Source organism: Theobroma cacao, chromosome 5, assembly GCF_000208745.1.
Source record: "Theobroma cacao cultivar B97-61/B2 chromosome 5, Criollo_cocoa_genome_V2, whole genome shotgun sequence".
Lineage (NCBI taxonomy): Eukaryota > Viridiplantae > Streptophyta > Magnoliopsida > Malvales > Malvaceae > Theobroma > Theobroma cacao.
In genome coordinates this window covers 25514798-25586382 of record NC_030854.1, presented here as the reverse complement: position 1 = coordinate 25586382, position 71585 = coordinate 25514798, and the positions used below count along the sequence as shown (strand labels likewise).

Here is a 71585-nt window from a genome sequence, read left to right as displayed (position 1 = left end):
ATTAAGGACAAGCAATCCTCATTATGCATAAAGATTTAAAGCATTCATATTGAACATAGACATTGCACTTTTAATCTATGAGTGCTTTGTCATCATCAAGAATAAGAGAGAGAATGTTGAGTCCATGTGTTTTTTATGATAACAAAACATTCTCATTTATTGGTGTCTAATCATATTCTTTAAGTGTACAAGAGAAAGCTTAAATTCATTAATTTATTTGTTATTTGAAAGCAAATCAAGATGCTTGTTCAATTACAAGATGGATTAATTGGTTAAACAAGCAAAGAATAAAGAGCTTAATAAAGATAGATTAGTCTTAACTAACTAACATAGATCCTTAATCAATTAAAGCAATTATGGACACTGCACTAAGAACATATAGAAAGGTCTTAACTAGTTAACAAAAGGCTTAATCAATTAAGAGGATACTGGACACAAAACTAAAGGTAATTATTCAGTTAACCAAATGAGTTAATCAATTAAGGATCAAACTTAAAGTATCTAAAAAAAGCCAAAAATTCAAATTCAAAATGAAGCTAACCGTTGAAGGGCACCAAATGAAGGAATTCAAATTTAAAGATATTTTAATTGATTAACGCTTATTTCAACCAGTTAAACTTGAAGGAAGAAAAGACTTAATCAGTCAAAGAGAGGACTAACTAATTAAAGAAAGACTATTAGTTAGAGAAGTTTGAAAATAGAATATTCTTAATTGATTAAAGCTACCTTTAACTGGTTAACACAATGAAGTAGGCTGCCAAATAGAAAAGTTTTAACCAGTTAATGCTCACCTTTAATTGTTCAAAGAGTCACTACCAGTAATTTGAAAAAAGTCACTAGTAAACAAAATAACGGCTAATTCTGCTCCATAACTATTTCTAATGATTAGAAACTATCCTCCAAGTATAAATAGAGGTTCAAATGGTCAAAAATGGTAAAGAGAAGCCATCCAAAGTGATTTTGAGCTTTGAAGACCAAAAACCTTCTTTTTACACTTGTATTTCACTCCCATCCTTTGAAAAGGTGTTTAGGCTTAGCTTTGTACATCTCTTACAACTAAGTGATCAATTGTACTTCATCTTTTCTCTATTTCTTATTTACTTAGAGTGTGAGAAACACTCTAAAAGGTAGCCTAAGCTTAGGAAAGCTTAGGGAATCTTATAAGGGTTTTGAGCTTAGGTTAGAAGGTCACCTTGTAAAAGCTTAGTGGAAGTTATCAATTCCACTAGTTTAGTGAAGCTGGGTTGAAAATCCTTGATTGAAAAATCAAAGGGACCGAACCACTGTAATACTTGTGTTTTGTCCACTTCTCTTTACCCTTTCTTTACTTGGTGATTTTCTGCCTTTAAAAGGTTTAAACTCTCCTTTTCAAAATCCTTCAAAAGTTTTTCAACCTTAAAAGTTTCCTTCAAATTTTTAAAGGTGTTATTCGCCCCCCTTCTAGCACTCCATTGGGACTAATATTATCCATATGGTATAGTAGATGTTTTGGTAAAATTTGGTAAGTTTTTTTTTCTAATAAATTTTATTATACTTGACATGGAGAAAGATCGTGAAATACCGATCATTCTTGGGAGACCATTCTTAGCTACTGGTAGAGCTCTAATTGATGTAGAAAAGGTTAACTTACCTTAAGGGTTCAAGATCAAGAGATAACTTCTAATATTTTTAGAACTTTAAAATTTCCAAAAGATTCTTAAGAGTGTGTTCTAATTAATCTGGTGAATAGCACTACCAATGATGTACTTATGGAAAATTATTCTAATGATCCACTTGAGGCCTTCTTGATTTCTACTTGTGAAAGTGATGATGATAGAGTTCTTGAATATGCAAAATTGTTAGATGCTCCATCACACCTCTCAAAACCTCAATTTGAGTCTTTGGAATTATTAACTTCTTTAACTTCACCAGCCAAGCCTTCTATTGAAGAACCACCCATACTTGAGCTTAAGCCATTACCTTCTCATCTAAGGTATGCTTTTCTAGGAAACTCATCTACTTTGCCAATTATTATTTCTTCTTCTCTAATTAACACTCAGGAAGACAAACCCTTCATGTGCTAAGAGAGTTTAAGAAGGCCATAAGGTGGACCATTGCTAACATCAAGGGAATTAGTCCATTTATTTGCATGCATAAGATCCTTCTTGAGGATAACCACAAGGCAACCATTGAACATCAACGTAGGATGAATCCAATCATGAAAGAAGTTGTTAAGAAGGAGATTATCAAATGGTTAGATGCTAGTATGGTATTTCCTATTTCGAATAGTACATGGATAAATCCAGTCCAATGTATACCAAAGAAAGGATGTATGACTATAGTTTCTAATGAAAACAATGAGCTTATTACCATTAGAATTGTGACTGTTTAGAGGGTATTTATGGACTATCGAAAGCTGAATAAGGCTACTAGAAAAAACCACTTTCCTCTCCTTTCATTGATTAGATGCTTGATAAATTATCTGGTAAGGAATTTTAGTGCTTCTTATATGGTTATTCTAAGTATAACCAAATTGCTATAACTCTTGAAGATCAAGAGAAAACTACTTTCACTTGTCCCTATGGGACTTTTGCTTTTAGGAGAATGCCTTTTGGACTTTGTAATGCACCTACCACTTTTAGAGATGTACAACATGGTGGAAAACTATTTGAGGTATTTATAGATGATTTTTCTGTTTTTAGTGATACTTTTGACAATTGTCTTTTAATCTTACTAGAGTCTTCAAAAGATGTGAAAAAACAAACTTGGTGCTGAATTGAGAAAAATGTCACTTCATGGTACAAGAAGGCATTATTCTTGGACACAAAGTTTCTAGTAGAGGAATTAAAGTTGACAAAGGTAAGATTGAGACAATTGAGAAACTTTCACCTCCAATATTAGTGAAAGACATTCAGAGTTTTCTTGGTCACGCTGAGTTTTATAGACACTTCATTAAAGACTTCTCCAAAATTTCCAAGCCACTTCACAATCTTTCGGAGAAAGACACACCTTTCCACGTTGATAATGCATGTCTTGAAGCATTCTTGGATCTAAAAAGGAAATTAGTTTATGCACCTATTATCACAGCCCTAGATTGGAATCTTCATTTTGAACTCATGTGCGATGCTAGTGATTATGCGGTTAGAGTAGTCCTTGGCCAACGAAAGGAGAAAATTTTTCATCTAATTTATTATGTTAGTAGAAAATTAAATGATGCCCAATTAAATTACACCACTATTGAAAAGGAGTTGCTTGCTATCGTGATTGCATTTGATAAATTTCGCTCCAACCTTGTTGGCACAAAAGTCATTGTTTACACTGACCATTCAACAATCAAATATTTGATTGAGAAGAAAGATGCCAAGCTACGATTGATAAGATGGGTATTTTTGTTGTAAGAGTTTGATTTAGAAAATCGAGACAAAAAGGGTATAGAAAATCAAGTGACAAATCATATTTCTAAATTGAAGAATGAGGCAGAAGCTAGAAATAAAATTATGACTAATGAAACCTTTCCAAATGAGTAGTTGTTTCATTTCAAAATGCAGAAAATTTTGCCATGGTAAGCAGATTTTGTGAACTACATTATGAGTAATATTTTCCCTCTCAACTTGAATTCTCAATAGAAGAAAAAATTCTTGCATGATGTCAAAAATTATATTTGGGATGGGCCTTTCTTGTTTATGCAACGGGGGGATCAAATTCTTAGAAGGTGTGTTATAGAGGAAGAATTTAAGAATATACTACATCATTATCACTCTTCAAATTATGGAGAACATTATGGAGGTCAAAAAACTACTGCTAAGGTTCTTTAACTAGGTTTTTATTGGCCTAATCTTTTTAAGGATGTTCATTATTTTGTTGAAAAGTGTGAAAGATGTCAGCGGGTTAGCAGCATCTCATGAAGACAAGAGATGCCTCTCAACAACACTTTTGAGGTAGAGATTTTTTATGTGTGGGGAATTGACTTTATAGGTCCATTTTTTCCTTCATACAATAATCAGTACATCTCAATTGTTGTTGATTATGTATCTAAATTGGTTGAAGCTGTAGCATTCCAGAATAATGACTCTAAGGTGGTTATGAACTTCTTGAAAAAGAATATCTTCACTCATTTTGGCACTTCTAATGCCATTATCAGTGATGAAGGATCTCACTTTTGCAACAAGAATTTTTAGGCACTCCTTACTAAATACGAAACTAAACATAAAATTGTCACAACATATCACCTACAAACAAATGGCCAAGTTGAAGTTTCGAATAGAGAAATCAAAAGAATTTTGGATAAGACTAAGTGTCCATCAAGAAAAGATTAATCTAAGAGGTTGGATGATGCATTGTGGGCTTACAGAACTGTGTTCAAAACTCCGATTGGGATATTGCCATTTATATTGGTTTTCGATAAAGCTTGCCATCTTCCAATTGAACTTAAGCATAAAGCATATTAAGCCATAAAAGACTGAACTTTGATCTCCAAGCTGCTGGAGAGAAACATCTATTGCAACTCAATGAGATGGCTGAGTTCCAACTTCAAGCTTATGATAGTGCAAATATCTACAAGGAAAAGACCAAAGGATGGCATGACAAGAAAATCATTGAGCATCGCTTTTGAACCTGGTCAACATGTGCTCCTTTACAACTCTCAAATGAGATTAATTCCGAGTAAGCTTAAGTCTAGATGGTTAGGACCCTTTGTTGTTACAAAAGTATTCCTTCATGTAGTATAGGAATTATCGGAAGGAAATAAGAAATTCAAGGTGAATGGTCAGCATCTCAAGCATTATTAGGGAGGCAAATTCGAACACCACAATCATCAATTTCTTTCATCGATGCCAATTGAGCTTAAGAAAATCAAGCTGACGATGATAAATTAAGCACTCTTTAGGAGGCAACTCAAGCATTCTAAACTCAATTCATTTTTATTTACTTTCCTTAATTTATTTTTTAATTTAATTTACTAATTAAATTTTTTTACTTTTTTTTAAGTGTTAAAAAAAAGCAGCGACGCCGTAATACCCAAGAAAGAGCATTGTGATGCCAAAATAGAGAAAAAATTGCTGCAAGGGTGTCTCGCCATTGGCCCTACGAAGAACCATCCCTAAAAACCAAAAGAATGGGCGTCATAGCACTTTGACCCCATGAGAAACACCAAACTAGCTCGAGACATGGGCGTCGCGACACCTAATAGCCCTTCAAGACTTGTTGCCCTTTTTCCCTTCCTATTTAAACCCCAATTCCCCCCCCCCCCCCCAATCAACCACCAAACATAAATTAAAAACTCTCTCTAGTTTTTTAACTCCATAAAAACTCCTTCTCTCTCTAAGATCTCCATAACCACTCAAACTCTCTCAATTTCATGCCTTCAAAACCCATTAAAACCCATTCAAACTTTATCAAATCCTTCAACAAACAATTAGGCTACATCTTTTCTCAAGTCTTCTCTTTTGTTGAAATTTCTCATCAAATGTGAGGACTTTTTTGGCGTTCTAGATATTCTTGGTTTGTCAATAAGTTGTTGATGATTTTTTTTTTTTAGATTTTTATGTTAAGAAAGTAGTGGGTTTCTTAAAACTGTTGAAAATTTTGAATTGGGTAATTAGAATTTAGATTTAATTGAGAATTTCATTAATAGGTACTATAAGATATCTTATTGATTAGACAATATTAACTTCTTGATTAGACAATATTGTTCCGACAATGTCTTTAATAATTGAGAAGTTGAATTACTCATTTTTGAAATTTTTTGTTAATTTCTGTTGAGAGATATTTGGTGTTGGAAACTAACTAGAAATTGCGTTGCTTTTCTAGGTTTGGTTTTGCTTTGCTTTTCTTTGGTTTTTGTTAAGAATATTGCAGCAAATTCATCATGGCACCAAAGAGAGCAAGGGTTAGTACAAATGGTTCCTTCGATAGGACAAAATTTGTGTCTACATCCTTCGATAGGACAAAATTTGTGTTTACAGATGCTGTTACCAAACATGCTAGTTTCCTCTTAAACAAGGTTCTGATTCAGGAAAGAGATATTGATGTTACCTTAATTCGACACCTCATAATTCAAGCTTAAATTGAAGAATGACATTGGTAAAAATTCTATGACCAATCAGAGGTGGCAATGATCCCAATGGTAAAGGAATTTTATGCTAATGTTCCTGAACATATTAATGGTGTTGTTTATGTGTGAGGTAAACGAGTGTCATTCCATAGCCAAGCCATCAATGCTTTCTATGAAGTTTTCGCTATTGAGAACGATGGCTATGGGCAATATCTGGCAGAGCATCAAGATTGGAATGAAATTATTTTGATACTCTGTAAAGAGGGTGCCCAATGGAAAATATCGAATGATGAACTAGTATCTTTTAAGCATAGCATCATGAAGCAACTTTTGAAGGTGTGGCGGTATTTTGTGGTGTCAAAGATGCTCTCATGTCTACATGATTGTGATGTTACAAGGGATAGGGTGATTCTTCTCTATGCCATTGTGACGAGGAAATCCATTAACATTTGCCAAGTAATCAACCATGCCATGATGCATACAGCTAGCAGCAAAAGAGATGGTTTATGGTTTCCTTCGTTGATCACTGCTTTGTGTAGGAAAGTAGGCATCTAATGGAATCTGAATGAAGAATTACTGCATCTGAATTTCAATTGATGTGGGACTTGTTTACCGATATTCTTAACCCTCGACTCGTGGTAGTTCTTTTTCGACACCATGTCTTCAAGCTCCTCGGCCTAGACCTCAAACTTTAACTTTGCCTTAACGAATGGAACAGTTGGAGCTCTAGTTTACACAACAGGCTTTGTTGACTTCGTTTGTTTCATATGATAATAAAACATTCCCATTCATTTAAACATACAGGATAAAGTTTAAAACCCTTAATATATTTGTTGTTTGGAATCAAGTCAAGAAACTTGCTTAATTACAAGATTGGTTAATCAGTTAAATAAGCAAACAAGAAAAGACTTAGTGAATACAGCATGTTGTTAACTAACTAACATAGAGCCTTAATCAGTTAAGGCAAAACTAGACACTATAAAAAAACAAGACAAAAAAGCCTTAATCAGTTAGCAAAAGGCTTAACTAATTAAATAGGTGTTGGCAGCTAAAGACAGAGGTGTGCTAATTAGTTAAGGCATAGGGTTAATCGATTAGAGCACAAGACTTGAAGAACCTTGAAGTGCCAAAATTCAAATTTAAAATGAAGTTGACCATTAAAGGGAGCCGAAATGAAGAAATTCAAATTCAAAGAATTTTAATTGGTTGAAGCTCATTTTAATCAATTAAGGTTGAAGTAAATCAAGCCTCAACCAGTTAAGGGAAAAGCTAACCAATTAAAGGAAAACTGTTGTGTAGAGGAAAAGGAAAATAGAAAGTTTGTAGTTGTAGTCAGTTAAAGTTTCCTCTAATCGATTAACACAGTGTAACAGCTATAAGACAGTGCAAGACAAAGAAGCTGAAATCAGTTAAAGCTGCTTGTAACTAGTTAACGGAACACTGTTTGTCTATTTGAAAAGAGCCGTTAGAAGATAAAATAACGACTAATAACGGCTAGAAACTATCTATAATGGCTATAATCAGTCTCTTAAGTATTTAAAGGCTCTTCAACAGGCAAAAATCATATAGAAAAGCTACCAAGAGTGATTTTGAGCAAAAAAAATTCAAAAACCTTTTCTTAACACTTGTATTCCACTCCTATCTTTGTGAAAGAATTTGTCCTGAAGCTTGTACAACTTAGATCAGTAAGGTGATCATTTTTACATTTTTTTTATCTTCTATTTCTTGTTTACTTAAAGTATGGGAGACACTCTAAAGGGTAGTCTAAACTAGGGTAAGCTTAGGACTTATTGTAAAAGGGTTGGAGCTTGGGTTAGAAGCTCACCTTGTAAAAGCTTGGTGAAAGTGAATAATTCCATTGGTTTTAGTGAGGTTGGATTGAAAATCTTTGATTGGGAAAATGAAGGTAGTGGATGTAGGTCAGGTGGACCGAACCACTATAAATATTTTGTTTTGTCCACTTCTCTTAACCTTTCTTTACTTGGTGTTTGCTAACCTCGACAAGATTCAAACCATCTATCTTAAATCTTCCAAACGGATTTTAAATTTCAAGAGCTACACTCAAAAATATTTTTAAGTGCTATTCACCCCTTCCCCCCTCTAGCACTCTTTTTGGGACCAACAGGCTTCATATCAAGTGCAATGCAATCAACAAATAGAGTAGATGCTTAGAGCTTGTGGTACTTTTATGGTGATGAACATGGATACCTTTCCCACGTTGCCAAATCCTTCTACAAGCTTGGGCAACATAGAGGAAGATGAAGATAAGGAAAATGAGTAAAGCCTCTCTAGAATCCTCTAACTGCAAGGAAAGTATTCTTTCACCTTTTCTTTATCTATTTCTAACGTTAAGGACAATGTTAAATTTAAGTTTTGGGAAGGAGGTGGGGGAATTTTTTTTTTGAAGTTGATGTTTTCGTGAAAGTTGAGACTTTATTTATTTATTTATTTATTTGCATGCATATTTTAGGTTAGTTTATCATTTAAATTTATGCTTGTTTGAAGTTTTTAGGATAAAGAAAGTAGTGTCAAATTTTTTAACGATTTCCTTATCCAATTATGAGAACTTAGTTGTCTTGTACATTTAGCTTTTGGTAAAGTTGGATATTGTTTGGTTTGTGCTAATTCTTTTACTAAGTTTCATTGTCAAAACATGATTTCCACATATTGAGCACTTTGTCTTTTACTTTGAATTATTGTGCATATCTAGAAAAGGTTTATATTAATGTGAATTTTTGAATTATGTCATGAATTCTAAAATTTGCTTAATTCTCTCATGAGGCAAAATCCTAAGCAATACTTAGTTAGGAGATGATTTAAGCCATTTTTGGACCGTTTGAGCCTTTCAAGCTAACCTTGTTAAATTTTATCTCTAGTATATTCCTTTGAGCCGTATTTTTTCCTTTTCTTTGTTAATTATTTTAGCCTAGCCTTTTAGATAACTTTCTTATTTTGCATCCATCACTCCTAAGTATGTAATCATTTTAGGAAATGTATTGAGCTAGATGTTGAATAAAGATAGAAGGTGGAATTGATGAAAAAGTTCAAAAATATGCTTAGAATTCACCCCATTACCTACAATAGAAAGAAATAAGTTTTGGGGTGTAAAATTGTGATGAAAAAAAAAAGAAAAAGAAGAATAAAGTGTTGAGCAAAAGAAAAGTTCAAAGTTGAAGAAAATGGTATATTGGGAGATTATAAATAAAAGCTTTGTAGAAGTCCTAAAATGATTATGTGCTTAGGGTGATTTGAGCCACTATAATGACCTTTATCCTACCTTGACCCTAGCTTTACATTACAAGCTTAATAAAGTCCTAATGATCCTTAATTTAGTATTAGTCTACATTAATGGAGGGAAAAATGGAAAGCAAACCTATGGAGCTCTAGTATTAATTTGGATTTTGCATTGGCATAAATTCATCTTGATAAGTATAATGTTCTTTGTATTAGATTTGACACACACACGAAAATCCATTCGAGCTTGAGCTTGCATTTGAATTGAAACATGAACTTGAATGATGCCTATATTTTATCTTAAGTTGGAGATTTATAGATAACTTTTGAGGAAACTATGGAGATCACTAATTTGGTTCTACTTGTCTCTAGTTAGTTGTTTATTTATGATTGTTTTCATCATATAAGTTGCTTTCATTTTAGTTTTTCGTTTATGTTTTGCTCGAGGAATAGTAAAATCTTAAGTTTGGAGATGTAATAACTCTATTTTATAGAGTTTTTTTGTCACAATTTTGGGTATATTTTGTCTAAGTTCTTGAGATTTAGTTTAAGTATTAGTTATTTTTAGTGATTTATTTTATTTAAGTTAATTATATTAGGTTCAATTGCTTTAAATTATTTTATGATAGTTTGCTTTAAGTTTAGTTGTTATTTAAGTTAGTTTGTTGCTTTTGTAAGTGTGTAATGAAAAGGGTGATATTTTGTGAAGAAAAATGCATTCAAGGTGTAGACTTCCACTGCATATGTTCCAATATTTCAATAATATATTTCACTACAAAAGTCCAATTGATATGACTCTTGAACCATTGGAAAGCTAAGAGGCAGAGCTACAAATTTTGATGTTTACCACTTTTGATGTTTACCACTTTGCCCAGTTCAGCTTCAAAGAAGGAGAAAATCACATCACAAGTCGAAGCAGTGCAGTGAACCTGAAATTTCAAGATAAAGCAAAGAAAGCCGTGACCATGGAAGGAAGTAGCACCATAATGACCCAAGAAGGCAAAGACGTTTCAGCAAAATAGAGGACTCAGGGCTGTAGTGCCCAAAAAGAAAATTAGACAAAAAATAGACCAAGGCTGTGACACTCGCATGTTTGAGAAGACTTCTTGTGTATTTGGACTTTTATTTTGACACGAACTTGAGCCCTATTTAATCCCCCTTTTAGAAGCACGTAAAAACAACAATTAAGCAAGGTTTTTTTGAAGAAAAAGAGGCATTGAAGCTAGTAAGAAAGCAAGGAAAACAAGAGAGATTGCATATCAAAGACTTAACAAATCTTAGAATTTTTTCTTCTTTTATTTTCTTTATAATTTCTTTGTTTAATTTTGATGGTTAAATTTTTTTTTGGATGATGTTTCTAGTAGTTATGTGGAACTAAATTTTTAATTTAGAATAACAATTAAACCCAATACGTAATCTAAATTTTTAATATTCTCTCTTACTTATGATTGATAGTGCTCAATTTGTTTGTTTCAATCTTGTTCTTAATGTGTTTAATTGTTTGATCACTAATTAGATTGATTTGGAAACCTAAATGGAACTGGAGAGGGAGTTTAGAGTAAGCCATGGATGAAATAACATATGTTCAATATTAATTGCATGATATGATTGATTTGATTTATGTGTAGGGTAGAAATACACTTACATGTCTTATGTAGCCATAGTTAGAGTCTAAGCTTAATGAGTCATTCTTGATTTCAATTTACATAGAAATATAGTAAGTTGGTTAAGAAAGATATTTTTATAAGAACATCGAAAGAGACTTATAAATACATTAAAACTCTAGGTTAGCAACTCAAACCTATCTAATAAGTAGAGAAAGAGTATAAGAGATTCAGATGAAATATTGAGGGGATATTGTGGTTCTAGACTTTTGGTTGATTGATTCTAGTTAAATTGTTACTTTTGTTTTAGTTTTATGTTTTAGTTTTAGTTTTTTAATTTTCAATAGCTTTAAATTCAATTATTTAAGATAAAATTAAGTTATATCAATTTTAGTACTTAGCAAAAAAATTTGGATAATTCTCCGTGGGAATGAACTTTACTTTCTATTATATTATTTGTTAACAGCATGTGTACTTGCATGGTAAATTCGACAATAGCAAGCACCGAAGTTCGCACAAGTAGTTGGCAAGACAGAGGCAAGGTTTGATCAAACGCACTTGAAAAATCAAGGACATCAAGGAATGAGTTTCTTTAAAGAAAAAAATTTAGATTAATTAGAAATTGTTTAAATGTTCATTATTTGGATACAAGTTGCTATCCCAGTTCACAATTCTTTTTCTTAAAGGTAATTTTCCTTGGAACTTCAATAAAAAGTACATTGTTTCCTCAATTACCCTCAATTTTTCACCGATTTTCTATTTTACCATGAATTGAGGAGATTTGAAAATGTATTACATTTGTCATTAAATTAAAATGATAATGAACAGAGGATTAACGACATACATTGAAATCATTGAAAAAAGAAAGAAAGCAATCAGTGGCGAATGAACAAAGAACAAAATGGCCTCAATCTCTTGGTGATGAAGAAAAGTGAAAGCATTCAAAAGAAAAGGGTAGTTTAGCAAAATGCAAAAATTTTAAGAATAAACCATGATTTGATTGAAGAAAATAGGAGAAAAAATCAATGATTGAATTTGAGGACCTTTGAAAAGCCATAAATATGAATGCATGAAATCATCATAGTAGTTAAACATTTGCGTACCATGATAGGAATTTGCATCATATGCATTCGAAAATGATATTTGTTTAGAAATCTTTTTTAAGTTACATAGCCTCATTCTAGATGAGGAGCTTATTCATTTTAAAGTTATGTAACCTCATTTTAGATGAGGAGTTTATTTATTTTAAAGTTACATAGTTACGTAGCCTCATTCTAGATAAGGAGCTTATTCCTTTTTAAAGTTACGTAGCCTCATTCCAAATAAGTAGCTTATTCATTTTAATTTTACATAGCCTCATTCCAGATGAAGAACTTCTTCATTTTTAAAGTTGCGTAGCCTCATTTCAAATTAGGAGCTTATTCTTTTTTAAAGTTACGTAACCTTATTCTAGATAAAGAGCTTATTCCTTTTTAAAGTTACGTAACCTCATTCCAGATGAAGAGTTTATTCCTTTGTAAAGTTATATAACCTCATTCTAGATGATGAGCTTATCCTTTTAAAAGTCATGTAGCCTTATTTTAGATGATGAGCTTATCCTTTGTAAAGTTACATAGCCTCATTCCATATGATGAGCTTATTCTTTTTTAAAGTTATGTAACCTTATTCTAAATGAGGAGTTTATTCTTTCTTTAAAGTTACGTAGCCTAATTTAGATAAGGAGTTTTTTCCATGGAAAACTATCTTTTCGATCAAAATGGTGTCCACGTCTTTGCACAATTCCTGATTCTTAAGAAATGCGCAAAAATGGATAACTGTAGACACCCCATTTTGTCTGAGTTGTCTATTGAATTTTGAAAATATTAAAAAATAATAATAAAAATGAAAATTAGGAAAATAACAAAAAGTGGGAGATAAACATGAAAAGGGTAAAGATAAGTTTGCATCAATCTTAATCCTAAATGACCTTAAAAATCTAAAAACGATTAAGTTAGATTGAATCAAAACTCAAGAAGCCAATTCAAAAAGGAATAGAACACATTGGCTATAAAGATACCCAAGCATTGTAGCCAAAAATAGAGGAAAAAGAGAGAGAAGAAAATTGAGAAGAAACAAATGGCAGAGTAAAGAAACTAGTTTCTTTAATTTCTTGGGTTTTTGGGTTTTTTTTTTTTCTAGATCTAGGAGAATCAATTTAGTTCATAAAACAATTATTCCGATTACAAGGATGAGGAGATCGAGAGGATTCAAGGTTTGAAGTTGTCTTTTAGATAGAAACTCCTCTAAGTAGTGAAGAAGTTAGAAATAAGGAAAAGAAGAGAAGGAAAGCTTTTATAGCAAAAGGAAAAAAAAAGTCATTTTAGACTCAAAAAAAAATAAAATTTTGGTGGATTGGATCACAACCCACACCTTGACCCAAACCAATTCTTAAAGTCCATTAGCTTGAATCAACTTTGTTTTAGGTACTGAAACCCAAGAAGATAAATATAATGCTTTTCTTTTCTTTTCTTTAGGCTGTTTGATTTTATAAGAGCATAATATAAGGATTTTGAATTATAAGACATATTTTAGGGAATTATGAAATTTGATTAATTTAAATAATAATTATTTAAATGTAAATCTTTTAAATGAATTTTTTAAGGAAGGTTACAAGTAGTAACTTTCTTAAATTTTTCATAGTAAAATTGTTTATGAGACCTTACCATAAGTGTTGGGAGGTAATCTCATAAATTATTTTTACAAAAGAGGTTTTTTTTAAATAATTATTACCATGAAATAATAATAGAACCACAATATTAATGTTTCTGTATAAGTTTGATAAAAAGTAAATAAATAGAAATTTTCCAATGATGGAATTTCCAAAAAGTTATAAGTGATAGCTTTTTAAAAATTTCTAAATGAGAGATTTTTCCTGAATTCTGAGTATTGGAGTTTCAAGGGTAATTCAATACCAAAGGGTGTTTGTTTATTTCAATCTCAATATAAATAAATAAAGATTTTCCAATGATGGAATTTTAAGAAGATTATAAGTGATAGCTTCTTAAAAATTTCTAAGTGAGAGCTTTTATTGAATTTTGTCATAAGTGTTGGAGTTTTCAAGATATATTTTAATATCAAAGAGTTTTTATTTATTCTTGAAAAATAAAAATAAAATTAAACATTGAATTTAATAGGGCTAAGAGACATAATTGATTAAGTACCTTAAATGATTGTTGTAAAGGTGCTAATACCTTCTTCACATGTAAATTGTACTCCCGAAGCCTAAATCTACCTTGTACATCAGAACTTATATTTTTAATGAATCTAAGTCAAGCTTATGATCTCATTAAAAATAAATAAATTCACTTAGATGGTCAATTGTAGCTAAACAAAGAATATTGATGGCCACTCTTCTTAAATCGAATTTTTGAATTTCAAAACTTACATGTTATGGCAACCACTCTTTACTTTTTTTCGAGAACAATCATCAAGAATGTCCGGAAGTAGGTTCTTCTCAAGCAAACCGTCAGCCACCATCAAAGAAGTGATACTCTATCTTCTCAAGCAAACCGTCAGCCGCCATCAGAGAAGTGATGCTCAAGCACCGACTATTTTCTCATTTAATGCTACGCAATTGCTCTCATTTAATTTGTAAATGTAGATAGCTCAGTCTTGGGTCTGTTTCAAAGGAGAACAAGAGCAGAATCAAAGAATTACCTTGTGATCAAAGATTCTTCACCTTCTTCCATAGTTCATACAGTTTTGAGCCTACATTTGTTATCATCTTGTTAACATCTTGTATTCACTAAGCAACATCTACCTTTTAGAGGTTCTTCTTGCTTGTTTAGTTTATTTCAAAATCAATTTCGGAAAGTAAGAGAGGTTCTACCTTAGTCTTAAAAAGGTTGTGTTAAAAGGTTCTATCTTAGTTTTTGAAAGATGGAGAGGTCATACCTTAACTTTAAAAGGCATTGGTGAATCAAATAGCCATATCATAAAAATTGACCAACTACTAAACGTAGAATACAAACTTATGAATATGAAAGCAAAGGACATGCGATGATAAAATTGTAAACAGATTATTGAGCTTTTTGTCATCTAATGGGGCTAGTACTCTAGTACAAAATCTTAGATTTTATTTCGAATTAATGTAGGAGATATGTGAAAGAGAATATATTCAGATTTGAAAAGGATAAATTTTAGCAGAAGCTCCATGCAGCAATGAGTATCATGTGCAAGAAATCGGAAGTACTGATCAACTAAAAATCACTGCATTTGTCATAACTAGGAAGATGTCTAAAATTTACTGCCATAACTTCGGTAATGAAAGTAATTGCTCTTCATTTTCTGAATGAAGTCTGAAATGTTTATTTTCAGTTCATTTGCGGGAAAAGAAAGTCGAAATTATTTCAATGATGTAAGTATTAAGAGTAGTATGAGCTATAATTTTATGTGGTGCAGTTTCTCTTTCATTTCTTTTTATGTATCTAAGCAGAGCCGCCATTCATCCTTGGAGCATAGAACAAAACTGGTCTTTCATCTAGTCGCTGAGTTGGCCTTGCATTTGCCTCAAATCCCTGGAAAGAAGAGAGGAGAGACAGAGATTCAAGTACGGCTCAAAATTTCATCGGGGAGTAGAAAAGAATTTTATTGTAAACATGAACATGGATAGCATTTGATTGACCAAGGAAAAGAAAACATTTACAACTTGCTTCAATTCTAGTCCAATTCTGTTTTGATCTCAAGATGGTTTTCCAAGGTCAGAGTCCCACAGTGGCTATGGGTGGCTTAGGACTTCAAAATTTTCTAAGTTCATGTCAAAAGCTTACACTATAGTCATTTCTGCTTCAATTAAAAGAACTTATCTCAGGACTTGAGCATTTGGCTCAATGATAAGTGTATATATATACATATAATATATCTCAAGTTAAAAACACTTACATCATGAACGGCATCCCTTAACGCTCTTACTTGCTCCCTTGTTGCTGTCCTCACCTAATAAGATCAATATAGAAATGTGAATTAAGAATCTATGAAGCGAGGAAGAATCCCTGAGAACCATTATGGTGTTTATTGTTTATATAATTATGAAAGTCGTAGGTGATAGACCTTCTTGACAATCGTCCAAACAACTCCCTCAGTACAGGGAGGTACGGTAAGAGAACCAATATATCTATAATACTTTCTGCTACCAAATTTGATATCTCCCGGATTAACCATCCCAAGATTTTTCTCTTCATTTCCCATTGTTTTTATGTGGTGAAAAAGCTGCAATAAAAAAGCAAAAGAAGAAGAGAGAGCTAATTAAGAAGACAATTAGGAAAGCAGCCCCAAAATAGTTGTTGGGGTTAAATAGTGACACATCCAAATAAGCGTGTAGACATCAAAGATGTGAAATTTTTTGTTTCTACATTACTTTCTGAGGCTTTTTGATCTACTAGATATGGCAAATCTAATACTCTTAACAATTTTTTCACCATTTAGAAAATATTATCCTGAGATATATTCAAGTTTATTTGAAGAGTCTGATTACATAGCAACCAGATCCTTCTTTATAGCCTACTACAACATTCTATTTAAGCTATTAAATGGCAGAGAGTTCTGCAGCAGGATGTAGTAAAGTGGTTTCACAAGAATGACCATATAGTTCAGATGTAAAATGGTTTGCTTAGCAATTATTTATAATCCGTAATTGGTAAAACGATTTGTGTATTTGGGATAATGGTTCCATCAGAACATAACTGAGCAAACACTTTTTTCATGTCTGAAATGTGCCATTCACCACTATTCCCACTAGAATATGTAAATTAAAGCTACTTGTATTACTTGCATTGGTATCTTTCCGTTTAGCCTATTTTCATTGCCTGGTCCAAGTATGCATGAATGAAAGTATATCCTACATGATTATGCTCTTGCACTTGCATTCAAAGTAAACGACGAAGTTGAGTAAATATACACATGTACCGCGTGAAACAAAATGTTTCCATACCCTAGCGAGGAAGCGATCAGGTCGGCCATATTTGAAAACAATTGCCACAACTGCAATCTCTCCATGAGCACCTAGATGAACTATGTGGAGCTCCAGCTCATGTCTGTAAACAAAATTGAGGACAAAAATTGCATAAATGGCTGTTAGATATGTACTCTAAAGTGGAAGTTTATTAAATACATATTAAGCAACCATTTATTTACAATGATAGATGCAGATAGTCTAATGATTTGAACTGTATGCATATAAAATTAAAAGTAAATCTCAGAGCAGAGAGGGATATACCTAGTTCCATTGAATGTATGTTCTGATGGTGAATGCCAATGACATTGAAGCAGTTTATAGTCAGTCCCATTTATATTAATTTTTCCTGCATCCCCTTTCCACCTTACCTGATAGAATATCAGATGATTACGACGGTAGAACTGATCAAGAAACAGTGACAGCTGATAGTACATGATTAGCATAAAACAAAATTAAGACAAAAAATTCTAGCAGAACGAGAATACATGAAGCCATCTGTAAATTGGATTTTGGTTAGTTACTGTTTATCTAACAGTACTCATTGATGACTTGTTGAGTCACTTAAGGTTACTTTTACTTGTTTGATTAAAATTCTTCGCATTCGTAGTGTGGTTCATTATCAAAACGATTCGATATTGAAATGGAAAACAATCAACAGATGTTAGCACACTTTACCGTAATGTCATGTCCCCTGTTCTTTACAACAGCAGGAGCTGGCTTGTAGTCCCTTTTCAATTTTCCCAATTTAGGAAGAACTTGCACCTTTTCACTGAGAAGATCTATAGGAGACTGCAATTTTCCAGTGTCGCAAAGTTTCCAATGTGGGTTGATATGGCCCCATTCCTTTGGCCCCTTACCAGTTCCTTCAGTGTAAGTAAATGGAATTTCATTCCCTGTCCCCGAGCAATCGCCCCCCAGAAAAAGGAAAAAGTTCAGATACTGTTGACATGGACAACAGTGAAGGGAGAATATTTTGCTTTGGTGCATCATGCACATGAAGTTAGATGTTGTATTGAGAAAAAGAAAAATTCCATGCTTCATATTGAAAAAAAAATGCATGATTGTTCTCTCTCACTCGTTTCTATTTTGGCTAGTTTTTGTTAATGGTTGTTACAGAAAAACTTGGATGGATTCCACATTTTGATCCTCCATGGATGGGAACTGGCAAATGACAATTTTTAAACAAAATAAAAAAATTTTACCTTCATGGGACTTTTGAGTCATTAAGTAAATAACTTTTCCTTTTAAACATCAGAACTTTTGAATCATTAAAAGTATATATCTTTTCCTTGTCAACAAAATTAAGAATAAGAGTAATGAGACAGGGGAATCTGCTCTTTTCTTTGGCTTCAAACGTAAATAACAGGTAGCAGGATAATGTAGTACAAAATGTCCAGTAAAACTTAAAACTCAGGAGAATCTGCAATCTGTCTAGCTTTCTGAAAGAATATATTGAACTGAATCAACGTATCAGCACTTAAAAAGCAAAGAAGCTTATTATTGAAAAGAATAAGCCAAAAAACCCAGACAGAAGAAAAACAAACCAACTAAAGTTGGAATAACATGTTCGGCTTTTGTTAATAGTGCCTTAATGGAATTTATTAATTGCATAAACTATAACACTGAAGCAATCAAAGAGTGAAACGTTACAAAAGCTTTGGATTACCATGATCTGCTCTAAAAGCACAATTTAAGATTCAAAAAAAAAAAAGGGGAAACTGTGAAATCTGAAGTCTTAAGGCTACGAAAAGATTGATGCCAAATTAAAAATCAACAGTAAAAGATGACTGCCCTTGGTGGGAAGTAGAGAACAAATTCATCTTAGAGGAACTGAAAAGTAATGGGGAAAACAGTGAAATACTTAAGCAAGGAGTTATGCATCTAGAAACAAAAACCACCTATAGATTGGCCAGAGAATTCAGTTTATATCATATTGTAAGAACTATCATGTTGGAATTTCAAGGAAAAATATAAACAATACTTAAAATTTTGTAAAAATTGTCTTCTTTACAGAAGAAAAAAAAGGAAGACTTATCGTCTATTTAATGAATTGACAACAAGTATTTTCTTTTCAGTTAGGAAGAATGCTTTATTATAAAGTTCTCTCACATAAATGGATAAAAAAATGGATTAAAATGTGAAGAGAAAGGTTTTCCTTCTTTCATTAAAGAATTTTGCAGTCCAAAGTTGGGGGTGGAGTAATTTCTACAATGGTAATATATTCCAAAAATGGAAGCAAGAAACCGACCAAAGCATTGGCAACATTGCTGCTGGTTTGTTTGGTTGTTACGTGTTATTTTAGCTACAAAAGTTGGTCTTTGAACGCATTAAAATAAAGAGGGGTTACCGTCCTCAATCTAGTGATGAACCAAAAGAACAAACCTTGTAAAGGGAAAAGAAGAGCAAACTAATCAAATAACATACAGGAAAAGTGAAGAACAGACAGTGTAAGTGATGAAAACAAGAAAAATGGGATTCAAATTCAATAAAACTAGAAAATAGATTGAAAGAAACCATGATCTGGCTTATGAAGATATATTAATTAAGCAAATTAAGGACAATTTTCCAAGAGTCATGGAGAATGCAATGCCAATTGCCAAAACAGTGAGAATAACAAAAGATAGAGGGAGAGTAACATACCAACTTCAGCATAGGATGCAAAGCAGATGGGGAGGAGGTAACAAAGAGAAGAAATACAGAGAATGGCAAAGGTGGGGGGTTCACAGCGACCGAAACACTTACCCTTCATTGTGTTTGTCTTCCTTGTTTCAGTTACAGACATTGATTATAATGAAGATATTTATAGAGGGACATGCTTTTGTGCTTTTTCCTATTTCTAGTCTTTTATATTTTGAAGCTGCGTGAGAATTCACTGTGGAAGTGTAATCATGCCTCATCCTACGCGTCCTGAAAGTGCGCACAACTTCTCCGTAACTCTTGATGGCCAGTAAAGTGAGCTCCAATAGAAAGCCTGGTATGGGATTGTAAAATTGCCGGTAATTTGCCAGTAAGAGCACTGTCAATTTGTCCGAGAAAGCATAATGGCATATATAGTCTATAAGGAATCAAATGTTCGGAACAAGTATTGTCTGTATCCACTGAGATATAGCGTGACCAATAAATATTGCCTGCTTTAGTTTTTTTCATTTTTGGCAAAAGATGCCTAAAGTATTAGGAGGTTTGATTGCTATTAGTTTCAGCACTTGATTAAGGTGCATGTTTGGTATCATCGGTGATGGACAGAGTCAGACAGTATTTTTATATATACAACAACAAAGGGAGAAAGAGGCAATGTTGCAAACAAGTAACACGACATGTACTAAGAGTAGTGGTGGAGAGAAAGACTGGACTGGAGCATAGTAAAAAGTCCTGAGTCTTATAACAGGTGCATAGGGGATAAGAAGTAAGAAATAATTATAGTAGTTTTTTGTCATCGATCGGAATATTACAATGTTGTGTTGTGCAGAATGTCTTGCGCAGGCACAGCTCCCCGCAGAACTACCTTTACAGTATAATGCCAAAGTTAATTCACAAATATTAATAAAATAAATCTTTGATTAATTAAGTAATAATAAAACAAGATCGATCCTCTTTACTACTCTAAGTACATCCTGTTTGACTCGTTCGCAACATTACCTTCTAACCCCTTTACACTTGTTAAAGGTAGTTGATGCTGATCCGTTTTTGCAGCACTTCCTCCTTGCAGGAAGGTGGTGGATCATCCGTAGCAGCTGGCGGTTATACTTAGTGATTGGTTTCAATTTGTTATCTTTTTTATCAGATCAAAATCTACTTGCATTTGATGACAATTAGTCTATTTTAATTTGTTAAGCTAATATTAAACAGACTATGAGGACCATGATCCATTTATATTGGAAAATGCACACTGCACCCATTGTGACCATATGAGTGGACTAATTAAAATGTTACGCCAATTACTGTTGTTTCATTGTTTCGAGAATAAGTAAATGCCGTTGTTCCTTGTTTTGTTTTGAAACAATGTCTCCTGTTCCAATTTTGTTGTTCCTTTTCAACTTTGACGCCAACAGAATACACATCAAGACTTCTTCCTTCATACTCAAAATCGAAGCTTAATAAAAAGAAATCTAAACTATTATACAAAGAAGCTAATATCTTATAGATTTGATATCTTGTTCGCACTTATTGCAGTATAGGGAATAGCAAGAGATGGGTCTTAGTGAAGAATACTATATATTTTGAAGCAATTACATTATGCTCCAAGTGTTTTTGATTTAAGAGCACTAACTCGTTGTTGGTGTACGTTACGGAACTTCTCTGATGTGCCCTGTTTAAAATTGCTTGAAAGGGTTGTCAATGATAAATTATTTGATAAGTACAAAGACTTGCATTGATATTTGCTGCATTAAAAATTCAAAGACGAGGAAGATTTAGTGGCTCAGCTGAAACGATTGAAGATCTTGTGATCTGTCGTGGTTCAATCCTAACTGACTTTTTTTTTTTTTTTTGCTAAATAACCGTAACTGACTTGGTCTCTGATTTGAATTACTCTGCTAAGCATGCTTGATCTGCCGAGTTTGTTGCATATCCTTCCATGATCTGCTAATCTTGTTCTGATTCGATATGCTCTATTACGCTTGATCTACTGTTGAGTTCTTGTTAAGCCTGTCTTCTACTGAGCTTCTGTTAAACTTGGTCCGCTGCTGAGGTTGCTGTATGTACCCTTTACATGCTCCCGCAAGCTGGTGGAGACACCATTTACGTCAATCTAGGATCTTAAGAACAAAATCCTTTGTTGAGCTAGAGGTTTTGTAAGACCATCTGCAATTTGATTAATAGCAGAGATGTAAGAGACTTGAGCTAACCATTCTGGACATGTTAACACACAAAGTGATAATCAAGTGCTAAACGTTTCATTCTGGAGTGAAAAAATGGATTTGCACTTAGCTATTTAGCTCCAATGTTTGTCATTACGCAAAACTGGTGAATGAATGAGGGAATGTGCACATTGCTTAGCTGATTTCCATGACATTAGCTCCAATAGTACGGTAGAAGATCTTGCCTCTAACTTTGCTCAAATGATTTCCATGACATTGGATCACTTCCAGAGTAAATGATATACGCACTTATAAAGTTCTATTATCCAAATTATCTACCCTGACTAAGTCATTGGATGTAAAGTTATGCGCATACGAGAGTTTTGCAATATACAAGTTCGAAAGTTCGACACGATAAAGAATAGAGGAGTCAAATCAATATTTTTTACTTATTTAATTCTATTCAATTTGATACAATCCTAAGTTAAACTTAAGTTCATTAACAATGATATATTTTTATTTATAAAAGAAAATTAGGGTTCAAAAGTACAATAATATACAAGGAAGATATTAGCATGCCCGTGATGCCCTATCAAAAATCGATATCAATTAATTATATATTGTCTTATTTTAACCTAGAGAAAATAGCCCTTAATTTCAATTTCGTAGTTGAATTAATTTCCCTTAATTATTATTACTCTATTCTCTCTTTTACCATTATTTAAATATTGGAGAATTTTTTAAAGTCTTGCCAACACTTATGATGGGATCAAAAGAAATTCTCCACACACCAAGAGTAATAAAAAAAATCACCCTCTTGAAAATACTCTATCATCGATTGATTTGGGATTTTATGAAAAATGTTTGTATTGTTTATATATATATATATATATGGGTTTCTTTTCTTTCCTTCTTCTTTTTTTTTTTTATTCTATTTTCNATATATATATATATATATGGGTTTCTTTTCTTTCCTTCTCTTTTTTTTTTTATCATTTTCACATCTTTTTTATCTTTTTTTTCCATTTTTTGTTTTCCATATTTTTTATTCTTTATTATTGTTATTTATGATTTTGATTAATTAAACATTGATCTATTTCATTAGAAGAAATAAATGGAAACCCATCATATTGGAATTTTTCATAAATTTTCCAACACTTTGAGTAGAAATTTTTAAAAATTTTCCTCAACTAACAATTTTTTATAAAAAACTTTGTCAGAAATAACTTTCTTGAAATTCAATTATTGGTTAGATTAGTTTTTACTTGTGACTACATATGATACAAGCAAATAAATATCATGATGTAATTTACACATTATTCACCATTTGTTTGCTACATATTCCTTTTATTTTATACAGGTTTTCATCATTATTTAGAAATAATGAAAATATTTTATTTTCATTATGTATCTGTGCATTATTAAAACATGACAGAAAAACAAGTAAATGAATAAAAAAAAAACAAGGTTTGAAAATCCAGGTGACAAGTAAGCCCTTTGACTTTGAATGTTGAGCTGCAACTTCTGGCCTATGAGGTTCAATGGGTTGAATTGGGTCCACTCGAGTCCAGCCCGCCTCCTTCTTCCTGCTTTCTTTTCTCTTTTGTTTTCCTAAAGATTGTTTTGGTCCTAACCAACTCTAAACCCTAACAATAAAACCCTCTCTTTTTCTCTCCCTACACTTGGCAGCTGCTCAACCCTTCTCTCTCTTCAACAGGCCTTTTTCCTTCAACCCAATAAACTTATCATACTCTAGGTCCAATCAAGCACTTTAGGTCCTAAACCTAATCAGACACTTGGGCTTCAAACCCAATTTTATAATCTAATATTAAAAGGTTCAAACCATGAAAAGCTTTAAATTAAAATAATCTAATAATAATTGAAAGAAAACTATGACAAAATGAAGTATCTAAGTTATACCATTTTTGCACCTTTTTGAGAATCCGAAATTAGGAATGGTGTAAAGACGACAATCAATTTGTCTAAACTAGCTAGCAAACAAAATGAAAAACACTTTTCCCCTTTTTAAATGAGGTTACATTTACTTTAAATTTTTAAAAAATTGAAAAAAATTTCTTCATTGAGCTTTCACAACTTTGAATATTGAAAAGTAGGCTACGCAACTTTAACAATTATCTTCCATCAAAACTCCATAATTTTAAATATAAAAAAAGTAATATTCCTTTGAGGTTATACGGCATCAAAATTGAAAAGGTACTCTGAAAACTCCACAAATAAATCATTATGTTTTTCTATTTTCTTGATATCTTTGGATTTTATTTTTGTTGTTTTTTTGGTCATTTTTAAAATGATATCAAGTTGTAGATGAATAAAGGGAAAAAAAAAAAGAAATTCTTCATTTATTGGCAGAATTATGGCATTAGACAAGTTACAACTAATTCAAGGAAAGAAAAAAAACAGAGAAAGTGTATTTGCTGTTGTGAATATCTTCTTACAAAGCAACTTACAAGTGCATCAATCTTGTTCAGGAAAATATTTATTAAATTTCAAATCTCAATAAAAGATAATGCTGCAATTTTGGCAGGCAAGAAAGAACAATCTGCCCCAAGTGCCAGTGCTTTCTTCTCCCTGTACTCTTTCATGTTTCCTGCCTGGAAAGAAGGTTGCAGATGCAAAGAACGAATTTTGCTGTAGAATTATGGAATCGTTCGTAGAAAATCACTTTACTTTGCAAACTTTACATCTGGATTTCTCATTGTTTTGAGCCACATGTCAGCCATTACTCTTGAAGAAATGCTCCAGAACATATCTTGGCCCTTCGACAGCACATGCTTTCCTTTTCTTCCAGACTTCCCCAGTCCATATGCTACCAGCCACTGCATTGCAGTCAGCCTGTGCCTCTCAGTATCCCATATGTTCCTCTTCCCTGCTGTTCTCACCTTCAGCCCTCCAACATGCAAACTCGTCACTTTGAACCTCTTTTCCTCATCATACTTGTTTGTTTTAATGTCAGCTCGTGAAGCTTGAATGAGTGCTAATACAGGGCCTCCAACTGCCTCATATCGCCTTAAGGGATCCCGTAGCTGCACGACCATTGCAAGCGTGAGTGTTTCTGGGTCTCCTAGCTCAGCTTCTGAAGAAATCGAGCTGTAATTTTTAATCCAATTCTCAAGTGGAATAGCAGAAACCAGCGTTTGGTCCTGATCCTTTCCATTATCTGTTGCTGTCTTTCCAATGAGTGCAGAAACATCAAAAGGAGCTTCTTCCTCCACCATTTCTGCCTGTACTTTTAAGGCTTCAACTGCCATGCCCTCAATCTTCTGCAATGAGAATGCAAGAATTTCCTCTGCTGTCAATGGGTTTTCATTCACATTCCAAATTCCTGTCGCAATCCTTTCTTTCCTGCCAGTGCTCATTGCATTTGCCATACTTTTCACAGCAGCAATGGTACGAGCTGCACTTGAGCTAGCACCTTCCTTGTTTCTTCCTTGTATAATTGCCGAAGCAATTCCTTCAAAAGCTATCTGTTCTGCAGTTTTACCCATAAGTTCATCCTGGGGCATTAAAGATAAAATTTGGGAGCTGAGTTTCTCAAGTCCAACGGCTGCCATCTTCTGAAATACTTCAAAACCACTCATTGATTTATCTGATGGAAGAACCATTGGTTTTGACATCTGCATTGCTAGTTTTGGTGTGTCTTTTCTCGCAACCAAAGAATCCGAAGGATTCATGGAAGCTAAGTAGCCTCCATCTCTTGTTTGGACCACACAGCCTAACCCATTTCCTAGATCTGGGAGATAGATCTTTGAATCAGATTCGCTAGAATCCTCAGCTCTGTCAAGCTGTAGAGGTGGAATATCAGTTTGATTGAGTTTCAATTCATTACTTCCTTCATCCTCAAGCATCTGGAGAAATTCCCTTGTAACCGTTTCTTCGTCAGCATCTAATCTCTGTGATTCAGTTTCTTCATCTGTTTTGGCTATCTTTTCCTCCCCCATCATAGATTCAAGAGCTTTTATTTGCTGAGCAATTGAATCAAGCTCTGTTAGTCTTGTCATGTGTAACTGGTCATGCACTATCTCCTTAACAACCTCGCTTGAAGCTGACTTATCTTCTCCAGTTTCTTCAGATTCTGCTACCCCAGCTTCTTTCTCTTGAATCTCAACTCCATTGTCCACAACTTCAAAGTCTGGCAGGTCGACATCTTCCATCTTTTCTGGTTCTTCTGACTTCTCAATGGCGACAGAGGATGAAGCCGGGGCCGGTTCATCAAGATTCAAGTCATCTAGTCCTTGAAGATCAGCTGTCATTCCTGTCTGTGAAGGAGGCCAAGCATCTGATCGGCTGGTCATCCTTGGACTAGGGACACTAAAAGATGTTTTTGATTGCTTACGAGCAAAAGATGATGAGAAATTCTTGGATTTGCTACTCTTCAATCCCTCCGCTTGATTATAAATTCCAATGCCCCCATCTTTTTCCATGATCTGAATTCCCAATTTCACAATGAGTTCTCCCCCTTTTGCCTTTCCTGATAGATTGAAAGTCATGTCCCATTGCCGAACCCGAGTTCCCTCATAGCTCTTCTCCACGGACTCCTGAATAAGCAGACTCAAATCCACAGAATTTCTCCCGAAGTCAAGCTCATCAGCATCAACTGCAAACAGATAGATCAAAAACGGGCGGGGCTCAAATTTTAGTTGCTTTCCATTGCCTTGAGTGCAATATACATGACACCTAATAAATAGAGTCTCTTCAAAATCCGCAGCTCCTTGTAATACCCGTGATGGCATTGTGTTAACAGCTCCATCTTTAGTTTCTTTCTTTCTAACACATACGGAAAGTCGCAGTCCATTCATGGAAGCAGGAAGGCCTTGAGCAGTTACAACTTCAACAGACAACAAACAGCTCAACTTTTGCATTCCGAGATGCGATAGAACTCGAATCGGCTTCCAATTCCAAATTCCTTTCTTTTCTTTTGACGCTGCTTGTTCTTCCAACCGATTTGGCTGATTTGATCTCCTGGCTTGATCCTTTTGATCAGCTTCATCATCAGGTTTTGGCCTGGAACGCCAAGGTGACAAGGACATTCGCCTGGACCGGGGTTTGGTACTGGATTTCGCTTCAAATTTAGCTTCGGTAGCCTCATCAGTAGATGAGACGGATGGAACTGAAGTACGAGGAAGAGCAAGGGAAGCTGTTCTTCTAGTGGCGGATGTGTGGGATTGGTAAAGGGATTGACTGAGTGCTTCCAGTTCTTCCAAAAGCTGAGTATTGGAATTTCTCCGGCCTGCTGCGTATTCTTTTGCCATATTGTTGAAGATAAAGAACAGAAAAAATTATAAATCCAGGAGCTGCCAGAAAAAGTATTTATGATGATGGAGTTTGAGTTTCTTCCGGAGAGTTGGAAGGAAGAAGAAGAAGAATAAGAAGATAAGGATTTTCCATGGTTGAAACTTTTGTGTGGATAGAAAATGCTGTGAATGATGAGGAGAAGTGGCTGTTGCTGGTCCTTTCAAATTTTGATTACCAGCCACCAGCAATCTATGAGGGTAAACATGTGATGGAGAAGAGGAAACGTTGGTGTCCTCTTCCCCTCCAACTCTCTGCTTGAAAGTGATGGGATTCAGAATGAGGAAAACCGGTCCCCCAGAGAATTTAATGTTTGTTCTGGCATGTTTATGTTGTATGGTTAATATGTGTGTGTGTGTATATATATATATATATAGTACTATCTTGCCAGGGTCGTTTCAAAGTTTCTGTGATGTGAATGGTGCTTGTGGACCCCTGGCTTTGTCTATGAAATTTCCTGCCATATGCAAAGCTTTAACTATCAAGTACCAACAGCCTTCTAACTCCCAAACCATTTGGCTGGCTTTGAAACAAAAATTGGAAAGCTGGGGAAATGTGTTTCTCCCAACAGTCCGAGGGGACTGTTATGGTGGCATTGTGGCAAAACGGAAGGAGGGGGACATTCGTGTTAGGCATAACAAGTTTCCAAAATCATTATGGTTTGAAAAACCATGTGGAGCAGAGAGTGGGTTTCACTCAATGCCACCAACCCCGGCCCCAGGAGTAAGTCATCTGTATCTTACAAACCAAGATGTTGCTCTCCTCTGAATTTTACTTATTCTAACTTGGTTCTCAAATTGTTTCAGAAATTCAAAACCTTGTTATTCATTATTTTATTTTATTGTCACTGCGAGGGGAATAAATGCAACAAAACATTACGGAGAAACAAGTCAGCCCATTCTAGGCAGACAGCTGCAAAGGCTACCAAAGGATCATTACATATCCTCATAGATTGAACGATTTAATTAATTAATTAGTTAATCATCCCAATAGAATGGATGCGGACACCTGGCCGTCAATTTTCAGTCCACCGATAGTCATGTTTTTGAATTTTCGAGAATATTCTATATGTAGTAACATTTATGTATAGGAAACTAGGCAGGAAAAGAGCAGCCACCAATGCTTTTAGAATTCAATGGCATTGCATCCATCACCCTTTGGCTATTCAATCGGCACGACCAAAAACCAGAGACGGGAAGGGCAGTCAGTGGAGAGATATTGGACAATAGCGAATCAATGGTTCACATTGCACTTGGCCAGAAAATTTTCGGTTTCCAATAATAGCATTGTTTTCTTATTTAATTTTTAATTGATTTTTGTCATACATTAATACCTGAATATCATAATTCAATTAATTGTCATTTAATGTCTAAGGATATGAAACATATGCAAGTAAGAAAGATGTATTTTCACGAAAAATATTAAAATTAAATAAATTTTCTTTTTTAGATAACAATATATCATAACCAATTATAACTTAATTATAACTTTTGAGATCATAAAAGTAAAAAGAAGAAAACATATGAATTTTGACATATCCTTTCAAAATCCAATAATTGCTTAATTAGTTACATATTTAGAAGATGATAGAAAGTAAAAATTTAATCATCAACTAATTGTACAAAATTTATGAAGTTATTTATCTACTGTATAAATAATAATAGAGAAAAATTAATTAATTATAAATATAATTCCATAATAAATGACAAATTATTTATAACAACAAAAAAAATATGAGTTACAACTTTCATATCACAAACCACTCCATATTACTTATATATGTAATTAAATTCAATTAGTATTGAGTAAGATATGCTCTATATTGACCTTTGATTGACTAACAAGTTGAGATTACAAAAGAAGAATTACCTTGTTTTTTAATGGTCGAATTTATTAAAACCCTAAATTACCGTAATGAAATTCAATATTTTTGTCTAATCAATCAAGAAATAAGAGAGAGATAAAGTACAAGTAATCACCTAATTGATCTAAGAAGTAAAAGTTCAAGCTCAAACACTTTACAAGGGATAGGAGTGAAAAACAAGTGTACAAGAGAAAGTTTTTGATCTTGTTAGCTCTCTCAAACTCTTTGGAACTTCTCTAAACTCTTTGTGATTGTTAGAGAGGCTTTAAATAATTGAAAAATTACTTCTGCATGTTAGAGACAGAAACTACCTATCACAAACAGTTTCTGGCTGTTATTTTGTCATTTTGTACTTAAATTTAAATATGCAAACAATGCTTCATTAACCAGTTAAAGACAACTTTAACCGATTAAACATTCTCTGACTTACAATGTTTGGCAGTTTTCTTCATTGTATTAACCGATTAAAGGAAACTTTAACCGATTAAGAACTTTTTTGTTTTGGGACACCTTTAAGCACTGTTTTTGGCCAACCTTCTCTTAACTGATTAATGCTCCCTTTAACTAATTGAAGCTTCTTTCCCTTCTTTCTTAATTGATTAAAATAAGCTTTAACCACTTAAGAAATCTTCAAATTTAAATTTCTTCGTTTGGCTCCTTTTAACGGTCACTATCACTTTGATTTGGATTTTGACGTTTCTAGGTATTTCATTCTTGAGCTTTAACCAATTAACTCCTTTTGTTAACCAATTAACAACTTTTTGTTTTGCATCCAATACCTCTTTAGTCAGTTAAGCCTTATGCTAACTAATCAAATCTTTTCTGTTTTCCTTCAAGTGTAGTGCCCAGCTTTGCCTTAACTAATTAAAGTTTCACGTTAATCAATTAGCAACATTCTGTTTTCACTAAGTCTTTTCTTCTTTGGTTCTTTAACTGATGAACTCATCTCTTAAATGAGCAAGCTTCTTGACTTGCTTTTAAACATCATATTTAATATGAGAATTAAACTTTATCCTGACACACTTAAGTAATGTAGTTAAACATCAATAAATAAGAAATGTTTTGTTATTATAAAAAACACATGAAGTTAATAGTGGCTTTAGAGAATTTAGATCAACAGTCAAATGATGGAGCTGTTCAACAATTACATGTTCTAATCAAAGAGTTAAAGTATCGTGATACAATGGATGTTGAATACCTTTTGAACAACCCAGGAGAAAATGAGGCAACTTTAGAGTTGTTGAGTGACAAGTAAATTATTGAGAACATAATGGGAAATGACCAAGAAGATGAAATTGAATACGATAGTTTTGTATTTGAGTGTGTCTCATACAAAGATATACTCAAAGCAACGATTACATTGTATAGTTTTCTTTTACAATATGAGAACACTACACCAGAAGTTCTTAATGCACTAAGAAAAGTTAAGGATGAAGACCAAGGAAACATCAATTTCAAGAAGAAACAAATAGCATTGGAGTTATATTTTACAAAAGTCTCATAATTGAATCACGTGTATATATAACTTTGATATATAAAGAGAATATTTGTTAGCTTTGAAATTGGCTTTAGTTTTGAAATGACAAAATCCAATGATTCAAAGATGCTCATGAACTTAAAAGAAATATTTTGAAGTGAAAGAACTTTCCCCTAGAGGTTTTTAAAGCTATTCTTGAAAGATAAAATTGTTTGAATGCTTTAAAAACAAGTTCCAGTAAACAAAAATCAACTTCTGCAAGTGCAATGTTAATTCCTTGAAAGAAAGCTATATTTCTTATTTACAACAAGAAGGAATCAACTTGTCAAGGAGTGAATTATTGATTCTCATAGAACAAAAAGCTACGGGACAAGAAGAATCGAGCACTCAAGAAGCAAAAAGTAAATTCCTGTGAAGGTAGAAGTATAAAGAGAAAAGCATAGAATAGCAAGAATTGACTTCTCAAGGTTCCAATGATGGATTCCTAAGGCAAAATGAAGAAAAAGTTGGAAACGTGTTGAAGAAGCCAAAGAAGAGAGAAAAACTTGTTGGAGAACAAAATGGGGAAATTTAAGTAGGAAAACGAAAGTTTGAAATTTCAAGATAACGATCACAAGCCGTGAAGAATTGACTTCTCAGAAAAGCAATGCTTGATTCCTACGAGACAAAATGCATCAGCCTTGAAGCAGAACAAGAAGAATCGACTTCTTGATGGATGGATGTTCGATTCCTATGGAATAGAGAGCATTAGGCGTAAAGCTAAAGCATAAAGAATCAACTTTTCATTTGGGCAATGCTCGATTCTTGAAGACTAATGAGCTTGACTAAAATGACCCCAATGGTTTGAAATTTAAAATCTCCTTTCTCTCTAATAGCTAGATTGTGTGAGAGTTTATATAAACCTCCTAAAGCTTCATTCCAAATAGGAGAAGGAACTAATAAAAGAAGAAGAAAGTGTGCTTCATTCCAAGAGGAAAAAAAAAGCTTCATTTCTCAAGATTACAACTCTCTCACTCTACAAATCCTCCACAAACAGAGCATTAGCTGAGAGCTTTAAATTCTTTGATCTTTGCTTCATTCTCTTGTACTAAAAGCATTCAATTAAGCTAGCTATAGACACTTCATCTTGTGATCCACTATTGTAAAGGATATACCTCTTTAAAAAGGTACATAAGTTATACTTGAGCCTTAAAAAGTAAGTTTGGTTAAACATCCATTATAAAAGGTAGAGAGGTTGCGCTCTAACCTGCGAAAAAGCAGTGATTGTGATAGCTTATGCTTTGCCCTTGAAAAGGTAATGATTATAAAGGTTATGCCTTAACCTATTGAGAAAAATAGTGACTTAGTGGCTTCAAACTCTTTGTGATATTAAGGGAGAAGACGTAGGCATTGTCAAAGCCGAAGCCCTATAAAAACCGTGGCTAAGTGTTCTTTCTCTCCTCCTTTTACTTGTTAATTGTTGCATTTATTCTTGTAAGTTTTCTTTCTCTTGTTTTGTGCTTGAAGTTGATTACTTTATGTGCTCTTGAGGGAAAGGTGAAAGTTTTAGCTAAAAAATCCAACTCACCCCCACCCCCTCTTAGGCATTTTTTATTAACTTCTTTATATAACAATATTAAATTATATATCAAGTGGAACCTATGTATTTTTTTAAAGTGTATTATCTTATAAATTAAACGAATTATTAATTTACCACATTGGTCCCAAGTCAAGACTGGTCGAAAAATTATTTAATCAAAATTATTAATTTATCGAGTATTAATTTATAAAGTTTTACTATAAATTCAGAGAAGTAAACCATAATAAACTACTTTGCGTTGTCCACTTCTCTTTACCTTTTCTTACTTGATAACTACTTCATTATCATTCTTGTTATTCCTTAATTTCTTTCTTTCATTTAGATCAGTGATATTTCCTAAATTCCTTCAGGTGTTATTCCCCTTTTAGCACTGTTTAGCTTGGGACCAACAATTCTATATTAGATAATAAACATTCGTTATTATGACTTTAGGCATGGGACAATAATTTAATTTGGAGTTGAAGTATTGTTAAAATCTTCATTAGAATTGGAAAATTATTTGAAACAAAACTTTTGCTATAAGAGTGATATACTAAAATTATAGAAATTGCATTCAATTTATTTATTTAAGATAATAATGTTCCACTTTATTATTTTAATTTCATTAATACATATTTATTGTTATTATTATCGTTTAAATACAAAAGTTTTGACAAAGAAAGTTTTACTAATTGTTGATTATATTAGTAATATACCCAAATTACAGAAACTATATTTTACTTATTGATTCTCTTTGTAAATTTTATATTTTGGCCTATTCTATGAAAATTATAATTTTTATATATTATTTCTAATCATCTATAACATAAATCATAGGTATCAAGATGTAATATGAATTATTTAAACTCTTTAATGATTCTATAGAATAAAAATTTTAAAATTAAAAATCACCTAAATTAAATTAATTTATACATCCTTTAATGTAATAAAAATGAGCTACTATATGCTATTTTCTACCATCAATCTTCACATTGCATTACCTAATCAAAACAATGAAGATAAAATAACTGTTTGTGGATGTAATAGTCAAAGAATTAGTGGTCTCCAAGACAAAATTTTATCCTTTCTCTGCTGCGCCCATATAATAGCTTCAACTTTACACACGAGATAGAGTTGGGCTGTGACTGTAAAACATATATATGATAAAATATTTTTAATGATAAAATTGTTAATTTAATCAATTGATAAGGGATGCTAATTGATTAGCCATTACTTTGCTTAAAAATGAAATTTGATTTTAATAAGGAAATAGATTATTAATTAATGAAAATTTTATTTTAGTTAGAAATTCAAAATTAGTATGGAAAATAAATAACGAGTTCAAAAGTAATAAGGAAACATATGCAATAGATAAAAAAAAATAGCTAATATCTATAATATATATAAAAGTAGGATGTTTCAATTTTTTTCAATTTTTTTTCAATTGAGTCTTTAATTGAATAACAAGTGTCATTCAATTAGAACTCCTTTTTATTTTTTTGACCTTTCGTTTTCTATTGAATTAATTTTTTTTACACCTTATGTCAAAAATAAGTTGTTTTTGACATTTGAAGGGTTTTTTTTTTTTTTACTTTTATTTATTTTAATAAAAAATACTTAAAAACAATAATTTCTAACTTTTAATGCTTAAAAGATGATTCATTTAATATTTATCAATTATAATTTAATATTATTTTTTATCCATATTCTCTGCATGAACCTGAATCTATAATATATAGATATCTCTTTTATACTTAAATGTTTAAATTTCAATAAATATCCATCCAATTCATTATATAAAAGTAGGATAATTGATTGGGTGAATTAATTGACATTTGTCATTCTTAATTAAATTAATTTTTGTTTACACCTTATGTCAAAACTACATTACTTTTGACATTTGAAGGGTTTTTTTTTTCTTTTTTACTTTTATTTATTTTAGTAAAAAATATTTGAAAACAATAATTTCTAACTTTTAATGCTTATAAGATATATTCATTTAATATTTATCAATTATAATTTAATATTATTTTTCGTCTATATTCTCTTATTCTGCATCAACCTGAATCTATAGTATATAGACATCTTTTTTGTATATGAATGTTTAAATTCTAATAAACATCCATCCAATTCATTGAACAAAATAAAAAAGTCAAAAAAGTTTACTCATTTCTCAATATACATGGCACACAGTCATCATTGAATAAATAAATCAATTGAATTTGATAACTTTTAGCAATTCATTTTATATATAAAAAACATATAATACTAGAATTACTAACTATTTTATATTGATAGGATCTTTACATTATATTATTACCTTATATTCTACAACTATTTATTTTAATCTATTAATAGTATAGGTTATATACTTTCTCATTTCTTAATAGTTTATTATACATCTAATAATCTTTGATAGAATTATCGTCTTTTTTGGATAAATTTCATTTTACATAGGATAACTAATTGGGTCAATTGGTTATCATTCTCAATTGAATTAATTTTTTTTTACACCTTATGTCAAAGTTGCGTTGTCTTTTTACGTTTGAAGGGTTTTTTTATTTTTATTTATTTCAGTAAAAAAATACTTGAAAACAATAATTTTTAATTTTTAATATTTAGAATATAGATTCATTTAATATTTATCAATTGCAATTTAATATTATTTTTTGTTTATATCCTCTTATTCTGCATGAACCTGAATCCATAGTATTTAGACATCTTTTAGCCATTCATTTTATATATAAAAGATATATTATTATAAATTAGTAATTATTTTATATTGATAGGATCTTTATATTATACAGTTGCCTTATATTGTATAGTTGTTTATCTTAATCTGTCAATAGTACATGTTATATACTCTCTCATTTCTTAATATTCTACTATTTTATAATCATATATGTAGGTGTAAATTTTTGGTAATTGAAACCAGAGCAAATAATTATTTTCAATTAATAACAGTTTATTTTTTTCTCTATCAGTAAAAATCGGACATTCATGCAGTTGACTAATATAATATTGCTTTCTGTACAAACTCTTTTAAAGGTATCAAATTGAAGTCAACTCTAACATAATCAATATTTTTTGTGATCTTTTTTGTAGCATAGCTACGGGCACCATCCTAGTATAATTTAATAAGAAAATTGTCAATTAATTAAGGACCGTTTACTTTAATTAAAACTTTCATGTTTAGAAGAAAATACATAAAAATTACTCAACATTTTAATTTATTTAAAAAAATTAATTAAGAAGCAAAAATAGGAAAACATTATCTCTAATGTTAGAGATTTTCTTATTATGGGTTTCTGTTAATGGATTTTTGTTTTTGCTAAAAACAAGTAGATTAAAAGAACCAATAAAACCCAAATAGAGCTAAATAAAGTGATCCATAAAAATTGGGCTCAAGTCGCCTCTCTTATACAAATACCAAACACTACAAAAATAATGTGGAGGAAGTATTATGCCTGATCGGTGAATACTATCAAGAGTGGGAGAAGGAGAGAAAGAGTTTAGGCAAACCAAATTTTTTGTTATGCAGATTCCATAGAAGAGATATTACCAATGGCAACTAGCTCTGGTTTTCCATCAATGACCACCAACAACGATAGGTATGATTTATTTATTGATGTTTTCGTTCTAACTCAGGAATTTAAATCAATCAACAATAGTTACAATAGAATAAGAGAGATAAAGCAAATATGTTTCCCTTTGATTTTTGATAGAGCTAAGGTCAAGCATCAGTCTCCCCTGGTTCATAGAACGAAACTAGTCTTCCACCCAGTGGTTGAGTTGGCCTTGAGTTTTCCTTAAATTGCTGAAAAACAAAAGAAGAAGAAATAAACATGCAAATGTCATTTTCTTGATTTGTATATGCATACATTTTGCTCAATATTGCCGAGGAAAAAACAGATTGCTTTTAACCGAAATTATCTTGTGTTTTCATGTCTTTTCCTAGGAATAATTAGTTGTCTATTGTTTTTATTCCTCTCGATGTTGAAAATTTTCCCTGGAACAAGGCCTTAAATTAAGCGCAAGGAATGACTCAAACTTTAAAAATTTTCCAAATTCATGATCAGAAATATCATCGACCCTTGCTTGAGATGATCTCTTGGAGAAACTAATTTTGGGCGGGGAAAGAAATGCACCATGTAATTTGTTACTATTGGGAACACTTAATCACCTCAGTGAGGGCATCTTTCAATGCCTGCACTTGCTCGGTTGAGGCAGTCTTCACCTGTGCAAGACATAATACTAATTAGTTGACAAAGCAATCCAATGAGCAAAGAAGAGAGCAAAATAAGATGTCAGTGAAAAACCTGCTGGAAGACTGTCCAAATAACACCCTCAGTACATGGAGGAGTGGAAAGCGAACCAGTGTATCGAAAATACTGTCTACCAACAAATCCAATATCGCCTGGATTAACATTCCCCAGTTCTTTCTCTCCCCCTCCAACAGTTTTTATGGAGGACAACAGCTGCAAGGAATAGATCAAAATAAAGAAATCTATGACTACCTACCCTGGAACTGTAATTGAAGTTGATCCACCAATGCAAAATATATGATGATTAAGAACATGACATAACAACTTTCTTTGTCGCTTTTTGAAGCATTTTGATGACTAAATGACCATGAAAATTTTAATTACTATAATCTGTGAAGTTACTACTACTATTCACATGCATGTATGAAATTTGATCAATAGTTAGATAAAACTAGAATTCGACAGTGACAGATATTCCAGGAAGACTAGAACTTTAAATATGTTACTTCGATGGCGCCTTTGATTTGCTCTAATTCTACTTCAAGATGGAAACAGTTAAAGACAAATGTTGCCATACCGCAGACAGGAAGGGATCAGGTTGCCCAAATTGGAAAACCATTGAAACAACAGCAATCTGATTGTTTGCGTTCTGATGAACTATGTGAATCTCCAAGTCATGCCTGTCAGCCAAAAGAACCAAATAAACCAACATGAATTAACTGTTTATTCTGAATGGAATAAGCAGCTCATAAACCAAATTAGAAACAAAAAAATTGTAGGAGCCGGGTGGGAGATATAATTACCTAGTTCCATCGAATGTGTGCTCCGAGGGAGAATGCCAATGACATTGAAGTATCTTATAATCAGTCCCGTTTATGTTAACTTTTCCAGCATCTCCATTCCACAATACCTGAATTAGACAAAAAAAAAAAGACGTATTTTTAAAAATAACCCTTAAAGATATAGATGTTTTCAAAAATAGTCATTTTTATAATTTTAACTATTTTTAACCAAGTTGAACAAAATTACCCTTAATGAAATTGCACGCTACGATGTTACACGTCGTGTACAAAAATATGTTACACGCCATGATTAATTATTACACGTCATGTGTAAAAACATGTTACATGTCATGGTTAGGTTGTTACACACCATGTACAGAAACATGTGACACGCCGTGTACAAAAATATGTGACACGTCATGGTTAGGTTGTTACACACCATGTACAGAAACATATGACACGCCATATACAGAAACATGTGATATACCATGTATAGAAACATGTGACACGCCATGTATAAAAACATGTGACACGTCATTGTTAGGTTGTTACACGCCATTGTTAGGTTGTTACACGCTATGTACAGAAACATGTGACACGCCATGTACAAAAATATGTGACACTCCATGGTTAGGTTGTTACACACCATGTACAGAAACATGTGACACGCCATGTATAGAAACATATGACACGCCATATACAAAAATATGTGACACATCATGGTTAGGTTGTTACACGCCATGTACAAAAATATATTACACGCCATGGTTAAAAAAGGTTGTTACACGCCATGTTAAAAAAAAATATTGTTGTTACACGCCTTATTAAAAAAATATTATTATTACACGTCATATTCAAAAATATTTTGTTACACTTTAATGTCTAAAATGTTGTTGTTACTTATGAACCAAAACTTTAAATCTTCTCAACTTTCTTCATTTTTTTTTGACAATTTGGCACCGATTAAAGTATTTATAACATATTTTCATAAATCAAAACATAAATTTCCTTATCTAAAACACCTATTTCAACTAAAAAAAATTTCTTTGAAAATTTAGGTTTATAAACTTCAATTTTTTGAGTTTATTGATGTCTAGGTCCCGAATTGATTCAATTAAAAGTTATTTTAAATATCTGTGATCATTTCTACTGTTTTAGTTTTACCCAAAATACCTAAAAATCAAAATTTTCAAATAACCATCTACCAAAGCACATCAAAACTATTGTTTGGTGTCTTGAAAGCGTAAGAAAGAGAAATCTAAAAATGCGGGAGAGAGAAATCGGAAGTATAGTAGACGAATGTCGAAGAGAGAAATCGATAAAATTTGAAAGATTGGAATGGTGAGAGAGAGAAATCAGAAACAAAAATTGGGAGAAATTGTGATGAATGGTTTAATTTATTTGAAATAGTTTTAAGGGTATTTTTATCAAGTCATAACTAAATAGGGCTAAAAACTGTTAAACTTATTTTGATGGTTATTTTTAAAATATCCTTATCAAGAAAGACTATTCCTCATAATTTCTTAAAAAAAAAAAAAAAGAGAGTGGGGGGATCAATTCCTAGTAAGATATAACAAAAGCTGATAAAAGACAAATAGTATTTTTGTTGTCATCAACCATCGATCAATAATTTGTCTGATCAAATATAATTTGTAGCAGTTTTTGTGTGTGGAAAATACATGCATTTGTGAGATTGATACGTTTTTCGTTGCAGACGCATGGTACAGCGTGGGAAATTTATTAAGGAAAACAATCAACAGATTAATGTTGTAGCACAGGGATTAATGTTATTACCGCAATGTCATGCCCCCTATTCTTTAAAACAGCTGGGCTTGATGCGTAGCTAGTTTGCAAATCACCCAAAGCAGGAGAAAGCAGAACGCTTCCAACAGGAATATCTATAGGAGACTGCAAGTTTCCAGTAGAGCAAGTTTGCCACTCCGGTTTGAGTGAACCCCACCTCGAGGGCCCCTTACCTGATCCTTCATCGTAATTAAATTCATCTCCTGTATGCATGCAGTGCCCCCAAAACAAACATTTTCTCACATGTCTTTGGTGGATCCTTATTATATAACCCTTTGTAAAAAGAGATACTAATAATTTTAAAAATTTTCACCAAGACATAGGGAAGTTATCTCTAAGAAATATTAATAATAATTATTTAAATTTTACGTTGGAAATCTTAGATTTAAACTAATCCTCCAAAAAGGAGGATGAGAAATATAAAATAAGAGGAAGTTACATTCCTTTCAGTAATTCAAGATTCGTCTTTATGATTTGAATTTCCATAACTAATTATATATGTGAAAACAAAACTAATAGAGAGAGCATACCTTCGTCAGATTGAGAATGAATGCGAGTGGGACGAAAGGACGTGCATGACAGAACGAGAGAAGCAAAAATGAGGAAGGCAAAGGCCTTTTTGCAGCACTTCATGCTAATTGCTTGCTATGCTTTGTCCTTGGGTTATCTGTTCTCGTATCATGGCAATACTAATTTATAGATGGGCAAAGCTTCTGTTTTTTCTAGGAAACCAAGAGAATATTCACGAGCTTACCCCCAATCCCATGCATGATTATGGACGTGTTTAACCCAAAAAAGGAAAAAAAAATAAACGAATTTCCAATGCAGATTTTGTTTCCACTTGTACCAAAACCAAAAATGGAAAGAAGGATAGACTACACAAGGTACATATTGGCAAAGATAATCACATAATATGAACACGTTGCCCATTTGCTACTTCCGTAAACTGGATACGGAGAGACTCGCTTGCTTACCTTTTTCTTTTCTTTTTTTTCTGTTAGAATTATTAATTATTGATATCACAAAATATTATTTTTTCTTTAAAAAATTAACCTGACAAATATAAAACATTTACGCTTATAAGTTTTTCAAAACCTCTTTATCTGTTTGATGTGAAATTAAAATACCCTATTTACTTTGGTTTATCATGACATTGATGTATGCAAACCAGGTGATTTTGTACATTAAATACAAAGTCAACGGGCTCCCTCGCATCAATTTTTGGTGCATTACTTTCCAGTAAACGGTAATGATGAGCGCGGGATCCGACAATCCTCTGGTGAAGCCTCCATCCAGTGCTTTCCTCTACTTCAATATTTGCCAGATGGATGCCTCATATGTTTCCAATCTAAGAAAATCTGTTTAATGCATTTTAAGAGCTTAGAAACGGCTTGAAGCTGTGGTTACAAGTAAGCAATCTATGTGGATCTTTGCATACGTGATGATGAGGTGGAGCCATCTCAAAGTGTTGTATTTGACCAGAGTGCAGAATGGAATGTTTACATGGTAAAATTCAAAAAAACCTCAAAACATTTTAAAATGATATTTTGATTCTTTTTATTTTAAAATGATGTTTTCAAACCTTTAATTATTAATTCCGTTAATCAACTTTTATAAAAAAAAAAAAAATTATATCTAATACTACATAAATTACCTTTCGAAAAAACTATTATATAAACCTTTTAAAACATAAAGACTCCTTATCTTATTTTTTTAATTTAGGTATATTCTTCTTTTAAAAAATTCTGTTCATCTTTCTCTCAAAAACCTTTATAAAAAAATTAAAAAAAAAACTTAAAAAATTTTGATTTGAAGACCTATAATTTTGAAGTTGTATTTACCTTAAAACTTGTGAACTTCCTTATTAAGGTCAAGTCTATTGTCATCACACTTTTTACTCCTCCAAAAGTTTGAGGATTTTTCTTTTATTGAAAACAATATATTAAAAATAAATCTTTTATTCAATTATTGATATTTCACACTTAATGATGTGGGTCAATAGATTAATTTCTTACTCGTGATTACTAATTTTGTTGAAAAATTTTTGTCCAAATTTGTTCTTTGACTCTAGGGTTTAGGATGACTAAAAAACTTTTTAAGTTTTTCTCTTCTCTATCAAATATTAAAAGTATCAAATTAAATTTTATTAAGTTTTGAAAGAGAAGATGAGTAGACTTTTTTTAAATGATATTTTTATTTTATATTTATATAATATTAGGCATAATTCTTTTAACTATTAATTAATAGTGGTAATAGTCAAGGGTCAAAAATATTATTTGAAACAAAAATGATCGAAATGTCCTTTTAAAATACTTTGAAGGAGGTTTGCATCAGTATCATAACGTAGGAGGTGTACTTAGCTAGTGGCAATGCAACAGCCGGCGGTGAGGGGGTCGGATGGATGTTTGATCCTGATATGAATACCGCTTGCAATCAGAAATTCCTATTCTTCTACTTCCTTTAACTATCGTAAGTGAAGGAAACTTTTTCTCATGAATCGAATCAGACACACAGGGTAGGCCATCAAATGGGCGTAGAGAGCTCTAGCATTAAGCTTGTTTCTGAATAATTAGTTCATTGAAGACCCAAACATCCAAATTCAATCACCCTGGAGGCCTCGACTTATTAAATCATCAATCCCCTCGCTTACCACCAGGATTCCTCTCCTCCCTAACTTCACAGATTCTTTCACTTCTTATTATTTTATAGTCGATGTAGCGTTCCATTATATGCAGCGGGAAAAAGAATGAACCAAACCATCATGAACATCAAGCAACGTCCACCCGTCTTACGCAGACAGCTAGGCAGCAACGACATCAATTCACAATGGAATATGTATCTTCTATTTTCTTCATGACTATAAAATCAATGATCATTACGTTTTGCACACTCATTTATGAGTTTCAAAAGTCCAAAGCACCAAACTCTTTCTTTTTCAATCCTAAAATTAACTTGAGCAGTGCTCAAAGTGCCTTCTAGGGGCATCTATAAATAGCGACGACGCATCAAGATTCAAAACTGTAATTCTTCTTGCCACTCTTGACTTTTTAGCTGCATACACTCAATGCCAGCAGCATCTGCATAAAGTTATTGATCTTAGACCCATTGCTACACTTCTTAAAAGGTATCCATTCTAAAATTGTGTTCATTACCTGACCAAACCAATGGCAATCATTTCTCATGGAACCATCAAGGACCTTGTGCTATGTAGAAGTTGCTCCAATTTCTTAATGAAAATTGGAAATACATGGGCAAAGAGCATAATCCTTCTCTAGGCCTCTTACCATCGAGAATGAGAATTTCTATACGTCTTCCAATTCCCCCGCCAATATCGTCTGTTTGAACTCCTCTCAAAAGGATAGTCATACTCATCTGGTGGTCTTTCATAAGGACTGCCTTTGCTTTCCCTGGGAGCTTTTCTGACTTCCTCTTCAAGATCATATTCTGACCGCTGGAACCACAAAAATGGCACATGAAAACAAGGCAGAACAATGACAGAAAATAAGAGGTATACTGTAAAAGAAACTGTCCACAAATAAAAAAACTGCAGAAGAATAAAATACTATAGCCCTTCAGCAGTGTAAAGGAATTCAACCGGACTTCAACTTCATGTCACTGCAGCAAGATCTCTAGCATTGAGTTGCAAGCTTTAACTCGAATCTGGACATTGAACTAAAACCATAGACGCACAAACATGTTTAACATGTACTAGTGCAAGATGAGTCCAATGTAGACAATATTCAAGTGAAAATCATGGCCATCAGCTGCCATTTCCTCTGATTTGAGGATTTCCCAGTACAATTCAACAAATTCTCCAGCATCTAAATAAGACCATCCTAACCAAAACTTCTTTATGGTCATCTAATTTGGGGAATGAAGCAGTAAACAAAATCTTCCTTGTCAGGAGTTCCAGAAGTAGATTCTATTGGAGATTTTGTCAGACACAGAAATATTAGAAAGAACTCCACAGGAAAAAAGTTCAAATCCAGTCCATAAGCTTGAATCAAATACCCAGTCATTGGCTGAGGTTTAGGGTCATTGAATAATATGATTGGTAGCATAGGCTATCAGCAATTAGCAAAGCAGAGGTAACTAATTGTAAGTTGACTACTGCTATGATGGAATGATAAAATTAGAAAGCAATTACGCATAGAGACATCTCAAGTTTCAATCTGATGGATAGCAAACCTTAGAAGTATCTGATAGTATGGCATATGCCTCTCCAATCATTTTAAACAGCCTGTCAGCATCCTTGTGAACTTCCTCAGCAATTTCCTTCCAGAGTCTCCCCTCATCTCCACTCTCACTCCTCGCCAGAAATTGACCAGCCTAATTCAACACAAGACAAGGAAATAGACTGCCATGACAAACAAGCACTAGTCACAGAATCAAATACACAAGAATTGCAATGTCAAACCTTGTCAGGGTGATGCCTGAGCGCTGCTTTGCGGTATGCCTTTTTAACATCAGATGTAGAGTCAGATGGTTTAACTCCCCTGTCATTGAAATTAAGGATGGTTTTAGAAGACTAGAATAAAAATATTGCATCAACAAGCTGAATATTTGAACAATTATTATCAAAACAATGATTTCTGCTGGGTCCCATTTGTTCATCAAAGTAGACCAGAAAAAATACTTGTTCCAGTTTTACTACTGATAAAACTTCAGCAAAGATTCCCATTACATCATCCAAAAGTATGAATTGGTTATTATATTTTCATTCTTTATTTATTATTATCATTGGCAATTAATGCATTCATGACCATACTCAGGGTCAAAACTATTAATTATCCCCAGCCAAGGATAAGAATTTCAATACAGGACCATTGTAACCAAATTGAAACATGCCCTTAAGTGTTAGGAATAATGCCAAGGCAGTAATTATATCCTGCAAATAGATTCAACAATGCACATGGCAATGGAAACAAAAATTTTGTCTAGGGCACACTGCGAAGGAAAATTTTATATCAAGACCACAAGCAGTTATATCCACTGTGACTCTGAGTTGAAAGCATAAAACATTATATGGAGAAAACTTGGTTCCTACAGAACTTACAAAATGAGGTATAGATCTAAAGGGATTCCCCTTTTAGCTTCTTCTTGCATGGATGATAACTGACATTGAGCTTGCCTTAACTCCTTTGTGTTGCCAGTAGTTCTATCCTGACCACCAGACTGGTGAGATGTTTTATCAGATTGCTTTTCAAGAGTGGAAATAAGTCTTTGAAGATCACTAGATGCTTGTCCATAGTCTCTGATCATCCCATGTAACGTTGCTCTCCTCGAAACTGCCTGCTTCGAAGGCCGGAGAAGGCAGTAAGTACAAAATTATGCAGCAATGATGATTATAATAATTTTGACAAAAAAATCAAACAAATAAGTGTAGTGACTCAAATGAGGAAATAAACAACCTGCTTTCACGTTTAGCACATAACCTTATCTCAACATTCAAGCTTTAAAATGAGATAAAGTTAAAATTGTAATGTCCTGAAGGGACCTAGAATAAACATGTTATACCAGTTAATGAGCTCAACAACATACCTCTTAAGCTTTTCCAATATTAAGTTAACATTTCAGTCAACACTATTATGCTAAAACATTTAAGAAACTTTTATGCTAAAACAAAGCAAGCTACATAACAGGGTATAGATTTGGTTTAGGCAAGTTTGTCAATAGCTAGAATTAACCTATAGATGCATGTGAAGGGCGGTGTTAAGTGGTGTTATCCAATCTGTTTAAAGTTGTTGTACACTTAAATTCAGGTTGAGCCTCTCCACTTATTGCCTTTTATGTTGGATGTTTCACATGGTTTAAGAACCCACGTTGCTTCTTGTTTTATAGCATTTTATGTGTTGTCCATGTGCTAGGCCAGTTTGTTTCAGTTGTTAGCCTACAGGTGCACTTGTAAGTGGTGCTATCCCATATCTGTTAAGTTTAGAGTTTGTTGTCACCTTATATTTAGGTTGCGCTTCTCCACCTATTACCAATTGGTTTTAGGTTGGATGCTTAACAGGTTTATTAGTTTTGGATATGTACTTCACCTCCTAAATGTAGCAACATCAAAGATTTGAAAAGGCATAGAATATCACCCATACTTCAGATCTACATTTTAATATATAGGTTAATCATGGAAAATGCAGAATATTCCATGAATAAAAAGGTCACTTAACATAAAGGAGCTAATATCCTCCTGCACCACTTCCAACATCAGGTTTCACACATTTTTCTGACAAAAAATAGATAATGTCTTAACATTATGAAGGCAAAGCCCTAAAAAAAGAAGCATTAAAAAACATATGAAGAAATTTTTACTGGAAAGGAGAAGTAATTAGGAAGCAAACCCCACAATTCTAGCAATATTTTGATCTCATTGTTGACTGATTAATGAAAAAGAACGATAGAACATGTAGACCACATACATCGCTTGCAAACAAATAAGAAAGGAATTATGATGAATAAAACTATCATTGGTAGGGGAAACAAAGGCCAAATATTCATGGCCAAGAACACAGTGATTACTGATGTGCCAGAACGACCTCTTTAACCACCTTACTTTCTATTTGTCTAATTCGTATCCAACCTTGAATGGTAATTATCAGGTATCATGCATGAACTGCCAGGCACACCTTTGCATTTCAAATCCATAAATGCTTAAATTTAACATCGAATAATCAGAGTGGGCAAGAATTTTCAAATCCCGCTGAATCAAGGGAAAGCAACTATACTAACTACAAAGACAGTGGGGTCAGAGACTTCAAAAATCCAAGTCTGACAAGTCCATTTATGTCAACAATTTGATCGCATACACTGGAACAAAGAATATGAGCTGGATTAAGTAATGGAAAGGGATTGTTCCTCACAAGAATACCAACTTATAAGCCATTAAGCACAATCCATTCAAGTTTTTAGTATCAACAGCAAACTGTTATTTTTTTTTTTTTTTGACAAGCAGACTGTTAGTCTTGTTAAGAAATTTCCTTAGAATTTTCTGTACCATCACCCCCTACTCAATCGATCTTCCAATTCCAAAGTAATCTAATCCGGTATAAAAAAGACCCAAATCTCAGGAGCCAAGCAAAATCATTAAAGAAATCTTCCTAACAAGATCCAGACAGCTACTGCACTATAAAAGCACTCTTTGATCACATAAATGCAAGCAAAAAGGAAGAGAAAGAAAGGGCGAGAGAGAGGAAGAAAAGGACAGGAGAAAAGCCAACCTTTGTATAATTTTCATTAAGGGCCATTGCTAGACTGCAATCAGCAATTGCATCAGCAATTTGACCCAAAGCTTGGCGCGCAGCAGCACGATTGCAAAAGCATATAGCTGCAAAAGGCCGTGACTCAACATTGATTGACAAAGCAATAGTGTAATGCTCTGCCGCTTCTGTATACCTACCAGAACGAACTGCTTCATTCCCTGCATTCTGAAATTACAAAAATGGAAAAAGAGATAAATGAAAACAAAAGAATTCGAGTGCCTTATTAGGCACATTTGGAGTTGCACACAATGGATTGGTCAGCACGAAAAGGGGAAAAAGTTCACAACAAAATGCAGGTGGATTAAAGAAAAGATAGAAACATTAGATTTATTCAAATTGGTACTTGTTCAATTTCATTTTTACAAAATCCCCTTCTCACTACTTGATGAGTTCCTCATCAACCATAAAATCCAATTTATGAGTTGTTTTTCCCATTCCCTCCATGAATACCAAGGTGAACATTTTTTATGCCATCTTTCCACCATCATCAGATGTTTCCTAATACTTCTCATGACACTATTAATGCTGTACTTTTATCCTCATCAATCACCTTTGACATTCAGAGGACACTACTGAAAAGAACACGGTGATTTTGACAGATGATATGTGACCCACAATCTTATGTTTGTTAGTCCACAAGTGTAATAGCACTTCCACTCTATTTCCTCAGTCGTATCAATCATCAAAAAACTTAAGCATACAAATAACATCAATACAGAAAATATGATATGTTTTTTTCTTCTTTTTGCTATACAACTATTTAGAGAGGATTTATCCCTAGCAGGCAGGACATGGGTATCATACCCGCAGGCTTGGGCATGATGTGGTACCATACCAATGAGGCCAAGCTTTAGGGTCAGAAAAATGACATGGAATAGTGTTATCTTCACGTCAAAGAACCACCAGAACTTGAACTATCCCAGTATTCAAGAGAAAATGAATAAATGAACAGCATATTGCTGATATCACATACCTTAAGGCGTAAAAGTTCTCGAATGGTAACAGCCAATGTAACAGACATTTCCAAAATTTTGCTTCCATGCCTACAAAATTACAACCAGAACCAGGAATCTTAAAGTATGGTATGCAAAGGAAGGACACGACAGAACAGAGCACTAGAAATCTGTAAACTAATCATGAACAAGATAATGTATTACTTGTCCTTCACAGATCCCACTTGCTCAAGCTGCTGAAGTAAATCAAGTGCCTTCTCAAGCTTTCCCATATAGAAGTATGATTTGGACATCAAGTGCCACCTCCACAGCATTGCAATAGAATAACATCCCGAACCATCTATGCTTGCTAACTGGTTATCAGTCTCTCCTTTAGAAAAATTCTTTTCAGCAACATAAAGAGATTGCTCACACAACTGAATTGCCTCTTCATATTTCTTCAGCTGCAAGAGGCCACAAATAAATGCAATTCAAACTTAGTTTGTTTCTCATGACATATGAATGAAATGCTTAATGAAAAAAACAATGACACAAAAACCTTAAAGGGAGAAAATGGAAAAACTAAAGGGAATTACAAGTCAAAAGAGCACAGACCATACAAAGAGCCTCTGCTTTCATTTCAAGCAATTTTTCAGAATATGAACTAATAGACAAGGCCTCGGCAATTCTATCTAATGCACTAGATGCTGCATCGGACGACTTCTGCTCCAAAAGTATTGCAGAACGATCTGTAAGCTCATCCACTCTCTGCAAGTAAAAAAAGAACAGAGTCAGTCACCACCAACATATTAGCAAATGAACTCCCCCTTTCTTATGTTATAGGGTCTCAAATACTTAATTATGCTGCAAAACCCTGGCAAGCAAGCTGAAAAGCCCTTTCCCATTTTTTATTTTATAATAATAAGGTATGCTTCATAGCTCCAACCGATACAAGGCCGTCGCTTACTTAATGATGATGACATATAGACCCAAAATATGCATACCTGAGCCTTTTGGAGGCCATCTGCAGCATCTATTGTAATTCGGCGATCCAAGCACACACCAGCTCCTGAACCTAAGCACTTACTGAAATACCGTATGGCAACATCAGTTTCCCCCAGCAAAAGGTGACAACTGCAAAGTACACACCATGCATATTAGACTAGCAGTATTCCTGATAGGAAATTAGTGAAACAATTTAGCAGCATATCTAACATTTCTATACATAGACTAGGCGTTCTTAGATGCAAAGGGCAGTCAACTCCTCTCCTTTGAATGACATTCTTGAGGATTAGAGTAGCTTTAGCAACAATAAACTTCTAGCTTCTAACCAAATTCTCCTTCAATTTTATTTTATTTTATAGCCCCAGCAAGACCTGTATGATTTCCAAGTCCAACTAGATGCTTCCAAACTTCAAGATAGTAATGTCGTATATAACAAAATAATCAAACAAAACTAAACCATTAGCCATGCAGAGCAATTAAGTAGAATAGCCACTTAATTAGACAAACCAGTTCCAGGAACATAAAATTGCTGAACAAACTAAATAAATCACAGAGCAGACACACATTTTAGGGCCTTACTTGGCAGCTCTGACATAAACTTTGAGAAAATTGGGATCAAGAGCAGTAGCCATCAGACAGTCTGCCAAAGCTTCTCTCATCCTTCCAAGAGATATCCGGGTGGCTGCACGGTTGCTATAGCAAAGGACAAGAGGCTTGATGGAGCACCTTGAAGTCTCATTTGAGGGGACACAGTTGATCCCCTGTGTGTAAAATTCCTCAGCTTTAGACAGATTATCACTTCTATAAGCTTGATTTCCCCTAATACAAGTTCAAATTTTGCCATATAAATATCAATCCCGTCTTCTCAAAGCAACAGTAATTAACATGAAATCACATCAGCAACAAGTAATCCAAAGAATCTATCCTAAACATTATTAAATGCTAGTGAGTCATCAAAATACCTAAGTCGCCACATCTCACAGGCTTCATGGACTGCAGCAGTAGAGCAGTTAGACCTTGGTTTGAACTGTTCATTCTCCTCTTCGCTATGGTATGTAGACTTATCTTTTTGTTGACACTGTGCTGGCTCAGAGGATGAAAATTGGACAGAGGAACACCCTCCTTTAACATCTGGGCTTGGAGTGATAATGAATGAAGCATTACCAATTTTCACCTTACTTTTCTTTCGAAGCTGACGCTTTCTAAATGACAAACTACCTTGCCCAGAAGTTGATGTCGCAGAAAAGGTAAAATTTTTCTTGTCTTCCAAGCCAGAATTAAAACAAGACCGTGTTGTATGATTATTTACCGGGGTCCCCTTGATACCTTCTGCTTCACCAATACTAGGAGCACTACTACTACAATTGGAGGCAGTTTCTGCTTCACAAACAGATTCTTTTGAAGGATCATCACCAACAATGATTCTCTCGTGATCATACACAAAACTCTCTTCATCTGGCTCACAACATTTCTGATCTCCTTCATTACAATCTGATCCTTCTTGTGCAGTTGCTGGGCATTCAGTGAGAGTAGATGAATGCAAGGCAGAGGGAATAAAATTATATTCTAAAGGGGAGGCCTCTTCTGATGCCTGAGGAGTTTCCTTTGATGATTGATCAGCTGCTGTAGTTTCTTGGTAAGGAGAAAAATCCATGGGTGAATAACATTGAGAGGAGTCTTGATTTTCCTGAGAAATGCTTTCCTTTGGCACATGATGCTGCTTGGAGCAATGCTTATGCAGACAAGATTTCTTCAACTTCCCTCTCATTTTCTTTAATTTTTTCTCCTTAGTTAAGCCACTTTTTTCACCAAATTCCAATTTCCTATCCACTTCAGGAAATAGATTTGCTTTAAAGGAAGAAGGGTCCCATTGAGGTGTCTTGAAATCACTGAATGAAATCCCTGATTGATCTGGAGTGCCAGTTGAACAACTTCCATCATTCCTTTCAATGCCAACCATGGATGTTGCTTCAAATACACCACTATTTCCCTTTGAGTTGGGATCGAGCGATGACCATGCATCTGTTCCATTCATCTCTACATCATCTTTAACATGACCTTGATAAGACTTTTCAATTTCAGAAGTCTTAACAATACTTGCCTTAAATTTAGATGGTTTGGAACCAGAGATTCCAACATTATCTTCATTACAGCTATTACAAGATACAGCACCATTCACATTACCATTATTGGAATTATCCTCAACAGTTCTCTCCACAGCTGCAGAAGGACCACTCTCTGGTGCCTGTTTTGAAGGGCCAGAGGCCTTCTCACTGCTACTAAACACAAATATGGTCTCAGATGTCACGTTTGTATCTGAATCCTCAGTTGTGTCAGAACCACCAACCTTTTTGTGACAACTTATATTTAGCTTCTTTAAATCATGTTGCAGTGTATATATTGAGTTTGCATTAGAAGAACTACCAATATTCTTGCTATTTTCAGAAACATCCTTACACCAACCATTGCTAGCAGAAACTCCAAAAGTTTCACTGGTTGAATTAATTCCATCTTTGCATTCATTAGAACAGGAACCTTTAATGCTAGTAGCACCAAACACAAAGAAACCATTATCAGAATCCTCATTCAAGCTCTCATTTCCTTTAGCATTAAAATTAACTGTAGTGGATTCCATTTTCTGGGACTCTGTTTCACCCTCTATATTCATCTTCCCTAAATCACCAGAAACTGATTGTCCAAAGTTTTTACAAGATTCTCTCCTTTCCAAATTAAAATCTGATGATGAATTTAGGTGATTAGCACCAAACACAGAACTTGATCCCCCTAGAAAAATAGTAGATTCAATCTTATCAGCATTGGAAGTTGACTTCAAATCACTCTGACTAGAACCAAACACAAAACCTACACCATTAAAATCTGGCTCTTTGAGAGTCTCACCAAACTTTCCCTTCTCAGAATCGAAATTTGATGCTAAATGACTCTTAGTTGTACCAAAAGTAAACTCCAAATTACAATCTTTACTACCCTGCGCACCAGTCTCTACTTTCATCTTCGCCCCACGACCATCCAAAGTCACCCTAAAATCACTGGTTTCTCCTTTTCCCGAATTTGGTTTCACCCCTTCATCACTCCCATTAGCACCAAAAACAAAACCAAACTTCCCACACTTATAAGAACCCAATTTCTCCATGCCACCACGCAAATTTGCATCAAATACAAAACCCACATTCTCATTCTCAAACTCTCTAGCAGGCTCCTCATTTCCATTCTCAACCTCAACATTTCCAGTAGATTCTCTATCACATCCATCAGTACCACCAAATAAAAAACTAAAATTATTAATACTATTATTACTATTATTGTTGTTACTATCATTGTTTGCTCTATTTAAACTTTTCAAAAACCCAGATGATGATAGATTAGCGCAACTGCTTACCCGACCCGAATCTTGACTGGCTTGCCTAAACGGATTGAAACCGGACCCAACCTCGCTCTGCCCGGTTCTCACCTTGCCATTCAACTGCTTCCTAATCTTGACCAGCCTCGGTCGGGGCCGAACAGATGCGGCCGACTTGGGATGGTGGCCGTTCCAGGAAGCAAAGCTGAAGCCGCAATCGAACTCCCCCGCATTGCCGAAACTCGAAGAATTCATTTGGGAGTGGTCGGTTGGAGGAAACGCAGTGAAGTCGGGGTTAGAGTTAGGGCTTTGGGAAGTGGAGGAGGGTTTAGCCTTGGCAGAGAAGGTATCCGGTGATCGGATTTCGACGGCGGCCGGCGACATTGTTGGTTTCTCGGAGTTTTCTTTGATAAGAAAACTTTAAAAAAACAACCTTGTGGCAGGCAGGGTTTTACGTAGTTATGAAGTAAAGGGTGTGAAGTTGGACTGCTGGCTTCTGGACGTGGTGGAATTTGGTGTCATTTTTAAACTTTCGAAAGTCTCCCATCAAGTATTGTTTAATTAATTTGTACAATTCCCAAAAATGTAATTTGCTTTGCTCATCTTATTTACTTGTTGAAACGACCATCATTGTAAGTCAAAAAGTTTAGATAATTTAGTCCGTTGCTCTCGTGCAATGCCTTTAGCGAAGATAATTTCTTTTAATTGAGTTAGAGAATATTTTATAAAATAGATATGTGATTATTTATATATATATATTCATATGTATAAAATATTATTTTATAAAATATATAACTGTAGTTATTATAATCATCATTGTTATATTTGTGATGATACTTTCGTATAAAAATATATCTATAAACAGTTTCACGACAAAATAAAATCTTTAAATTTAGAGTAGAATATGTAGTAACTCAATCTCTTTTTAAAATTTTATCTTTAGCTAATTTGATATGTACCATTTTTTATTAATTACATTTAGCATTGAAAATAGAATATGTAGTAACTCATTCTCTCTCAAAATCTTACCTTTAGCTATCTGATATGTACATTTTATATTAATTACATTTAACATTGAAAAATGATATGAAAGTAATAAATAATGAAATAAAAAAATTATTTTTTATAAATACTCACATAAAAAAAGACAAAAAATATCAACTGTGAGAGGAAAAAAAGATAATTCAAACCTGACCCCATACGTCAAGCTCAAGCTCAAAAGCCCAACCACAAACGAATCTCATTATACCTTAAACCCACACCTCAACAACCACGTGTCAAACCATGAACCCGGTCAATTGTCATGCCAAAAAACTTTGGTACTTCATTTAAATATAACAAACTCCTTTTGGTTATTCATAATTTTCAATAACCAATTTGTTGTAAAAAGCTTACACATCCAAATGCATGTAAGTGTTTTTTTTTCACAGTTAAGTTGATTTAGTGATCTAAAATGCATGTAAGTGTTTTATTTATTTTTAGTTAAATTGATTTAGTTATCTGAAGCTGTATAATCATTGCTTGTTTGCTTATGATGAAGCAAAAGACTATGACTATACAAATTATATTACTTCTTTTTACTACTCATTTTTTTCTTAACTTTTTTTTCTTATTTATGTTTATGAATTTTAGATGATAAGATTGACTTGAAATGAATATTTCAATAATGTCAAAATTTATGTGTGTTTAAGTGGAGACATATTTTTTAGCTATTGAATGAAGTAAAAAAGTTTGAAAGCACCCACTTTGGAAATTTTATGAGATTTGTGTAATTTTATATGGTTATCATAAAAAAATACAAGTAAGGAAGCTCATGTTTTGGCTTTAATTGATCTTCATTTATTTAGTTCTCATACATTTTTTTATATTATTAATAAGTTTATGAAATGAGATTGACAGAGTAATTGACTCTTGAATTTACACTTTAGTTTCAATCTTTTAAAATGTTAAAATTTTGAATATGTTAATTATTGTAATAATTTTTACGTAAATGTGATTAGATTTAAATTGGATGTTGGAAAAGGGAAAAAAAATATGGATAGAGAAAAAGACAAAAGGGCAAGCTGAATTGAAATGAGATATGCAATTGAGGTCGTAGGGAGCGTATATACGACGCGTAGTGGAAGAGTGGCAATGGCCAATGGCGACGTTATCCTTACTCGCTTTCCTTGCTTACCATTATGATTACATCATGGTAATTTTAATAATATTGGTTAGATAGACTTACTTAGATAAAGGTAAGTGTCAAGCAAGAAAACCCTCTAGGATTTCGATTAAATATAGTTACTAGTCTTAAATTTTTTTTTCAATTGAGTTAAGAATATTTTTGTGAAATAGATTTGCAATAGTAATCATATTATTATATTTAATTGTTTATATACATTGACATGAAAAAAAAATCTAATCCAAATTCAACTAAACTTTAAGCTCACGTTCAAAATTTCAACCACAAACTAATCTCATTAGATCCCAAGCCCACGCCTCAACAACCACGTGTCAAACAAAAAACTTGTCATGTGTCAAACCAAAACCCTTTTGAGATTTTATTTAAATATAATAATTTTTTTTTATTATTAGTAATTTTTAACTCTCAATCTGCTGTAAAAACTTTACATGAGATTATTTATTAGGATGTTTAAATGGAAACATATTTTTTAGTTGTTGAATGAAGAAAAAAACTTTGAGAACAGTCACTTTGAAAACTTTATGAGATTCATGTACCTTTATATGGCTATTATAAAAAAAATACTAACATGCAAGTAAGCAAGTTCGTTTTTTAGATTTAGTTAATTTTCATTTATTTAGTTATCAAGAATTTTCTTTTTATATTATTAGTGAATTTATGAAATGAGATTGACAAAACAATTGGCCTGATCAAATAGTTAAACGCTAGTTGAACATCTCATAAAATAATTGGCTCCTCCTACAAGTAAATATCCTTTGGAGCTTCCTTTAAATGTAAATGTAGTTATAGATATTTCTTATGGGAATCACTACTTTTCAAAGCAAGACTTTGGAGTTGCGTTTTTCAAACTATATATGCATGGTAGGGACACATTGAAAGCAATGCACACTTCAAAATCACATTTTTGAAAAAAATATGTACTATTTTTCTTTCACTTAATTTGTTTTTTTATATGTTCTTTTTAGTACGATTTTAACAAGTTATATTCTTAATACAAAAGATATTTAAAATGGGTGTTATGAATATTTTCTTGAATATCCTTATATGTTATATATATCTAAATTTAGATATAGATTAAATTAGATTAAGATTGAATTTAATCTATTCATATAATTTTTTAATATTATTTTTATTTTGTAAATTCTATTTAGATAAAATATTTTAGCTTAAAAATACAACTCTCATTTCATTCGTAAATAAACACTTAAATTTTTTTTTTAAATACTTTTTTCTTTTTAAATATTTTTTTTATAGTTCTTATTTTAACGTAAAATAAAAATATAAAAATTTAATTAAATATAAAAAAAAAATTTTATTAAAATTATTTTTGAATAATTTAATAGAGTTTTTTTGACATTTCCGTTTTAATTTAGAAACGAAGAATGGGCTTTGGAACTTGGGTGGCACTTGGCAGTAGCAGTATAGCGCCCAATTATTCTCAGCCAGCGTTGTACAAACGCCAGTCGTGTCAAACAGGTGGTTCCCGTTTCCCTTCTACACGTCCCCATAGTTTTTAAGTTGGTAGAAAGCAAACTATAAGCCAAAACCGAAGGCGGCAAGGCAAGCCACTCGGCACTCTCTCAAAGTTCTACCCTTCTCTGAGTCAGGTTGCCACCTTTTCTGATTCTCATGTTTTGTTCTGGAAATAGTTTTTGCTTTAATGTTTTGTTTTGACATTCAAGAATCTGTTGTTTTTGTAGTTTTGAACTGTGTTTTGGGAATTTCACAGGAACTGAAAAGTTGAAGAAAATGAAATTTTCCTTTTTTTGTTGCCTATGCAAAGGGATATAAACCTGGGGAGGCCAAGATTAGAAATTAGGTAACAGTTGCCTATAAACAATAGAATTTGAACATTAGTGGAAATGAACAAGGAAAGTAATTTAGCCAAAGCCTCTCTCACTGTATAAGAATGTCAGAACATTATAGAGAGGTAGTTCCCCTTTCATAATAATTATAAAACCATCTGCCTATTATTATTATTATTATTATGTCTGTGAGAAGTTCATGAATTACGTTTCAGAAAGAGTATTAATGTTACACTCTGATATATGAAGTCATTGAATTAGAATTTAAGCATGAATGCTAGATGGATAATAATAGGGTGAAGAAATAAAAAGAACCTGCATTGGGAATAGGTTGAAAGTGCAAGTGTTGACCAAGTTCAAGTGGAATGATTGGTTTCTCAATATTTACTAGGGAATTTTTGCATCTTGTATTAATGAATACCCTTTTGCTCTTCAACTGGTCTTTTATGCCTAGTTGAGTTCCATGGGTATTCTTGGATTAGTAAAAAATGTCATATTTGATGATTTCTTTGGCAATGCATGGTGTTGCTTAATGCATAATTTGTCCAAGGCGTTCAATATTTTATGAATATTTTTGTTTTCTATATTCTTTCCACTCTTTTGCTCAGATATTTTACCTTGATTATTGAGGTCCTGTGCTCCATGAATATAAATGCATTGACAATGGGTTATACACATGTCTGGTACTTCTGCTCAAATTTCCAGCTATAGGTGACCATAGAATTCATAGACAAAAGTATTTCATGACTTATGTAGTTATATTCACTTTTTGAGTTAGTCCATTTTGTAACTTTTTCCTTCTTTTAAGCAGAGGCTTTTCTCCTCACTGCCTATCTTATACATTCTTTTCCCTTGCATATGTGTTTCTGAGTACTTTTCTAGTGAATTCTCTAACTCTAATTTTTATAATTTGGTTCACTTGCCTTGTTCTTTCTTCAAAAAGTACTTATTCATTCTTCATTGCTGACCATATTGTCATTTTTTACTACAAAATTCTATCCATTATGGAATACTTTTCATCAGTTACAGATAACTGTTTCTGCTTTTAATTTTTATCAGCTCTTGGTAGCCAAATGATCATCCATGTTGTGAAATGGCACATTTCCTTTGCATTTACTATCCTTGACATGCTGTATAAGCAGTTGCTTTTGATGTGTCTCCTGCTGTTCTTGACATGTTTGTTACTTCTCCTTTTGGTTAGTGATCTTCAAAGCAATCTTTAGGCCTACTTTGTGAAATCCATTCAGACAAACGTTCTCATTTAGGCAACACCTAGCAGATGGTTTAGCTGTGTTGCCAGAGAAAGAGAGACAGAGAGATCAAAGGGTGGGAGAGAAGATAAATTGTACCTGATTCTTATCTTTTATTTCCAGTGCATTGTGGAATTTTAATCTCAATTGCTTAAAAGATTCTTTTCCATGCCATCCAATTATTTCAAATATTATTCATGTCATTCAAGCAATATATCTATATATTACATCATTCTTGTTCTTTTAAATTTGCCCTATGGTGCAGGAAAGAGAAGTTTAAAACACTGTACTCTCTCATATTTGCTCAAATTGCAAACCAGGATGGAGCATAAATCAATTGAAGTCTCACATGGTACTTTCACTATTTTTACCTGAAATTCAGTTTTTCTCCTTGCCTAACTATGTTTTGCAATCCTGCACATCTATGGGAAATTTTCTACTTTGTGGTTTAAAGGTTTTTCATTTCATTAAGGATTCTGTTTTAAACTAATTGCATACAAGTTTTCATAGTGCTTGCTCTCATTCTTGATAAGGTTTATTATACTTGAAGTAAAAAGTTTACTGTGGAGGAGGAATTAGATCCATGACCATAGGGGGATAAACTTAACGACTTTAGGATGCTTACTCTAGCTTGCTATCCAGCCACAATTCTTTTAAGTATTCTACAGTGTATTCTTTATGCTGCATCTTCTCTGGGATAGGAGTTTTGATGAAGTGGCTCAGTCTTTTTGAGGTGTCGTTGGGAGATACAAGTTTTCTTCTGCATGTGCTGCCATACTATAAAGGATTTGATGCAAGTCAAAGGCACTTCTAGAAACAAATTTTTATATCAACACATATGAAGAACTTTTCCATGGGATAGGAGTTCTGATGAAGTGGTTCAGTCTTTTGAGGTGTCGAAGATATAAATATTTCTCTCCATGTGCTGCCATACTAAAGGATTGGATGCAAGTAAGGGCAATTCTATAGATCTTTATATTAACATATACAGACAACTTCCACAACCCTGCTTGTGTTCCCCCACAGTTGTGTGCTGTCAAGAAAAAGATACATCAACATGCCAATGTATGTATAAGTGGGATCACTGAAAATTTGGGTTGAGCCATTTCTATGATATAGAGTTATTGATGTATGATTATGTTTCCTATACTTCTAGCTAAGGCGTATTACCTCCCAATGACGGCCATCACCTTTAGTGAAAGTAATGTCATTATGGGTTTGTAGTGTCTCTGTTTCCTTATTGTGTTAGTTGCTGATGGACATTATTATCTACAGAAGTTGGGTTTGCTAAATGAATAAGGACTTAAACTTTCATTTTAAGGTAAGTCAAATTGACGAGAAATGTTCAACTCAAAACCAAGATAATCGGCCTTGGAATTATATGGTTGAGTACATGCATCTACATATAAAAGCTCTGTTATTATCGGTTTCCACCATTATATACTAACATAAATCAGGTTGTAAAACATTTTTGAAATTATTATTATAGAAGCATAACATGCTATGGGTGGATGTATATTACAACTGATTTGTAAGCATGACTTGATTGCTCTGTACTACATTTTTTTGTAGTCATGAGAATTTGCATCTGCACGTAGAAGCCCTCTTATTATCAAGTTCCGCAATTATTACTAGCATAGATCAGCTTAGAACATTTTTGAAGTTATAGCCAAAGAAACATTACATGCTAGCGTGGATGTATACTGTGCTTGAGTTGAAAAGGGCATGACTTGACTGTTCTGTACCGTGTTTTGTTTGTAGTCAGAGGAGAGTACAGAGTACTTTATGGTTAATGCAATGAAATAATGTCTGGGATGATAAGACTCTCTTTCCATTTGCGTGGGGCTGCTTTTGGTTGGTTGCATAAGAGTTCCAAATTAGCATTACTATAATTTACAAAGAAATTTGAAGCAAGCCACACCATGTAATTACAAGGACAGATGAAAAGGCATAGCTTTCCACAGAAGGTGTATGGGCATTCCACAGAAACTACAGGAAATATTGATACTGTTATGCATACAGCATTGTTACAGGATTGTGATTCGTCTGGAATTCTACATGTTATTTTTAAATCATGAGCAGCTATGATATATTGCAGCGCAGCTATTATGGAGGTTTTAGTTGGGCTCTTTGAGGAGTTTGATAACATTGTATTTCCACTTCCAGGGTGAAGTTTTTAACAAAACTATTTGAATTATGAATTTATGATTCATAGAATTACTCTTTTCTTGTTCCATTTCTTTTTCAATTTGAATGCATTATATGGTTATGCTTGCAATCCTTCCTTTAAGACATGGCTGTTTGAGGCTTGAATTTTGCAGAAAAAGATAAAGACAGAACAAGGAATGAAGCAACTGAATTCACTTCTGAAGTTTCTGTGGAAGATGCTTCTAAAGCATTGCCAAGTTCTCCAATAAATGATGTGCAGGTTCACACAGTTGCTTGGAAAGGTGGGGGAATAGATGAGGAAACTTTGCAAAATGTGGAAACCTCTGGAGAAGTAAACATGGAGGTTTCTGTAACAGCTGAGGATGTTATTCAAGCTGGAGGCTTTGGAGCTAGGGATGACATAAGTAGTTTTCTTCCTGTTGCAAGTGACTGGACTGACTTTGAAGCTTCAATTCGTGATGCCAGGGACTATGAAGAACCTCAGGGAGAAGTACACAGGCCAGGTCTTGGCTGGAGAGAAGCATCAGAAAGGGAATAGCTCTGTTCTTTTCACTACATAAGTGAGTTGTTGATTTAAAGTTTTTGGTATTTCTTTCTTGTGGCACCTTTTCATTTTCATAAGATAGACTATTGTGTTGTTTGGATTTGTCTATCTAGTGATATGTTGTCTATGGTAGCGTTATTTGGTATCTTGAAGAAAAGAGGATGCCAGACATGACTATATCAGGATAATATTTATGGCTCTGTATAACATGCTTAAAATGCCCTTTGTCAGGCTATATTATAAGTTCTTTGTACAGGGCAATTTTGTGACTGCAGAATATTTCCATTTATCAACAAAATTTTCTAATAACCAACCGCTTGGCTATCTTGCTTAGGAGTGTTATTGATGCTGAATAACAAGTGGAAATATTAATTGGCTGTAATTTATAGGTTTAGGCGAGAACATTCTGTATGACTTTAGTGCCCTCTGTTTAATATATGGCCTTGGTGAGAGGCTGTATCATGAGATTGGTATTGCCTTTTGGAAGATTTTCTGTCCAGGAGCAAGGATTGCCAGAGGGTCATAGGCAGATTTTCTCTGCACAAACGTTTCCCACTGAGGACCGAAATGAGCTTGCCACTCATCTTGGGTGCTGTAATGGGGCAAATATTGCTTTGCCCCAAGCTGTGCCTCGGCACAGAAATCAAGGATACGTTGGTTTTGGGTCATAATGTGTTCTAAGCCATCAGTTCCTGTTGATGATGGGAGTGCAGATGATAGGAATGCCACCAGGTAGATTATATCTTCCTCTGGGGTAACCATAGATGTTCTATTGTTCCACCTGCAATATAGATGATAAACCAGGTTGAGAGCATGGCATTTAAGAATTTCAAATGACAATTAGATAGATTTTTTTTTATTAAGTACTTCGCCTTGTTGACTGGGTAAATGAGGATAGGACCGTTACTGTTGTCTTTAACAATATTCCCAAAGACCTCTTGAGTAAAGTCGAAAATTCTGCTTTTGGGTATAAGAAGATTCAACCATGGATGAGGAACTTCCCATAATCCTTTTGATCTGAGTTTTATCTCAGACAAGTGCACTCTATCGAGGAATTCGACATAAGAAACTTCGGATAGAAAGAGAGTGGATGGTATATAGTTTAACTCTGACAATAAGTTCTCAATACTCTGCAAAATGCAGGATAGTTAGTTCCGTTATATCAATTAAACATAGGGGGTGATTCTTGAGTATGCTAATACTTTTTTCTTGTCAAGTTTTACCTTCAAAATATCTGTCTCCTCAGGGTTGAAGTATTTAACCATTTCTAGACAGTAAAGTATTTTTCCATCGGACCTGAATTGGCTTGCTTGAATTGGGTTTTTGGGATTGAAGGAAGATCTCCAGTTGTGGAGGAGACCAGTTCTGTTGATTATCACAAACCCTTCGACGTAGTCAAATGTATTCTCGGATGATATTAAATGCTCCTGGTCATTGGAAAATGCAGAGAATTCAGAGTAAAGCACCCTGATCCATTTCACCTGTTAATAACGAGTAAAGCATGTTGGGAGGGTAATTTACGGTGATAGAAGCCAAGTGTCTTTCAGTAGCACAGCTAAGAGAAAGTTATCTGTTGTTTTGCTTACCATCGTTCGTGCTGGTGCAAGAGATATTCTAGCCCGGGTGATGATGCCAAATTGCCCTAGTCCCCCAAGAACACCATAAAAGAGGTCAGCATTCTGCTTGTCTGAACAGGTGAGCACTTCTCCCTTCCCTGCATCCAAAGTCCAAGTTAAATTCATGTGTTGTTTTTTCTATCTGAAACTGAATTTTGGTTCAACTGTTTACTTTTAAGTCTGCTAGAAGCAGCTCTGAAGGGGTACAGATGTCATTTTGCCTAAAAATAAAACGGACTAACTACCTTACCATGCTGCCTTTTTTTTTTTTTGACGAAATGACTAAAGCTGTTACTGGAGGCAACCTGTATAAAATTGTCTCAAGGATTTTATAAATAGTTTTGCTTGAACGTACCCGTTACGACCTCTAGTTGGTAAACGTTATTTATCTGGGGTCCGTGCCGAAATGCCTGACCACTAATTCCGGCATTTGATAAAGTACCTCCGACAGTTAGGTGAAGGTAGTCTGTCCAAGACTTTGGCGAAAGTCCATATTTAAGAGTCTCTTGTAGGATGTTAATCCACAACTCACCACCTGAAACATCCACATAAGGCACCTCACCAGTTTGAACATGCATGCTTGGTCGTTCAAGTGATTCCATGTTGATAACCACACCTTGATAGGCTTGAGCCTGACCTTGGAGGGAGTGACCACGCCCTTTAGCCGCAACTGCCAACTTCGTCACAGAAGCCATATGGAAGATGTGCTTTATTGTGGAAGAAATATCAGAAACGGATTTTGGATGTAGAACTGCTATCGGGAGGTAGTGGTATATGTTACCGAAGTCTTTTGCTGCATGATCAATGTTTTCAAATCTGAAGTAGCCATCTAGAGCAAGTGATTTCAAAGACAAAGGAATACTGGAGGAACCTGAATGGGGTGGAATGGTTGGGGTGTCCAGAGAGTGGTTAGAACAAAGGTTGGTTCTACCAGGGATACAGCTCAAAACCAGAATCATGAAAAACGGAAGGAATATGACGTTGCTTTGTTTGAGAAAGCCACAAGCTGGTGACCCCATCTTGAGGATATGTTTAAGTGTATCTATTTTTGTATGCGTGTGAGAGAGAGAGAGAGCTTCTGGCTATTCTGCGGGTAAAAGCTAAAGGAGAGGTGTAGAAGAGCCCAAGGAAATGAAAGGCAGAGGAGAATTTAAAGGGGAAGGTTTATGGTCAAACAGAGTCACATGTTCTTCTGTCTATTGCCTCGTCTTGATTGTGCGTGTGCTAAGTTTGGGTTTTCCTTCTACTTACCTCTTTGGTTTCTAAAAAGTTGAGATAAAAAAAGAAGGAAAAGGAAATGAAGATATCACATATCTTTGGTACTTTCTCGCACAGTTACAACTTACAACCACATAGTCTGCCTTTTTCTCCTTTTAAAGATGCTATTACCACTTAAAGCAATGATAACTGTCACGGTGTGGACTTGTGCTTCATCCTTTGTAATTATACGCCTGTCTTGTTCCTCTTGAGTTACGTATTTTTGTATGTCTGCACTGTTGCTGTCTGCCTATTCTACAAAATTAGGATTTCCGGATCGACGGGCCGGCCCCTACTAGGTTTCATTCTGTAGAGGGGACGTGGTCGTTGTGGGTCCCTAAGCACATGAATTTCATGAGGGTGTGCTTGTGGGGAACCTGGTACAGCTTCTTGACTCTGGTACGACAGAGGCTGGCTACATGAATTTGTCAATGAACAATGGTCTGACGGAAACATATGCACATATCATTACATTCCAATTTGAGATTGAATTGAAGGCCCTAATGGAAAATCCAACTGTGTTTGGCTAAGTGCTGCAGCTTGTGTCCTGAAAAAGTAGTTCGACATGGAAACTCTTATCAGTTCAAGTTTTCTGTTTCAGTCCAAAGCAGGGAGCTCCAAGTGGCCAACTGGAATGTTAGATTTGTGCTTACTGTGCCATCTGCTGGAGAAGTGTAGGGGCCGGGCCGGGCCGGGCCGGGGGTACCTGGTCCATCGGAATTCAGAAAGGTAAGAGGAAGAGTGGAAAGTTGACATGTGAATGGCAGTTTGAATGGGGGAAACACTAAAAAAGGTCTAAACCTATCAAATAGATTGGCCTTGGCGAGTCTTGAATTAAATCCCAGCAATGGGGCATCCCTAAAATGATTTATAGATAGATATATATTATATATTCTAATTGCGTCGCCATTTGTGCCAAAAACAAACTACTATTTTGGAAATTATTACCCCATTTACGCCTCTTTTTTCTTTTTCCATCCATTGTTGACTATGCTCGATAAGCACCCATTTGCATCCAGTAGCTCTTTTGGAAAGCCATTCGGATGTCACAAGTTTCTTTTCATTATTATAATATTTTATATTTACTCATTTCAAGCGTCGGTCTGTTCTTTTGACTTGTATATGTGTCCTTGATAATTGCCTTGTCCAAATTATTGAGGTCAGTGATGAATAATTTACTCTGAAAAACTCTCACCCCATAGGACTCCAGCTTTCAGAGCGGGGGGCTAGGAAAGGATGCAGCGTATCTTGCACCATTCATTGTTGTGCTGCGGCAAAATGCCTTCGCTTTAGCAGCCTGTCTAAGGTCAATTTCCATTTATTTCTACCAAACACAATTCATCCTAAGTCCACATTTATAACTAACTCATATGTTTCCGATTACTTTTTGATATATGATTCTCTCTCTCTCTCTCTCTCTTGTTTTAATTAATAATTTTGATAGCTTTTATTATACTCATCATATAACATATATTACTCATATTTTAACGTGTCAATTGTTTTATTCGAATTCTTCATACACGTACTATTGAGTCAAATGTTTTTATTCCAGCATTTTAACTTGGGGATTTCAATCAATGAGCGATTGCATATTTAGGAAACAATGTGTATTTATGGAATGTAGCAGATGGAATCAACGAGTCATTCTCCACAAAAAAGGGCCGAACTGTAGTTGATCTTTTGGAAATGAAGGGTGATATCATCAACCAGGTCTTGGCTGAAAATGGGCATATGCCTTGATGACAAACACAATATATTGGCCGGATAGTGTTCCACTCATTCGCTGTTTCTTCCCTTGAAAAAGCATCCTGATACATACAAATCTGGAGCTTTATTCCCCTCAGAAAACATTTTCATGTTCAGTCGTCACTTCCCAAAAGTGCATTGATGTGCTCTTAATTATATGCCATATCAAAATATTCTTGCAATTATTTACGGAGGACAATATCGCCTGGAAGCTCAGCATGCATCATGATAGGTTCCATCACTGAAGGTACTTGAAATTGGGAATTGCAGTCAAGAAACTCTATCTTGAGCTACAACTCAACTTGGCACTGGAATTGAGCAATTTTTGGAGGAAAAGGGGATTAGTGAAAATTCAAAGATTGTTACGTATTAACATATAAAAAATAATTCATTCGGAAAAGTCCCAAGATAAAAAAAAAAAAAAAGATTTGAATCTTAAATTTTTATTATCTTAAAATAAGATGTAACTTTGAATTGCATAGGGTCCCTCACAAAATGAGAGGTAAACTTCTATATCTATTTTTTTTTTTTTAAAAAAAAAACTTCTATATTTATTTAATAAATCCTTTTTTCACTTTTAAAGTTTAACTTGATACTGTCAAATTTGAAGTTTCAAAACCCAACCATTAATATATTCTTTTGAATGATGAATATAGAATGATACCTAAAAAAATTGAAAGGGATATAAATAATTGACATGATCAAAAAGGAAAATCAGTACAATATAAAGTTGGAAAAATAACTTACGTATACACAAAGTATTATTTATGGTGAAGGTACGGAGAAGCTAGGAATTCTGAAGTTTTCCCCTTTCGTCAAACAAAGGAAGTTCTTTAAGACTTAATATTAATCGTTTTATTTTAAGAATTTGATTTAATAATAAATACATGTAACAAGACTCAAAACCTCTTTTTGCCTTAAATTTTTCCATATGTAGGACTTTTTTAATCAGTTTTCTGCAGGATTCCTACCTTATTGGTAGACTTTTGAAAAGTTTTTAGAAATTTGAAATGAAATCACTTGTGTCTTTCAAAAAAAAAAAAATTTGTTTTTTCCATATGTGAAAAAAGAAAACCGTAATTTACTCTAAAATTGTAATTTTTCATAGTTCGATTTTTATTAATTGTAAATAGAGAATTTTTATAACTTGTAATTCAATTAAATAAAGTTCTTTTTTATTAGTCACCCAAATTTTTAGTCATTAAAGAAAACATAAAAAAAAAAAAAGAAGAAGAAAGAAACCGTGTCAAAATTTGGCACTTATCCTGTCCCCTAGTCTTCACTTTCAAATCTGCTATCATGAATTTGTTTCTTTGATGCTTACTGAGAAGTTGAAAATGGTGGGGGATGCTTCTTTCTTTCCTTTTCTCATTTCTGCCGAAATGGTGGTCTGAAACCTAGAATTGTTATGGAGTCCTAGATCCCAGCACTAAGACAACCCGAAATGATTCCACCTTTATTTTATTGAACAACGGTACGATGCTCTTTCAGCTTACAAGACACAACAATTATTACCTCTCTACTTTGCTTTTATTTGTTTGAACGTTTTGATGAGTGTTCACCTTGATTCACCAGCATATACACATATATACATACTTTATATGCATATAACACTAAAACAAATCAGTGGTAAGTCTCAAATTTAAATTGCTTGTTTTTTTCTTCTTGAGTAAGTCCATTTTATTAATTAAAGGCAACTTAAAAAGCTTCATATTCAAGATATTGAATGCAAAGGATAAACATAACTAGTCAGAAATAACACTTAAATAACAAAAAAAAAAAATTATAAATGCAATGAAATTCGTTACATACTATGAGTTGAAACACCTTCTATAGAAGAACCGTAAAACTCCACAGAGTGATTAGCCTTTATGCAAATTTGCTTAATTATATCTAACATCATCAACTATCTTGTACAATTTGTCAAATTAATATCAACAGAAAAACCTTTCACAAAACCATGACCTAGTAACCGAGTTAAGAATTCATGAAAGTACAACGCAAGAATCTAGCTCAATAACCGAAGATTTCATACCTTGACATGCAAAATCAACACAACAATGTCAAGCATTTTGAATTGTTAAATTATTTCCGCACAATTAGACTTTTATTCATCCCAAGGACAAGAAAACCAAACCCAACACGTTGCCAAAACAATCTCTAAGCAGTCCCAACAACCCGTGGAATCGGGTTTCCGTCTAACAGACCCATCAGCACAATTTTAAAACTACTTACATAGAGATGGGCGATTTTATTTATTAAGTTTACTTTCTGTAATTAACTCTTTAGTCTTAATAATAAATAGTGCAAAACCTTGCTTTTGTCCCTTTTGAAGATTTTCTTTGTACTATTTTTTTTGGCAACTGCCAATTACCCAAGTTCCTTTTAACATTAGAAAAAAAATAAATACAAGAAAGACAGTAGATATATCAACTATAAAAAGAAGTATCCATAAAAGTAGATTTCTCGTGAGCTTTATTTCACTTCATTTATGAGTGAGGCAGAATTGTGGAATCTAAAAGTCTCTGTTGTGATCAACAATTGCCTAGAAATGTGGTATCCTTTTATAGATTAAAGGTTTCAGAGGCACCCGTGCATCTCGATTCCATAGCAGAACAAAATATCTAGTAGAGGCCTAGGCTTGCATTTTCTTTTGTTTTATTCTTTTATTTGTTTAGTTTTTAATCCACTTTCTGAATTATGCAACCGAAAGCAGATCTTACCTATCTTCTGAATTAATTGCTCTTTTTTATAATTTCATTTCAATAGGGTATTAGTTTAGAAGATGTGGAAACACTAGAGGCTTTAAAACCTACAAATCTGGTGATTTTTATTTCGAGAAAAAGTAATACTTCTGGCTTCCCTTCATTCCCCATAATTTAACTTGTTATTAGAGATCGTGATGTACGACATATTTGCATATATCTTTGCCTTGTTGAAGGTGTAAAATTGCCATCGATTATGGTATCATTATATTACATTTTCTTGCTCACCAAATAGGGAGAAAATGGCATTTTGTTTCCAAAAGGCTTATGATGTTGTCTAAAAATTTGTGACAAGGTCTGTTTGCATCAAGTTAAATATTCACTAAAACAATTCATCACCCACATAAATAATAGTTAAAACACAGGCAGAATGCTGTCTACAAGGAGAACAAAGAGTACAAAAGGAGGGCAAAAGTTAGGCCAAACATATATAATATAATAAACCCATGGTGGGCATTGATTGCCATATCAAAGAGCATATCTAGCTGCTTTTTATTTGGATTAATATAGTTTGGAGAAAGCAAATTAACAAGAAAACAAGGTTGTCTAATTTTCAACCTTTGTCCCTGCTAGTTCGGCCGAACTTATGATATGTTGGCATGAACAACATTAACAAAGAAATCAAACATCATCTCTTTGGCCCTAATTGTTTGTTCCTTAAATTTTCTTTATTCGGTTAATAGCATGTATCGGGTTTAAACAATTATGTGCATACCACAAAAATTTTATGGAATTCAAAATCCTTTAAATTATATAATTTAGAATGTTGATGAAAACATTTTTTTTCAAAAGAATACGACATCAAAATTTGTTGTATGTATTCCTAAATTTTCTTTTTTTTTTTATATATATATTATAAAGAATTTAAATATTTGCAAAAGAGAGATCAGAATAATTACTCATGAAGTTGACTTTTTTCCATGTACTCTTTGAAATCCCAAAACTTTCGAACACTTTAGCATTGCTCTACGTACGTGTTATATGGAAAAAGTGGAAATTTTAATTAAATATCATTTTGGTAAATTTATAGTGGGATGACTGTGATTGATTTGTATATTTGTCTATCACAAAAGAGAGTACATCATGACGTTAAACTTATAAATTTAACCTATATTTTTCTTATCCCTAGCCACATGAAGTAAGGTGTTGTCGAAATTTTATTAGTCCATTGGATAAAAGAGAAAAGGCCAATAAAATTTGCAAGTTGTTTGAACAGTAAAGTGTCATTGTCATGACTTGCGCCAATAGGGACCAGATGGGGGGTGGGAATCAGACATGGCTAGCCTACAAAGTAAATGAAAGGTCCTATAAACTTATGAAACCAGAAATTACCGATTATTATTATCATGTTCCGTATTCCGTATTCAGTATCCATTTACATTTCATTTATTATGTCTTGATTGTTACAATTTTCTTTGTCAGAGTTTTATCGTGATCATCAAATCTTAAAAATTTATAAAAATTAATGTTTTGATCATTCAACCAGGTTTGACATATGTCAAGGTCATATAGCAGATAACCTCATCCAATTGGGAGAGTGGATAGAATGAATGATCTGCTCAAATCTTTTCCTTAGTCAATGGATGTTTATGATGGATAAGGAAGCCCCGGTTTATCCTTTTTGTCTTAATTGTCGTTGAGTTGTTGTGTTCTGTCAGATTCTCTTCTTGGATCGGTGAAATACCTCCAAGATTGATCAAGGGTGGGCTGCCAAATCCTGGGCATCTGGCCTCCTGCTGTGGGTTGAATGGTGCGTCTAGAGCTGATGCTTTGGAGTGTAAGTATTTGGAAGGAAAGGAGACATGCAAAATGGTATTGTTTCTCTTTCTTACTTGTTCTGTTCTAGTTGGGAATTCTTTGAAGGATATTGGGATGTATAGCTGTGAATGAATAGGGTTATGATGTGAATGTTGTTTAGTGATAGGTTGATGCGTCTGGCAATCTTTTTGTAAGCTAACATAGTACCAAGACTCACTTAATCAGGAAACTCTATTTCCTTTTGTAAGGGGTTATACTTTTCAACCAACGAAACAATTTTAATTTTCAAGAAAAAAAAAATAGAAATTAACGATAGTATAACAGGACATTTTAGATTTGTTGATCTTAATCACATGGTCTGTCTATGTCAATTTATCTGTCATGTAATATTGTCCACATGGCATCGTCCTTAGACATACTATGTGACAAAGTCAATTGACTCAGAAAAATTATATTAGGCAGTTGTTAATATTTGATAGTTGAATAATCAAAATATTAATTTTTATAAATGTTAGTGATCAAGATATAATTTTTAAAATTGAATAATTAAAACAAGAAATTAAGCTTCAAATTTTCTTTTATAAAATATTTTTACGTAAGTTGTCAATCATCCATGGAGCATTGACTCATGTGAAATTCACGTTTGAAGGTTGACCATGTGATCGAGCTATTTAATGTATGAGGGCTTACCTAACAGTATCCATCCATCTCTATAAAAGAAAAAAGGTAAAAAGAAAGAAAAACAAACTTTATCCTTTCAGAATATTCAACTAAAATAGAAGTAAGTTAGCGCACGAAGCTAAAGTTTGTTTTCCTTTCTGTATTTGCCGACATTATCATTGCTTCTATGTAAGATTTTGAAATCAGGAAATTGTACAGCTAAAAACAAATTATTGTTACTTTTTTTAATTTGAAATAGGAAGAATTCACACTGAACTATTTTGAGTAGTGAATACATGTTGAAAAAAATGTTTAAAATAAATTTAATATAAGAATTGTTCATTTATTGACCTTATTTCATGGCAATGTAGTAAACAATTTTTTCTTAAAACTAACGTGCTATCTATCTCGTAGTATTCCCCACGAGAGCTCCATTCAAACTGTCATTTCCAAAGGAAAAATCGACTGCACATGTGCATTAATTGCTTAGATAAAGGAATTTACTGTTCTTAGTTTGTCTCAGTCTTAATTTCGTCTTATTTCTTCACTTTCAATTACTAAAGCACCACTATCGTGAAAATAAAATCAGGCTACCTTGCACTAAATCTTGTGACTATGAACGGGTGATGAGAAATATGAGAAAGAAGTAGAATTTAAATGGACGAATCGAATCCGGACTCGAGTTTAGATTTTAAATAATCAACTAGGTCTAAACTAAATTATGAACACTTATAGTTTTAGTGAGCTTGAATGATTTTGAGACTAGAGTAATGAGAGCGATATGGTATTGCCTTTCCTCGTTATTAAGTGTGAATATGGATTGATCGAATTACATTATAAATTTTTATGTATTCTTGTTTTATTTCTTGTTAATTTTATTAAATTATAATAACTGAGATACGTTGTTAAGTGAAAATAAAAAAAAAAATTGTCATTTTCTATCCATATTCATGACTGCAATTCATCTAAATTGGAACTATGTAGAAAAAAAAAAAAAAGAAACGAAATAGATGTTTTTTCCACCAAATGATCTCTAAGAACTAGGTAAAGCCAGATTGTTATACTTAACGCCGAACAAATAGAAAGCCAAAAAGATGTTTTCATTCCTTTCACTTTGTCTCCTTCCCAAACTCTCCATCCTTTCACTTTTCCATCTATGTTTCTGAGCAAAGCCCTAAGAAAAGGGCTTAAGACTTTAATCAGTGATCTTAATCGTCTTAGAAGAAACCACTAAGTCCATTGACAAGAAGGGTACATGCACGTGTACCCTTGCTAGGGGTAAATGTAATTATTGCATGCAACATTCTTATTACATTTGCCTTTTGCCTTCTTTTACATAACTAAAATCTAATACCTTCAATTTAAAAGTGTCAAGTTCAAGTTTTAAGTATAAGACAAAAGGGTATTTTAGCCCTATTGTAAAATTTCAAATTCAATTAAATTCTATTTATAACGTATAACGAAAAGGAACTCAAAAATTTTATCTTGATATTTTCGATTGGTTGTATGAAGTTAAACTATTATTGAAAGTTTAGAATTTATATGATAAATTTGAAAGATTTTTTTTTTAGATATTGAATGCTGAAAATTTTGTATTTTTTAAATAAACTTAAATAATTGACACGTGTTCATTTATGCTATTATTTCAATTCAATGACTTTCTTATAACTTAGTGGATATATACAATTCCGTTATTCAAATATGCTTGAATTAATTATTTAAATATCTTTGTAAAGTTAAAAAAAAATTCCATTTTTGATGTATACGATAATTTTCTAAATTTGTATTGCTATTTGTTTTTAAGAAAAAGAGGATAATTATACGTAATTCTTGCTTTTAGAGTAGACAGCTTTCATAACCAACTTGAATCAATAAACGACTTGTCAATCAAATTGTGCCTGAAAAGATTGAAAGGGAAATGGCAATTTGTGAACCTCTCGATAGAGATTTAACACAAAGACTGGACGAAGGGAACATCAACATATTAAGTGGTTGGGATCCAAATATAAATCGGGGTTCCACCAAAAGATCTCTAACCTATACAATAAATAAAATCTCAGAATAATTGGCTCTACCAAGAGTCACGTGAGACACTGTAAAAGCTGGATCAAGCTTGGGACGCCACAGATTCCCATCACCCCCATCATTGATCTTGTGGGCCAAAATTAGTTTTTCCTCCGAAAAGGTTAAAAAAAAATTAATGTAAACATTGCCCACTCCAACGTCTCTAATTATAGGGCAATCTATGTTATTAATTAGCCCAAACAGATGAAACAGAGGTTTACAGCCCAGTCTTCCCGTAATAAAAATCAAGCCCAATTTGGTTTTCGGCATGCATATCTTTCTTACAGCAGAAGCATTGCTCCAAGTGCTCAATCCATGGTCACATGTATTCAGATCTAGGTTGAATAGGATTTATAAAGGTAAAATCGTACGGGTGAAGGAGAATCTTAATGTAAGGGCTCCTACATTTGTTGGTGAAATTACAAATAGATTTTATATTTTAATGCTAATGAAGTTTATCTGACTTTATGCTTGACATAACATTTGTTTTGAAAAT

General features: G+C 33.4%; 6 protein-coding genes across 10 annotated transcripts; 1 reads left to right on the top strand and 5 right to left on the bottom strand.

Annotated features, from left to right (window-relative positions):
* LOC18598861 (alpha carbonic anhydrase 4) lies at positions 15165-19629 on the bottom strand. The gene is made up of 7 exons (XM_007028573.2): positions 19502-19629; positions 17537-17754; positions 17123-17229; positions 16838-16940; positions 15958-16116; positions 15790-15843; positions 15165-15425 (listed from the first exon to the last, which is right to left on the bottom strand). The coding sequence occupies exons 1-7, from the start codon at positions 19608-19610 to the stop codon at positions 15336-15338; spliced, it is 840 nt and encodes a 279-aa protein (XP_007028635.2). The 5' UTR covers positions 19611-19629; the 3' UTR covers positions 15165-15335.
* On the bottom strand, positions 23995-27283 carry LOC18598859 (protein PLASTID MOVEMENT IMPAIRED 1). The gene has a single exon (XM_018122016.1). It carries the CDS (start codon positions 26925-26927, stop codon positions 24342-24344), a length of 2586 nt encoding a protein of 861 aa, XP_017977505.1. The 5' UTR covers positions 26928-27283; the 3' UTR covers positions 23995-24341.
* Positions 35383-38929, bottom strand: LOC18598858 (alpha carbonic anhydrase 4). Its single transcript, XM_018120966.1, has 6 exons — positions 38708-38929; positions 36935-37041; positions 36709-36811; positions 36186-36344; positions 36050-36103; positions 35383-35683 (listed from the first exon to the last, which is right to left on the bottom strand). Exons 1-6 carry the CDS (start codon positions 38927-38929, stop codon positions 35600-35602), a joined length of 729 nt encoding a protein of 242 aa, XP_017976455.1. The 3' UTR covers positions 35383-35599.
* On the bottom strand, positions 41187-51777 carry LOC18598857. Of its 2 annotated transcripts, XR_001928178.1 has the most exons (12): positions 48875-51776; positions 48492-48731; positions 47912-48041; positions 47523-47675; positions 47133-47371; positions 46949-47018; positions 45934-46140; positions 43773-44008; positions 43134-43212; positions 42905-43045; positions 41869-42167; positions 41187-41793 (listed from the first exon to the last, which is right to left on the bottom strand). XR_001928178.1 is itself a non-coding variant. In XM_018121831.1 (11 exons), the coding sequence occupies exons 1-11, from the start codon at positions 51652-51654 to the stop codon at positions 41997-41999; spliced, it is 4446 nt and encodes a 1481-aa protein (XP_017977320.1). In that variant the 5' UTR covers positions 51655-51777; the 3' UTR covers positions 41187-41996. The 2 variants fall into 2 exon arrangements, 1 of the variants encoding a protein (XP_017977320.1); XM_018121831.1 differs by having other exon boundaries at positions 41187-42167; positions 48875-51777.
* On the top strand, positions 54860-59466 carry LOC18598856. 3 transcript variants are annotated; one of them, XM_007028566.2, is made up of 4 exons: positions 54860-55062; positions 56462-56586; positions 56776-56862; positions 58832-59466. In XM_007028566.2, exons 3-4 carry the CDS (start codon positions 56832-56834, stop codon positions 59215-59217), a joined length of 417 nt encoding a protein of 138 aa, XP_007028628.2. In that variant the 5' UTR covers positions 54860-55062; positions 56462-56586; positions 56776-56831; the 3' UTR covers positions 59218-59466. The 3 variants fall into 3 exon arrangements, with proteins under 3 accessions (XP_007028628.2, XP_017977657.1, XP_017977658.1); XM_018122168.1 differs by having other exon boundaries at positions 56462-56605; XM_018122169.1 differs by lacking the exon at positions 56462-56586.
* On the bottom strand, positions 59433-62007 carry LOC18598855 (cytokinin dehydrogenase 1). 2 transcript variants are annotated; one of them, XM_018122167.1, is made up of 5 exons: positions 61195-62007; positions 60810-60937; positions 60447-60650; positions 60091-60353; positions 59433-60004 (listed from the first exon to the last, which is right to left on the bottom strand). In XM_018122167.1, the coding sequence occupies exons 1-5, from the start codon at positions 61856-61858 to the stop codon at positions 59683-59685; spliced, it is 1581 nt and encodes a 526-aa protein (XP_017977656.1). In that variant the 5' UTR covers positions 61859-62007; the 3' UTR covers positions 59433-59682. The 2 variants fall into 2 exon arrangements, with proteins under 2 accessions (XP_017977656.1, XP_007028626.1); XM_007028564.2 differs by having other exon boundaries at positions 60447-60704; positions 61195-62006.

Coding starts and splice junctions, on each gene's coding strand:
- LOC18598861 (XM_007028573.2), bottom strand. CDS start 19,610: ATGAAGGGTAAGTGTTTCGGTCGCTGTGAACCCCCCACCTTTGCCATT. Junction 16,117..16,837: donor CTGATCGCTTCCTCGCTAGG/GTATGGAAACAT, acceptor TTTTTATTGCAG/CTTTTTCACCACATAAAAAC. Junction 15,426..15,789: donor TAAGGGATGCCGTTCATGAT/GTAAGTGTTTTT, acceptor TCTTCTTTCCAG/GGATTTGAGGCAAATGCAAG.
- LOC18598859 (XM_018122016.1), bottom strand. CDS start 26,927: ATGGCAAAAGAATACGCAGCAGGCCGGAGAAATTCCAATACTCAGCTT.
- LOC18598858 (XM_018120966.1), bottom strand. CDS start 38,929: ATGCATACAGGAGATGAATTTAATTACGATGAAGGATCAGGTAAGGGG. Junction 36,345..36,708: donor CTGATCCCTTCCTGTCTGCG/GTATGGCAACAT, acceptor TATTCCTTGCAG/CTGTTGTCCTCCATAAAAAC. Junction 36,104..36,185: donor TTTGGACAGTCTTCCAGCAG/GTTTTTCACTGA, acceptor TGTCTTGCACAG/GTGAAGACTGCCTCAACCGA.
- LOC18598857 (XM_018121831.1), bottom strand. CDS start 51,654: ATGTCGCCGGCCGCCGTCGAAATCCGATCACCGGATACCTTCTCTGCC. Junction 47,019..47,132: donor GTGGGATCTGTGAAGGACAA/GTAATACATTAT, acceptor GTAATTTTGTAG/GCATGGAAGCAAAATTTTGG. Junction 43,046..43,133: donor TCAGGCATCACCCTGACAAG/GTTTGACATTGC, acceptor GTGTTGAATTAG/GCTGGTCAATTTCTGGCGAG.
- LOC18598856 (XM_018122169.1), top strand. CDS start 56,832: ATGGAGCATAAATCAATTGAAGTCTCACATG. Junction 56,863..58,831: donor ATCAATTGAAGTCTCACATG/GTACTTTCACTA, acceptor TGAATTTTGCAG/AAAAAGATAAAGACAGAACA.
- LOC18598855 (XM_007028564.2), bottom strand. CDS start 61,858: ATGGGGTCACCAGCTTGTGGCTTTCTCAAACAAAGCAACGTCATATTC. Junction 60,705..60,809: donor TTGCACCAGCACGAACGATG/GTAAGCAAAACA, acceptor CGTTATTAACAG/GTGAAATGGATCAGGGTGCT. Junction 60,005..60,090: donor TACCCAGTCAACAAGGCGAA/GTACTTAATAAA, acceptor TCTATATTGCAG/GTGGAACAATAGAACATCTA.